Genomic DNA, 72,089 nt, shown 5'->3' on the forward strand with positions numbered 1-72,089 from the left:
ATCCTGAAACACCCCCATGTCTGAGTGGCCACCCCCACCCTCCCCACCACTCCTACTGTCCAATCCTGAAACACCCCCACATCTGAGTGGCCACCCCCACCCTCACCACCACTCCTACTGTCCAATCCTGAAACACCCCACATCTGAGTGGCCACGCCCACCCTCCCCACCACTCCTACTGTCCAATCCTGAAACACCCCCACATCTGAGTGGACACGCCCACCCTCACCACCACTCCTACTGTCCAATCCTGAAACACCCCCACATCTGAGTGGCCACGCCCACCCTCACCACCACTCCTACTGTCCAATCCTGAAGATTAGATTGGTAATCTGAAGGTTAGGGTTAGACAGTGGCTCAGGAGCAGTGATGCCACTAACGCGTTACTAAGTAACGCGTTACAGTAATCTGATGACTTTTCCCCGAAAATAGTAATCTAACGCGTTAATCTTTAAAAGCTAGTAATCTGATTGCAGTTTCTTGTCCAAGTGGCTGTGCGTTACTATTTCGTTACTATCTCATCATAAATTCATAATGCAGGCGGAATGCAGTATTTTATTTCGTTTTAGACAGTCAAAAATACGTTTGGAGCTGTATTTCCTTGTATTGGGGGAGTGACGTCACAGCACGCAACCTCACGTTGTTCCATGCTGGTGGGCGCGGCTGTTATTGTTGTGACAGATGGGTCTCCGTGAACTCGAACACTGCTGTTGAGCGAAAGTCATTGCTCTTTGCTACGAGGGACCGGAGCTCATCCATTTTATTGCAGAGAGAGTTCACGTTTGAGAGGAATATACCCGGGAGAGGAGGACGAGATCCTCTCCGGCAGAGGCGAGCCAGGGAGCCAGCCCTTTTGCCGCGCTGCCGCCTGACCCACTTCACAGCCTGGATGAAGACCACGGTTCCCCTCACGAGCACATCCAACAGATCCGTGGAGCGGGTGAGTAGTTGAGGGAAAATGTCAAGTGGGATTGATTTCCCAATGTTCAGCAGTTCTTCTTTAGAGTAAGAAGTAACACAGGACGCTGGGACTAAACAAAACAAACAGAACACAATGCATCACTAGGAACATTAGAACCATATCTGAATAGGGCAGGCCTCAAAGGTAGGCTACATATCAGCCTACATGTGGTGTTATTGACCATTTATCTTTTGTGAAATCTATAGATAGGCCTACCTGCCCTATTAGTACCTTTTACTCAAACTGAGTACATTTTACTAAAACATTTTTTGTCATTCTTATGTTGTGGCAGCAGCAGGGACGACGACTTCGTAACCTAGTTACTTTCAAAGTAACTAAGTTACTCTGATAATCAAGTAATCAGTAAAGTAACTAAGATTACTTTTTAAAGGAGTAATCAGTAATCAGTAATCAGATTACTTTTACAAGTAATCTGTGGCATCACTGCTCAGGAGGTAGAGTTGTCTGGTAATCTGAAGGTTAGGGTTAGACAGTGGCTCAGGAGGTAGAGCGGTCGTCTGGTAATCTGAAGGTTAGGATTAGACAGTGGCTCAGGAGGTAGAGTGGTCGTCTGGTAATCTGAAGGTTAAGATTAGACAGTGGCTCAGGAGGTAGAGCGGGTTGTCCAATGATCCAAGGGTTGGTGGTTCGAATCCCGCTCAAGCCCATGTCCATCCCACTGCCGTTGTGTCCTTGGGCAAGACACTTAACCTACTTGCCTCGTATGAATGTGTATGCATGTGAATGAATGTTGGTGGTGGTCGGAGGGGCCGTAGGCGTTGATTATTCGCCACGCTTCCGTGAGTCTGCCTCAGGGCCATAAACCATAACACACAATGTACAATTACATAAAGCAGACGAGTTCTGCAAATAGAAGTGGAACAGAAAGCATTTTCCTATCCAGGCAAATAGCCAACATTTCAAGTAGAAGAGAGAAGTGTAACAAAATAGATCAAGTGCTATAGAATCAAATCAAATCAAATGTATTTGTAAGGCCCGACAACACACGTTAATGTCCCCATGGGCCGGACACGTCTTCTTTAAACAAGTCAAGAAGAAACATAACAATAAGTCAAGAACAAAACAAGAACACCATAAGGTCCAACAAATTTAAAATAAATGCAAATAAATAAATGAATGCAAGCACTCCCAGACATACCCCACGCGAAGGTAAGGAAAAACTCACTAAAACCTAACAATCGGGAAAAACATGTTTCTTATTCATACCAATAACTAGGCTACATAGTGTATTTTCAATATCTGTTCTATTGATTAATGATATATTTTTTTTTTCACTTTTTTGTTTATTATACTTTTTTGAGGACATAGAAATTATAAGTATATGTCTGCATATATACATTATTGTATTGTCATTGTCCACATAGAACAGATAACAACATTAAACAGAAGAAAATATAATAAAAAAAGAAAAAAGAAAAAAATATATAACAGAGTTCAAAAGTAAATAATAATACAAACAAACACTGACTTGGTCGCCCGACAGTCTCAAACGTATATACATAGTATATCAAATATATAGCACATGTTTAGGTACCCAAATATGCTTCTCCAATGTATATCCGGTATATCAAATAACTCACGTTGAATTAACGTTCACACAGATGAATACCAACAAGCAGCATACAAATAGTTATTCTGGAATAGTATGGAACTGTACATCATCCACAAGTACAAGGAATGAACCCCACGTTTTCTTGAACATAGATGAAGAACCTCTCAGAGTGCATCTTATCTTTTCAAGTTTGATAAAGTATAGTATGTCTCTAATCCAGTGAAGGTGAGTGGGGGGAGCAGCGGACTTCCATTTAAACAGAATCAGCCGCCTAGCCAGTAGAGTGGTAAATGCCACAACGTGTGCTTTGTGCTTTGAAAGTGATAACATAGGTGGGGAGTATCCAAAAAGCGCTGTCAATACATTTGGTTCAAGATTTGTCTCAATACTTCCCGAGATGGTTTCAAAAATATTTGTCCAATACCTGTGCAAGGAGGGGCATGTCCAAAACATGTGAGTATATGTGGCTGGGGCCGAATGACATCTATCACATATAGGATCGATATCTTCATACATTTTGGCTAATCTGACTTTCGTCAGGTGTACTCGATGAACAATTTTGCATTGTATCAGCCCGTGTCTTGCACAAATAGAAGAAGAATGAACAAGACGTAGAATGTCAACCCAAATGTCATCCGAGATCTCCTCCTCTAAATCCTCCTCCCATTTACTTTTAATATTGTGTATTGTGGTGGGACATAAGGAGAGAATGAGATTGTACATAGTCGATATCATGCCCTTGATGGAAGACATCGGGGTTAAAAAGGAGTCGATGGGTGTTACCTCTGGAAGGTTGGGAAATATAGGGTTAATGCTAGACATAGCTACGAATCTGTAGATACCGAAAGAAATGTCGGCTATGGATTGAATATTTCTCTGATAATTGCTGAAAGGAGGCAAAAACATTATCTATATACAGGTCACCTAGTGTTTTAATACCGAGTGAGGCCCATAAGGAGAATGCTCCATCCATCAATGAGGGGTGAAATAAAGGGTTAGCTGCTATCGGGGCCAAGTGGGATAGAGTTTTAAACCCAAAGTGGCGTCTGAATTGATTCCAAATTCTGAATGTAGTTTTAACGATTATATTTTTGAAGTAGGGGGCCAATGGAGAACTAATGGGGGCATGTATAAGACCGGTTAGTGAAGCAGGTTTGACAGATGAGGCTTCGATGTCAACCCACATAGGGCACACCAGAGGTTTGTCTGACTGTAGCCATTGCTGTATGATTCTGAGATTGGCTGCCCAATAGTAGGCTCTGAAGTTAGGTAGAGCCATGCCACCCAGAGATCTACTCCTTTGTAATAGAGCTTTACTAATTCTGGGAACTTTGTTATTCCAAATAAATTTGGACACTAGGCTGTACATTTTTTGAAAGAATGAGTGGGGAAGAAAGATAGGCAGGCACTGGACAAGATAAGAAAACCTTGGGAGAGAGTTCATCTTAACGCAATTGATACGTGCAGCAAGAGAGAGAGGTAATAATGACCAACGTTCAAAATCTTCCTGAAATCGAGTCAGTAGAGAGCCAAAATTAAATTTGAATAGGTCCCCAAATGTATCCCTAATTTGGATACCGAGATATTTGAAGCCATGGGGGGAAATTTTCAATGGGAAGTTATGCAGTGGATAACTTCGAGCTTCTGCATTCAATGGAAGAAGTTCACTTTTGTCTAAATTTAGTTTATACCCTGAAATACGGCCAAATCGGGTGAATATGTCAAGTGCAGCTGGAATAGATGTGGAGATGTCAGACACGTATAGAAGCAGGTCATCTGCATATAGGGAGGTCCTCTGTTCAACACCCCCTCTGATTATACCTTTTATACGAAGGTCTGATCGAAGTGCGATGGCAACATCGAACAGGAGTGGGCTCAAATTGCAACCCTGTCTCGTGGAGCGGTGTAGATGGAACTGTGCTGAACGTGTGTTGTTAGTCCTTACTGAGGCAGTGGGAGAGGTGTAAAGTAATTTCACCCAAGCTACAAAGTTATCCCCCAGTCCAAACTTTTTCAATGTGTCGAAAAGATATCCCCACTCCACACGGTCAAAAGCTTTGGCCGCATCTAGTGAGATGACAGCCTCCGGGCTAGTTGTGGAGGAAGGGCTATATATAACATTAAAGAGACGTCTAATGTTGGAAAATGAATATCTGTTCTGGATAAAACCTGTTTGGTCTGGAGATATGATAGTGGGAAGGACAGGTTCTAAGCACATAGCTAAGAGCTTTGATAGAAGCTTTAAATCTACAGTCAACTGACTGACAGGACGATAACTTCCACAGGATAGGGGGTCTTTATCTTTTTTTAGCAACAGAGAAATCGAGGCTTGAGTAAGGGATGGGGGTAACTTAAGTGACCTAAATGAATCTGCATACATGTCAATTAAAATGGGTGCCAGTTTATCAAAGCATTTCCTGTAGAACTCTATAGGGTAACCATCTAGCCCCGGACACTTCCCTGTTTGCATAGAGTAGGCGGCCTCTCTGAGCTCATCTATCGTGACTGGTCCCTCCAGCCCTGTGGCAGCCTCCGGGTTTATCTGTGGTTATCTGGGCCCATGTCACCCCACTTCTTAGGGACCTGCACTGGCTCCCCATTGCTGCACGTATCCGCTTCAAGGCCCTCGACCTAGCATACCGTGCGGCAAAGGGAACCGCTTCCGCCTACCTCCGGTCAATGGTCTCTAACTACACACCCTCAAGACCCCTACGCTCTGCATCTTCTGGCCGCCTCAGATCTACTCCTATCCAAGCTCCCGGAGGGTCATCAAAGAGAAGCCGCCTATTCTCAGTCCTTGCCCCACAATGGTGGAATGAACTACCCATCCCAGTTAGGACAGCCGAATCCCGTCCAATCTTTCGCCGTCGACTAAAGACTCACTTCTTCAACCATTATCTGAAATGATAAAAAAAAAAAAAAAAAAAAAATCTAACCCTGACTAACCTTACTGTCATGGACTTGTCCTAATAAACGAACCTACACTGTAACACGCAACACTTTGATGAACATTGTTACTCAGCTGATAGAGTTATACCCTTCTTGCTGTCTTGTCGCACAGAACTTGTAAGTCGCTTTGGATAAAAGCGTCAGCTAAATGACTAAATGTAAATGTATATCCAATGAATTAAAAAAATGATCATAGGCAGAAGGGTCAGAGGTTTGTTCAGATGTATATAAGGAGGAATAAAAGTTTTTAAATTCTTCATTAATTAGCTTGGGATCCGTAGTTAAACCATTGGTTGTCTGGATTTGAGGGATCTGATGTGAGGCAGAGGCCTGTCGTAACTTATGGGCCAATAATTTATTAGACTTGTCTCCATGCTCATAGTAAGTCTGTCTGGATTTAATCATTAGATCCTCCACGTAAGCAGAGGAGAGGACATCAAATTTAGCTTGGAGGGAGAGACGTTCTTTATAGACATCCGGGGATGGTTGAGTAGCATGTATGTTATCTAATTGACTAATCTGCTTAGTCAAGTCACTCATCTGTCTTTTTCTAACCTTCCTTTCATAGGCGCTATATGAGATTATCTCACCCCTCAGATATGCCTTCAATGTCTCCCACAGTAAAGATGCTGAAATCTCAGGGGTCTTATTGGTTGATATAAAAAAATCGATTTGGTTGTGTATGAAATTAACGAAATTCTCATTTGACAATAAACGGCAATTTAGGCGCCAGGGAGGTGGCGAGTTGTTATATTCCTGGAAGCACAACTCCAGAAGCACTGGAGCATGATCCGACAATACGATCGCTTCATAAGAGCAGGAGTGTAGTAGGGCGGCTAGGTGGTGTAGTGGTCTAAGGCACTCGCCACCAGTGTGGAGACGCTAGGATTCGCGTGTTCGAATCCAGCTCTCCACATTGTTTTTCAGTTTGGCTGGTCGTCCGCAGTAATACACATTGGCCGTATTACGGGGAGGGAAAACTGAAGGGTGGGGATCGAACGTTGTGAACAAGCGACTCCTACAAGTCGGTTGGTGCGCCTGCGCAGTAGAATCAGGAAGTGTCGGGGGCAGCGTGAGCCTCCCACGCGTTACTCCTCGACACTGAGAGATCGAGCTGCGCAGGTGAAAAGATGCGACTGCTGTTACCTCAAGTACCGGAGGGGACTTGTGCTATGTATGACTTAGTCCACATTGCAGCCGGCTTGTGGGAGGCAAGAAACAGCGTTCGTGACAGGGGAGGGTTGAAATTGGATGATACGAAATTGGGATGGGAGAAAATATAGAAAAATGGGAGAAAAAGTGGATCAAAAAAAAAAAGAGCAGGAGTGTAGTGATGGGATGAGTCGATTATCAATCAGAAAAAAGTCAATACGAGAATAAGTTTGATGAACATGTGAAAAGAAAGAATATTGTCTTCCTTGTGGGTTTAAAAATCGCCAGGGGTCAGAGACCTTGAATTCATTCATAAAGGCATGAATGATTTTGGCAGATCTTGAAGGTACACTATTCCTGGGTGATGAGCGATCTAATCTAGGATTAATCCAGACATTGTGGTCTCCACCCTGAATCAGATAATGTGTTGACATATCAGGTATCCTGGCAAACAGTGTTTGAAAAAAGTTCTCATTGTCCCAATTGGGGCCGTATACATTAGCCAGAATTACTGGTACATTATACAGCCGTCGTATAACTATCACAAATCTCCCGCCAGGATTAATGATATATTTTAAAGAATGCCGGTTAAAACGCCAAATGTCTGTCCATTGTACCAATCAATGGGATATATTGCATGTTGACTATAATCTGCATTATTTCAAATGTATAATTAATCAATAAAAGATATTTAACAAATAAGAAATACAAATGCCACAGAAGGCATTTCATAATTATTATTTTCAATCATTTTACAATAATTGCATAGTGTTTGAATATCTGAGTAATTAAGTAATTATACATTTGTCCAAATTAGCTGGTTCAGATATGGTTAATCCAGCTGCCCTGTGATCAGATGAATCCAGTGCGCTATATTAGGCCTAGAAATGGGAACAAAATACGACAGAGTGGGGGGGGGGTGAGTGGGTCATTCTATCAATGGACTTAGTGGTCTGCAATATAAGTGCAATTGAGTGTGGAAAAGGAAGAGGCTACTTACATTGTCACTTGCTGGTTGACAATTTTCATTATGTCGTTTAGATGTCCATTTAGACTTGTTAATGTTCATCACAGAGAAAGCCTGCTCGCATATATATGTAGAGCCATATGAAATCCATTTTATTATTTTCCAAATTCCATTTAATTTTTTCCCAAATTCCGTTTTTTTCATTTTAATATTTCAGAATTCTGTATTTTGCCTTTTACGCCCATTTTACCATCAGAAAGAGTGTCTAATAAGTGGGAATGAATAAATGTCCACAATTGAATACGATAACAGTCCATTTAATGTTTTTAAGTGCTGCAACTCAGAAATACAGTTAAATTTGACACAATATGCTTCAAATAATATTGTGACAAAATAAAAATACACATTTCAAGTGCTCACAATGTCAGTAGCCTAGCTATATCTATTCTATTGTGATGGAATATAGTAATGCATAATTTATGCACTTTTAGTTTATTTCATTTATAAAGGACAGTGTGTAGGCCTACTGACAATCATTTGCAAATAGATGGGTGCACCAGATTTAGCAAGAAGCTATAATTTCCATCTATAGTCCTATGTACTGTAACGTTACATAGTTATTTAAATCACAATAGTGTCAGTGATTAGCCTCGCCCTCTAGCTGTATCTATTGTGATCACCAGAGATCATCGTTAGAGAGTTGGTGTGTTTTGGGAAGCACAGTCCTTGTTCCTGACATGGATTTTGAAGTGATCTTCGCACATGTTTTTTTGCGGGTCCAGTCCACGGGGTATGTTGACAGAATTTGCAAAACACCTTATCGACTGAAGCATAAAAGTCATTAGGATACTGCTCTGCTCTGAATTTAGGGCTTATTGCGGAATTTCTTAGCTTCTTGACGATGTTAACACCGAAGCAGCGAGACGCTTGGACACTACTGTGTTGTGTGTAACACGCAGCAGTCCCCGCCTCCCCGGTCATGTTAGCTTTGCAACAAACGTTCCACCCAAAAACAGAATTTCAGTCCAGATTAGGCCAAATTCTGCAATATTCCACGTTTTGCAGTTGATTCCATTTTTATTGGTAAATTCCGTGATTCCGTCCACGATTCCGTGAACGTGGATTTCATATGGCTCTATATATATGTTGTCCCAAACTTACAAAGCATCTTTGATGCAAAGGATGTGATCCGTGTGTAATTTGGTGTCAGGCATTGATAGAAGGATTCCAAACCAATAGATGCAAATGTATCCTTCAGCGGTACACTACACTGCAGTTCAATCAGCTCCATTTGGAGTTCCTCTGGCACGTCGGGTGCGTTGTTGGTGAACGGAGAGCGAAAAGGTGCAAAGTCCTTCTCCAGTTGAGTGAAGACAGTGAATCGATTGTCAAACTTGTCAAGGCTGAGCAGCATGTTCTTGTTCGTGTCCATACTCTCATGATTGACAGGTAGAGATTTTAGACGGGGGAAGTGGACTGCGTTGTGCTGGGATAGCTGCGTCTCCCACAGAGCCAATTTCATCTGAAAAGCACAAACGCTATCATCATACTCTGTGACGAGTGTGTTGCGGCCCTGCATGCCAACATTCAACACATTTAAGTGTTCTGTAATGTCCACTAAAAAGGCAAGATCCCTAAGCCAGTCTGGATCACCCAACTCAGTCACTGGCTTTCCTTTCTGCTCCATGAATTGAGAAATCTCTGTGCGTAATTAGAAGAAGTGTTTGAGCACTGCTCCTCGGCTCAACCAACGGACCTCAGTGTGGTAGGGCAGGCCGTGACTAATATTGCGTTCTGATAAAAGTGCGGCAAAATGCTGATGGTTAAGTCCTTTGGCTCTAATACAATCTACAATGTACAAACTGTTTGGATAACAACACGCATTACATTGTCCATTTTCAGGCTCTTGCTGCATAACTCTATGTCAGCCTCTGCGTTATGATATTATGATATGAAAATGTAATTGTAGTGCTGTCAGACCGGGATACGGGTTGTCTTTTCTTCTCAGAGTGCTTCGTTTACATGTTGGATTTTCTTCTGGGGGACAATGCCCACACATCCCTACACGGGTTTGGTTCACACACGTCACCTTTTTCATCAGTTTGAGGTGTGGTTATATACTGTAGTTACTGAAACTGATTGAATATGGCACCGCCCCACCTAGAATATTCTTCACCAGCCGCCACTGGTTCCTAGATACCAAGAACATGCTAATTGACCTTGTAGAATGGAGCAATCTTCCATTTCCTTAGGCATGTACTTTTAGGCGGATTTTTGAAAAATAGGGCTAGAGCTTAACAGGTTAATCGGTCTATCGCTAGTTTGTAAATTATTATAGGTAATCAGGTTAATTGATCGAGTCAAAGCTGTGTTGTTGAGTCACCAGTATACAGTAACAGACTATATCTTCTTCAAGCGTCTCAGGTCAGGTTGCTTAGGAGATATCAGAGCTTCAAACATAAAAACATCTGCTACAGACACCAATCTAAAGGTGTCCTGACATAATTGCCTATCCTGCTATAATCAGAGAAAACCCCCACAATTCTTCACTTTCCATCTAAGTGGAACTACACGATTAGTACCTACATATTCAAGCAGTGGCGTAGTTTCAGTAAAAGGCAAGGTATGGCGAGTAGGGTGGATTTTTTTTGTCAAATCAGTTGTGCACAGGGAGCGAAATTAACTTTTTGACTCACCGGCCAGTGGCGGGTAGATGGGAAGAGTCTACCCGCCAAGCATATTTCTTACCTGCCAACATTTTTTTGATTAAAAAAAAATATATATATATTTTATATAAATTTTTTTTTTTAAATAAAATATATATTATATAATCATACTTGTAGTTGTATTATCTGCGAGACATCGCCACCACGCAATAAGTCAAAATGCTTGCTATCTGCAAACAGCTCCACTGTCTGTGTGTATACTTGAGTAGCCTCCAGCTCCAGCAAGGATTCTCCGGCCCTGCAGCTAGACGCTATATTCAGCTAGACCCTACATTCAGCATGCAAGGATTCTCCGGCGATGCAGCTGGACCTATTTATAACGTTACCGTTCTTTTGTCAAATCACATTCAACATGCCCTCAGCTAGAATACGCATTCAATCAATGTTATAAGACATTGATATCAGGAGCTATCTGTAGCTACTGCTAGCCCGGTAGATAACGTTAAGACAATTTAGTTTACTGGGACAGATGGAACAACGGAGCTAGCTAAGCTAGCTAACGAGGGACCGGAGGTATTATGCACTCGAGTAGACTATTGCTGGAGCATTTGTTGATATCAGCAGCTATCAGTAGCTAGCCAGCTAGATACCGTTAGACAATGCCTCGTCATGTATTAAACTAAAAGTGAATAGTTGACTGGGTCATTGTTTAAACAGTAACGTTAGCTCTTGGAGGTCCGATATAGATTAGAGCAGATGGAAGTAAACAAGCCAAATGATAGCTTCCGATTGGTCATTTGCTTTTTTTCTCATGAAACCAGTTACGTCACTCTACTGTGATTGGACCGTTGACTTGAGTGCGATGTGGGACTTGTAGTTTTTTAACGATCTCGCGGCGGAGAAAAAAAAGACGAGCGGCTATAATCTGTACTCGCACAAGAGTATCGTTATGAAGTTATGAACTACACGTCTACACGCCACACGGCGGGCAGCCCTCTAAGTGTCATGCGCCAAAGGTAAAAACAGCCCGCCCCTGGCGGGCGGCGGGCTTTAGTTTCGGTCCCTGGTTGTGCAATAGTCACTTTTGGTGAGTTGTTTCTATACAATTCAGTTATATGACATTTAGGTATGACACAGGACTACACAAGCATTTTTAGTATAGAAATGTGTCAACAGACTAAAGCAGGGAACCACAATATTTTGCATACGAATTATGCAGAATGTAATATCATAACTGTCTATAACTTTTCTTGCAATTGAGCCAATTCTACTTCGGTACGGTTTTGAGGTGTGTGTTCAACAGAATGTCAAAAACACATTCACAAAAAGTATGGGTTACTGAATTCTGAACTGCACTGTTATAATCACTAAGCCATTGTAAGACCTTACCTGTGTCCCTGTATCACTCTGCTGCCCTTTGATTAAAAAACGTCCCCATGTCCATTTTCCTTTTTTTTCTTTCATATTTGACTTAGTCACAGTAAAAGTCACCTAGTGAAAGTGAGATAATTGACAATATCAAAACATACTAGGGCTGTACCGAATAGTTTGAAGCTTCATTCATAATGTTGACATTCGAATTCTAAATCAACATAAAAAAAAATTTAATAAAAATTATTTGCCAAGGTATGGCGAGTGCCATACCTTGCCATACCAGAACGACGCCCCTGTATTCAAGGACTGCTCAATGACGAGAATAAAATGAATACAAATGTATATTTATTGTTTAATGTCTATACACTATAAACAGAACGTGAAAGATATATTGTAACAATATAATAATAGATTTACTGTATGGTAAGATAGAGAGCCATTAAAAGAGATATATCTTGAATGCATAAACATGTTACTTCAGAGTTACTTTGAGAGGATTATGTGCTCCAATATTTTCCACTCAGCACTATCCATCTATATATGCAAAGACATGTCATCAGTGGCGGCTGCTACATTCTTTCCATGGGGGGGCGCTATACCAAACATTTTGCAAACATGTACCACGCATTGGTATGTCACTGGCAGCGGACAGCTGACCAAGCAACACACAACCAGTCAAATAAAGTACAGTCTAATTCACAACTTGAAACACAATATATAAATAGAAAAGTTAGAAACAAACTCTCTCCGTCTCCAAACACACGCAGAGAGAGAGAGAGAGAGAATCACGTTAGTTAGTGAGAGAGAGAGAGCGAGAGAATCACGTTAGTTAGTTAGGGGGAGAGAGAGAGAGAGAGAGAGAGAGAATCACGTTAGTTAGTGAGAGAGAGAGAGAGAATCACGTTAGTTAGTGAGAGAGAGCGAGAGAGAATCACGTTAGTTAGGGAGAGAGAGGGAGAGAGCGAGCGAGCGAGATATATCGCAAATCTACCTTGTTGTTAAGTTGACAGCAGGCAGAAGGGCTTGATAAAGTATATCCACTCCATTGTCCAGACTGTGTTGATGTCCATTGTCCATGCATGTCCCTCCACACTGCATCCATATGTAGCTTGTTGTTAGCCAACAAGTACTGTGTGAGCTAACAACAAATAGCTGCATCACAACACAACAGCATAAACTCACTTTGTTTAATTGAAACGTGGTCCAGCCGGAGGGCTTGATAAAGTGTATAATCCGCTGTTGATGATGTATATCCAGACCACTGTCCACTGTCCAGACTGCATCCGCCATATAGCTTGTTAGCAAAGTGTTAGCCGTTAGCACAACACAAGTACTTGATTTCTTTGTCCATTTCCGCGTCGAACAGACAACAGCAAACTACCTGGCGTTCTATCGCCATGTTCTAAGACAAACTCTAACCTTAACCAACTTTGAAAGAGTGCCTAAGCTTAACCGTCGAAAGAACTTGCAGTCACGCTCTAAGACAAATAGCTGCATCTCACAACAACACAACTATATCTACCAACCTAGAAAACCTAGAATTGGAACATAGAAAGTGGTGTCGGCCAATCAGAGAGCATCTCCGCGAAATGCGGCTACAAAAAAAAACTGACGTCGGCCAATCAGAGAGCGTCTCCGCGAAATGCGGCTACGGAAATTCTTGACGCTGCTATGGATGCTTGCCTAGACCGCTTCAAATCGCGCCCGGTTTCCAACATAATACATCATATTTCAACGCACAGCGCGTTACGCACTGATTGGCGGCGACGGATACAGCGATGACGCACTCAGAGCGTTATTGCGTCTAGCCCGGGCGAGAAATACGGCTAGGAGCCGCTAGGAGAAATGCGGCTATGCTCAGTGAGTCACTTCCTGTTCAGGAAAACGATATATATTTTTTTATATATTAACGTTATATTGTGCATTGGAAACACAAACACTTAAAATGAGTAAATATTATTCATTTTAAACATGTTTATATTATTTATAGGGCTATAAAACAAAAAAAATAAAAAAAAGTCTTGTTCTTCTCTATTTTAACCAGGGTTCACCAGGGGGGTCGGCGCCCTAGCGCCCCTAGTGGCGAGCCGCCACTGCATGTCATCATTGTAAATACATCACATATAAACATAACACTGCCTTCATGGCACAATCTTGAGATTCTCTTAAAATAAAAAAATATTTTCATGCATGGATTACTAGATTTCAACCCCAATACAATACGTTCTCCTGGGCATTTCCTGGTTGTTAAAACACACATTTTCAAATCTTCTTATGGCCACCTGCTATCAGAAGGCCTCGTTGAGTCATGGTGTCCTACTCAACCCTGCACCACCAGCGGCCAGTCTGTTGTTATTTCATCATTTATTTCCTTTGTTGAACCAGACCAGGCTTTAGCTCCACTATTCTCACATTGGTTAATAGAGGCCTTGCACTGAATGTTTGTGTAGTTCTTTGTCTTCCAACATGGCTGTCTAACATAGCATCCATTGTTTTGAACATGGCAATGGAAGGGACAACGGTTGCTATGTGCAAAATAATGGTTGCTATGTGTAGACAGGAAAGCCAGTGGAAGAGTAATATGCTTTTCCAATGTTTCACATCTCAACCCTGGTGCTCAACCAAAAATAAAGGGTACATCAGAGGCACTCTGTCAATAATCAATATCATAACATAATAATCAATAACGCACAACACCAACACTGGTCTTATAATGTATGAGGGTGCAGGCTATGACAAAATACAGTATGCAATGTAAACACACTGAAGCCCCTTTCACACATGCACTAGATGTAAAATCTTGTTTTTTGCTTATTTCACTGTATGAAATACCACTGACCCTAATTAATTTACTTTCAAACCTTTATTTTAACTAGAGAAATGTAAAGGTTGCTCTCATTCACACAATGTTGAGTATAGTAAGAAATATTTTAAAGAAATATTTATATCAACGTCATCATGGCAGGTGAAAAAAAAAAGGTCCTCTTGTTTCTCTCCCAATCACTCAAACATACGTGCACACACAGACACACAACCAGCTAATTGGGGAACAAATCAACAGCATGCTTGTCCCCCCCAAAACTCACTGAAGCCCCTTTCACACATGCACTGGACTCCTGACAATCTGCACATTAATCGGAGGGGCTGTATGTGCGAAAGCAGAGTTCCCAGCACCCAAGTAATAAAACCACGTAATGCCAAACTGAGCCCATGTCGGAACACAAGCAGATAATTGTTGGGAGAATTCACACAGCGAGCGAGTGGCCGTATTGATTAACTAACCATGTTCCAGACACAACAATGTTGCGTACAGATGGCATTTTCCCGCTGATAGATAAATGAAAGTGTGAGGCTTTAGTCTCATCAAGATTTCATTTCAAACCTTTATTTTAACTAGAAAAGTCAGGATTGCCCTCATTCGCAGCGATGTCAGTATAACAAGAACTATTTTAAATAAATATTTTAAATGCTGATCTTCATACACAGAAGATTTTTCTGCGTCCTGCCCTGCTCTACCTAGGAGCCACCCCTCATAAACCACATGCAGTATTTCCTAGTGTGTCCTGTTGAAAAGCTTACAGATGTCAAAGAATAGTTGGGAGGGACGCAATCTTTAAAAACTATATTTAGCAAATATTTGATAGAATTTCAATAGAAAATAAACTAAATTTATACAATTACTACACGCCAGAAAAGGGATTTTTTTTACTCTGAGGGAAAAGGGCAGGTGCGCAAGCACCCCTTGAGCCCTATGTGTATCTGGTTACAGGCGGCCATGTTGGAGGAGAGACACATATTGTTGGAAGAGGACTAGAGAGCAAGGCCTCTATTAAAACCATGAAACTGGTGTTTGAGTGTCAGAAGTTCTTCTGATGCAGATCACATATAGTTGGATTGCTGTCCAGGATTAATGTGTTTTTAAGCAGATTTCTACACAATTCTAGGGTTTGACATCTGAATGAATATACTGGAATATATTAGTGTTTCTTTTGTTCTTGAGATTGTCTGAAGCTCTTCCCATGCTGGTCAGTGTCACGGCTTCTCTCCTGTATGAATGCGCTGGTGTTTCTTTAAGTTTCCATATCTACTGAAGCTCTTCTCACACTGGTCACAGTTATATAGGGCTTCTTTCCTGTATGAATGCGCTGGTGTCTCTTTAAAACTCCAGACTGACTGAAGCTCTTCTCACACTGGTCACAGTTATAGGGCTTCTCTCCTGTATGAATACGCTGGTGACTCTTTAAGCCTGCAGAGGTACTGCAGCGTGTTCCACACTGGTCACAGTGGTAGGGCTTCTCTCCTGTATGAAGACGCTGGTGTATCTTTAAGTTTCCAGAGTGACTGAAGCTCTTCTCACACTGGTCACAGTTATAGGGCTTCTCTCCTGTATGAATGCGCTGGTGTAGCTTTAAGTGTCCAGAGTTACAGAAGCTCTTCTCACACTGGTCACAGTTATAGGGCTTCTCTCCTGTATGAATACGCTGGTGACTCTTTAAGCCTGCAGAGGTACTGCAGCGTGTTCCACACTGGTCACAGTGGTAGGGCTTCTCTCCTGTATGAAGACGCTGGTGTGTCTTTAAGTTTCCAGACCGACTGAAGCTCTTCTCACACTGGTCACAGTTATAGGGCTTCTGGGGCATGTCTCCTGTATGAATACGCTGGTGTGTCTTTAAGTTTCCAGACCGACTGAAGCTCTTCTCACACTGGTCACAGTTATAGGGCTTCTGGGGCATGTCTCCTGTATGAATAGGCTGGTGTGTCTTTAAGTTTCCAAACTGACTGAAGCTCTTCTCACACTGGTCACAGTTATAGGGCTTCTCTCCACTATGAATACACTGGTGACTCGTTAAGGATCCAGAGTGACTGAAGCTCTTCTCACACTGGTCACAGTTATAGGGCTTCTGGGGCTTGTCTCCTGTATGAATACGCTGGTGTGTCTTTAAGTTTCCAAACTGACTGAAGCTCTTCTCACACTGGTCACAGTTATAGGGCTTCTCTCCTGTATGAATACACTGGTGACTCGTTAAGGATCCAGAGTGACTGAAGCTCTTCTCACACTGGTCACAGTGGTAAGGCTTCTCTCCTGTATGAGTACGCTGGTGTTTCTTTAAGTCTCCAGAGTTACTGAAGTTCTTCTCACACTGGTCACAGTGGTAAGGCTTCTCTCCTGTATGAATGCGCTGGTGCTTCTTTAAGTCTGCAGAGTTACTGAAGCTCTTCTCACACTGGTCACAGTTATAGGGCTTCTCTCCTGTATGAAAGCGCTGGTGTATCTTTAAGTGTCCAGACTGACTGAAGCTCTTCTCACACTGGTCACAGTTATAGGGCTTCTCTCCTGTATGAATGCGCTGGTGACTCTTTAAGCCTGCAGAGGTACTGCGGCGTGTTCCACATTGGTCACAGTGGTAGGGCTTCTCTCCTGTATGACTATGCTGGTGTATCTTTAAGTGTCCAGACCGACTGAAGCTCTTCTCACACTGGTCACAGTTATAGGGCTTCTTTCCTGTGTGAATGCGCTGGTGTCTCTTTAACCCTTCAGAGTAGTGGGCCTTCTCTCCTGTATGAATGCGCTTGTGTATTAGATAAGCTGCCTTTTTGATGAAGCGCTTTCCACACTGGTCACAGCAGTGAGGCCTTGATTCGTTCATATATCTGCTTGTTGTTGGGGAGCAATGCTGTACCTGGAGAAGAGAGAAGTACACCAATGAAGAGTTCAGATTTAGTTTTTTTTGCATTCGTTCAGTTTGTATTTCTCAAGTTCTAAAAATCTTTTATCCTCCAAATACACATGATTTAAAGCTTAATCTGCTCCAAGGGCAGTTGTTGAAAAGTGATATCTCGGGTTAACTCGCCATGCGGTGGACACCAGAACCCGAGATATCTCAGGTTTTGGTCTTTAACTCGCCATGCGTTGGACGCCAGAACCCGAGATATCTCAGGTTTTAGTCGTTTTTTCTTTTATTCGATATTTTCATTAACACTTTAACTGCCGGAAACGCCTTAGGACGTCTTTCCTAGCCATGCTCAAGTTGCCGAGGACGCCGTAACTCGTCTTTGATATCAATATTTCAAAAATCTGTGATCGAAATCATATTTCCCCTCCGCAGCCTTGACACACAGTGCTGGTCTCCTCTCAACCCTCTAGCGGTTCAAGAGCGCCATCTGGTGGCCAATCGGCAGATCGAAACCGGATATCAACCTTTAACCCGGCAGGACTCACTCCATATGGGGTCCGGGCACTCGCTAATGCTAGAGAGACTCCGTCTTCACACAGTGAACATCGATCGGTAGAAATAACTCGAAAAAACAACATGATTTGGACGTATATACTATTATACAACCTGGAAATAGATCGGGCATTTCAACATCCCATAATCGAAAACTGTCTACTCCACGCTGATCGCCCAACGGCCCGAGGAGACTGGGGTGAGTTTTAGCGTGTAGTATTACCGTGTTCGATATAAATTGCTATGATGAACATATGACCCACATTAGATGAATGGTATAACATTGCCCACGGAATTATAAACGCCCCCTCGCCCATCCGGTCAACATCAGATGAAGTGTAGTAACTTCCAGAAGTACGTCCAGTTGAAATTTTTATCTCGCGCCGATTGCTATCAAACTGTATTTCATCATCAATATAATGCATTTGGGGCTATAAATCACGTTCTGGAGAAAGCTGCAGAAAGAGATGAAAACATACTTATACTTTAGACCATATTTTAGTATGAATATGTGAATGAAAAAGTTTAACGTTGCTACACCATGAACAATACATATAGGACATTGAATGGGCCCTAATAATGGCAATCTAGCAATAAAATTTAAAAAGTTATAGCCCTGCAAAGAAGGGGAACTTTGCACCACTTCTACAAGGTCCATTTGCATGTTCTTGGTATCTATGGACATCTATGGATCTCATGGAATGTATTCCCAGTGTCAGAAATATTGTGTCTGTTAACACATTCTGTGCTACGCAGTTTGCCCATCTTATACCACTCTCTGTCAGTGCTGTAAGCCTATGGAGTCGCTCACCTTCTTTGCAGGGCTATAACTTTTTAAATATTATAGCTATATCGACATTACTATGGCCCATTCAACATTGGGTATCTATCGTTCCGGATGTGGGAATGTTATATTTTTCCATTCATACATTGTCATGTTAGTACCGTCGTGAATATAAGTATGTTTGAGAGTGTAGAGCAGTAATTCCTAGAACGCAAGTTATAGGCCCCAACGCATATTATACATAATCGATTGGCGTTTCGTTCCTATACACGCTATATAAAAAAATTCAAATGCATATGCTCGGTATAGATTATGCTCCATCATGCGTGAAGGAAAGGGGGGGGGTCGTTTATGATTCCTTGATTGTCAGTAACGGCTTTCTTTAGTACGACATCATACGTTGATCAGATGGATTGCAATGAAATAAATGGACAATCGAGCTGGAATTAACGTTAGATTCCTCTTACCTGTGGCCGATGAGTCTGGAGATTTTTTTTTCCAATTATTTTATTTAGATCTGCTAGAGATCCATTTTCAGTTTGTAAACTAACTCTGTCGCTAGTGTATAGCCTCAATAGCCTACCACCTAGCCAACAATATTATTCTCTTTCCTCCAGAAACAGTTTATTTTTTTTTATCCACTTTTTCTCCTCCTATTTTTCTTGTATTTTTCCTCCCATCCCAATTTAGTCGTTATGCCAATTCCCCCCTCCCTTTCCTGGTCGTTGCACGCATTTTCCCCCTACTTGCCGGTCTAGGGAGCCCTGAAGTCTATCACATGCTTCCTCCGATACATAGGAGACAGCCAGCAGCCTCTTTTCACCTGGCAGCGAGGACTCTCATTGGGTGAGTGTAACGTGTGGGAGGGCATACTACCTCACCCAGATCCCTTCCTCGCTGTGCAGGCGCCCTGACCGACCTGTAGGAGTCGCTGTTTACAACGACCAGATTACCACCCACCGGCTTCCCTCCCGCTGACTCTGCCAATTGTGTCAGTATGACAACCGGCCAAGCCGGAGGCACCGCTGACAGCTGGATTCGATACCAGTGTCTCTGCGGTGGTAGACAGATGCTTAGTCCGCTGCACTACCCGGCCGCCCTTCCAGAAACACTCAATTCCATTTCTCTCGTTTCCATGCCGGCGAAATTCTACCGTTCGTTGCGGCGACTACTAACACACAAATTTAACCTCTTCCACCCGGAGCCTATTTTCTGAAAATCCGCCTAAAAATACATAACTAAGTAAATGGAATATTGCTCCACTTCTTCAAGGTCATTTGCATATTCTTGGTATCTAGGGACATCTATGGACCTCAGTGAATGTATTCCCAGTGTCAGAAATATTGTGTCTATTACTAGGCTTGCTTAAATTGTGATGAAACAAAGGAGAATATTAATTATGATTTTTCTTTGCATCGTTGACAGTGAATAACACCATGCTAATAATGACCAAACATTAAAAACTGCCACTGTTCTCGTTCAGTACCTTCTTGAGATCATGTGTACAAAAAATCAAAGGAAATTAATAAAGGGAAGATGATTAAACAGAAGGTTCTGTAGATACAGTACTGAATTCTCCCATCCGGACAAATGCAATTTGAAATATTATTATAGAATATAGAATAGCAGGCTTATAAATTACCTTATTATAGCCAATTTGCACATTTATCTTTCAAATGACCGAGTTCAATTTGGATTTAGTATCACCAGGCATGCATAAGAACAAATAATGAAATCTACTGTAATCTACTGTACTTTTTTATTTTCAACACGGTGCAACCGTTTTGAAACTAATTTCAGATCTAATTGTTGCTGCATGCTAACAATAGGGAAGAGAAACTAACTGAGTTTCAATATTTGTCAATAACGTTACATTTTGTGGTATATTATCCCGAATAATAAGAGTTATTAAAATAATGAACTATGAACCTTGAACCCCATAGATCCTTTCAGGAAGTGTAGTTTTGAAAAATTCCAACGCAGATCCAGAACTATGGATGTCCGCTACAAAATGGCCACAAAAAAACTACAATTCCCATGATTCAAGGTTTTCCAAAATGGTCGCCTCTTGCGAAATATAGACATTTCGAAAAGGAAAAATCGATCTAATAACACTTTAACCTATTCCTAAACTAACGTATTGATGATAATATACATTATAAATGCTGTTGTGAAATGGTTATGATGTTTATACTTGAATGCGTTTGAAAATAAAAACGCTACTTTTATAGAACAATCTGGAGATATAGATTTATGACCAGATGTCATTTGCGGTCCGTCGGCGGAAGAGGTTAAGCATTGATTTTGGCAGTATGTCAGGCTGCCTACGCGGCCCACTCAATGGCACTCACTTGCCCACTGTTTGAGAATGGCTGATCTAGGACCCTTTTTTCGGGAGCGGGGAACATAGAACCCGGGGAAACTTGGGATGACCCCGTAGAAACTAGCTAGCTAGCACAATGAATGATAGCTAACAACTTGCTTAGCCATTTGCATCAGACTTGGCTTAGAGGTTGAAGTACTGTGTGTGTGTGTGTGTGTGTGCGGCGCGCGTGTGTGAAATTTGGATAATTTGGTAATTTGCTCGATCAGGCAGAAAGGCAGCTACTTGATCAGTCAGAATGGCATCCAAAAAGAGAAAGGTGACAAGGATGAGGCAGACAGAGGAGAGGCAGGTGGAGAGGCAGGTTCACAGGTGAGGCTCAATAATGGCAGCTGTGAGGCTCAGTATTGTGACAAATGTTATACTAGGGGGATAATGTATAATAATCATAATACTTTAATTAAGGCTGCATAAATAGGCATATCTCATCTCCCTCTTCATATGGCATGCATCAATGTATTATTTTGTCAGGTGACAGAAGCAGTCCAGCCAAGTAGCTGCTCAGAGAGAGAAGTAGAGGCAGGTGGAGGGGCAGAGTTACAGGTGAAGGCTAGGCTTGTAACAACATGATTATAAGAGTAGGCTTAATGTAGATATTTGTTTGGTCTTACATTGAGGTTGTACCGGTATACCAATTAGTCTACTAAGCACTTAACCATTGTGACGACCCCCACTCCACCTGCTAATGGAGAGTCTGACTCACCAGAAAGCATGGTGGAGTGGGTGGCTCGTTAACTGTATGAGACTCACCTGTGCAGAGCAGAGCTGCCTGCACCTGAATATATGTGTCTCTGTCTAATTCCCTCTCCGTCTGCTTTCTCCACTCCCAGGCACAGGTTGTACCAACACCCAAGCTGCATCCTTTTGACATATTGTAACACTGATACTTACACCAAACACACACCACAGCATACTTACTCACTCATCCACACACTGCACTCACCACTGATTCTAATACAAAACATTCCATTGTTCATGTCCTTATGCTTTTGTTTGTTTAGATAGGTTTAAATAAATATTTTTTGTTGAATTGTTATCACGTGTGGACTCCCTATTTGTCATAAATTACCTGTTTGTGACACCATGCATAATTTTACTAACATGGGCTAAAGTATGGGGAACATGGGTAAAATATGAATTAATGTGCTACACCCCTGTGTCTGTTATTGGGTGTGTTGGTTACCATAACTATCCATAAATTAAGATAAATTAAATTAGTTAGATGTTTATTATGGAACTGTTACCATGTGTTAGCGTTGTAGGTGTGTGTGTTGGACCCAAGCGCAGAGTGGAAGAGAGGAGACGGAATGCGAAGGTTGATGCTTCCAAAATAATAATGTCTTTATTTTGTGAATAGTGGATAACTCGATGGCACGTAGCAAACAAGGGTGAGACACAGAGTCTCTACAACCCGGTATAACGAGGAAATAAAAGGTGAGACAACACAGTCTCCGCAAAAGGTAATACGAAACAACACTTAAAGGGGGAAAACAAATGAGAAGCCAGTCTCCAAAAACGGGATAAGTTATAATAACACAGCACTTGAGGGTGCTGCGGTCGCACACACCAAAGTACATACACTCCATAATAGTTATTTACACAATAAGCAAGACACGATAGCGATAAACATGGAACTCCAAGATGGGAGCGATAAAGGTAGCATCTTAGCAAGGGTACTCGCGTTAACCGTCAGTGAACGACTGACAAAGTGAATCTAAACAGGGAGGACACATGGAGTAGGGCAAACAATACACAGCAGCTACCAATCGGAACAATCAGGGCAACGCTAGGGCTTTTGCTCCCAGGTGAGAGCAAAACCCCAAATGTCACAACCATGCAAGTATACAAACTCATAATGCAGTGCAAATCTCATTTTAATTTCTTCTTTTTTTCTTTGGGGTACAACAAGATGAGTGCATCCCTCAGTGACCAGATCTGTCCCATTTGTAAATTGGAAGATGGAGGTGATGTAGTCAAGATTCGCCAAAAGGGTGCTGATGGGATCAATGAAGCTAGTGTTCGGAGAGGTGACACCATTGCTGTGACCGCTGGCTGTAAAGTGCATTTGAACTGTCGCAAAAGGTTCACTCCTTCACCGAATACCATGGAAGTGCTGAAAAACCTATGGTGAAATAGCACAGTCATATGCCGCCTTCACCATCCGGCATTATGGTTCAGCGACGTCCGTTGTCTTTGATGGCTATGAGGAAGGGCCGAACATCAAAGACAACACGCATCAAAGACGAGGACAGAATATTCATCCCATTGTCAGCTTGACTGCTGAAACTGAGTTATCTGGTAAGAAGGAGGAGTTCCTGTCAAGAGATATCAATAAACAGAGACTTATCCGGATGATAACTGATGAACTGAAACAAAAGGATTGTACTGTGGTCAATGCATCTGGGGATGCTAATGTAGACATAGTAAAGGCTGCAGTGGAGGCATCTCTTCTACACACCACTACGCTGATTGGAGAAGATACTGATCTCCTTGTCTTACTCCTTTACTATGCAAAGGAAGGTAGTAGTGTTGTCACGATACTGGAATTTCGACTTCGATACGATACCTTGAAAAGTATCGATATTCGTCTTATTCGATACCATTTTCGATACCAATATTTTTTTTAAATAAATATATATATATATTTTTTTAACAAATTTTGCTTTTGTTGCTGGTTGATTCTCCTCAGCTTCTCTCTGTGTTGTATTTATGTTGAACTCTAGGGGGCACCCCACCTACTATAAGTAACCTAGCTGATCACTGTAATTCATGCACCTGTTTTAGGAGACACGTTTTTCCGACACGTCCCCCCCCTATCCCGTGACGTGTGACAGCCTGCTGCCCATGGGTGAGGGCCCCAGGCCCCCCCCCCAGAGGGCGAGGTCCCCCAGTACTGACATGGGAACCTTCAGCTGCTTCCACTTGACTCTAACAGGGTCTATTTTCACACTGAAAAACCCACCTCTGTATCCTCCTCATGAAGGAGGCCAAGAGAGACCACAGCTTGAGCAGATGCCATAATACCGCGCAGGCGCATCACGGACAGCGCCGTAACCGTCCTGCCAGGACGGAACCTCCCGAGCGCTGCGAGAATATCCTCTCGCCGCCGCTCTGAGAGGGATGCCCACATAGACCTTGAGCTTAGAAATAAGCCCAAGTACTCCACCCGTTGACTGGGAAGAGGAGTACTCTTCTTCCAGTTTACAGCAAAACCCAGGCTGGTGAGGAATTCCACTTTTTCTCCTCCTATTTTTCCTCCCATCCCAATTGAGTCATTATGCCAATTCCCCCCTCCCCTTCCTGGTTGTTGCGCGCATCTGCCCCCTACTTGCCGGTCTAGGGAGCCCTGAAGTCTATCACATGCTTCCTCCGATACATAGGAGACAGCCAGCAGCCTCTTTTCACCTGGCAGCGAGGACTCTCATTGGGTGAGTGTAAGGCGTGGGAGGGCACACTACCTCACCCAGATCCCTTCCTCGCTGTGCAGGTGCCCTGACCGACCTGTAGGAGTCGCTGTTTACAACGACCAGATTACCACCCACCGGCTTCCCTCCCGCTGACACTGCCAATTGTGTCAGTATGACGACCGGCCAAGCCGGAGGCACCGCTGACAGCTGGATTCGATACCAGTGTCTCTGCGGTGGTAGACAGGCGCTTAGTCCGCTGCGCTACTCGGCCGCAGTCTGAGATTTGTTAAAAAGGTACACAACAGGAGTACATTGTACATCCCACTATCAAAGTATTGACTTTTTAATCTGCTGTGCAAACTAAACTGAGTGTGTTTGGTTAGTGTCTCTCTCTCCACACCTCTCTCTCGCCAAGAGACAGTAGGCTACAGACAGACACCCAGTCAAGCCCAACTCAGCCAGGAACAAGACTAGGCAAGCCTAGTTAAGCAAGACCCAGCCAAGAACAAGACTAGGCATGGCTAGTTAAGCAAGACCCAGCCAAGAACAAGACTAGGCAAGCCTAGTTAAGCAAAACTCAGCCAAGAACAAGACATGGCAAGCCTAGTTAAGCAAGACCCAGCCAAGAATAAGACTAGGTAAGCTTAGTTTTTTTTGTTTTTTTATCTTTTTCCCCCTCCTCTTTTTCCGATTTTTCTCCCATCCCACTGTTAGTCGTTATGCCAATTCCCAACTCCCTTCCTGGTTGTTGCGCACCCCCCGTACTGTTGGTCCAGGAGGCCGGAGACTATCACATGCTATCCTCCGACACATGTGCACTCCCTCCAGATCCTTCCTTCGCTGAGCAGGCGCCCCGACCGAACTGTAGGAGTATTTTTCTGTTTACAACGCCCAGGACCCACCCATCAGCTTTCCCACCCTCTAATACTGCCAATTATATTAGTACGGACGACCAGCCAAACTGAAAACAATGTGGAGAGCTGGGTTCGAACACGCAAATCCAGCGTCTCCAGCATTGGTGGTGAGTGCCTTAGTTAAGCAAGACCCAGCCAAGAACGTGCCTAGGCAAGCCTATTTAAGCAAGACCCAGGCAAGAACGAGACTAGGCAAGCAATTATTATTATTTATTTTTAGTATATCTATTTTTTTTTAGGGTCTGAAAATGGATTATGCAAAACAACTCCCAATGTAGTATTTTCTTCCCCATCTTACCGCTGACAATCTCTTGAGTGGGATTTCCAAGAGTCTTGTCTGTAGTTTAGCTTCACTCTTCTTTCCAAGCTCCTCATAACCTTGGATTACAAACCAGTCTGTGTCCTTTTCTGAAACTGAGAGAACAGTCATATTTTTTATTTGTTTATTAAAAAATATCCTCATTAGCTGATGCCAATGGCACCAGCTAGTCTTCCTGGGGTCCGAAGTCCCACATATCAATATATACACATACAAATATACATACACACACACACATATACACTACAAGTATACACATACACACCAGTGTTTCCCTTATATGTATTCAGCAGCGGCGCAACAGGCTACAGGGAGACCATCTGGCCACTTGTATGCGTCTCAGCATCAATGGGCCCACTACCAGTGAATTCTCCTACCAAAGAGCCCTGGAGCTTTTCTTTCAAAAGCCCAGGAAAATGAAATGCTATAAGGTAGAATGTAGCCTATGCCACTGAGACTTCTTAGGTGTAACGTGCTGTTGTAGTGTTATGATTTGTGTATGTTAGACAGTTAGTATGTTCTATGTATCTATGTTTTCTATTTATATTATCTATTAAATCATCTATGTTCAATACAAATAGTGTACATTTTCTTAAGTGTTGAGGCATGTCATTAATCTTGACATTTACCCTGATTACAACTACACAGCAAAAAAAAATTATATTATCAAGTGAAAATATCTTGTATTTGGTACAATAAGTCCAATATTGAGTAGAATTATCTTGAATTATCTTATCCCACCGGCAGATAATTTAGCTTTCTTTCTGAGTTTGGTCAATGTAATCTTGTTTTAAGAAAAAAAGATTAACATGGTCTTAAAACAAGATTAAATTGACCAAAATCAAGAAAAAAAAATAGCAAAATTATCTGCCAGTGGAATAAGATAATTCAAGATAATTCTACTAAATATTGGACTTATTCTACTAAATCCAAGATATTTTCACTTGTTACGATTTCATTTTTTGCAGTGTACAAATATGCAGCTACCTGGGCCTCCAGAGCACTTCTAGTGTAAGCGGACACACTAAAAACATCCTAGCAAATTCAGACACACATGACTCCATGAACATGAATAACTTATCTGGAACAATTCTAAGGTAGTTTTAAGTTATTTCTCTGGCAGCGTGCACTAATATGGATTCCGGCAGCGTGTGTGCACACAAATATGGATTCCGGCAGTGTGCGCGCAGCACAGCACCGCTGTTGAATTTTCTTTCAGGGGAAACACTGAATCCACACCATCCACAAGGGTAAATTCTAGGGCTGTCAGTTTATCGCGTTAATTAGATTAATTAATTACACAGCAAATTATCGCGTTATGAAAATTAACTCAAAATTTATTACCAAAAAAAAATTAAGATTTTTTTTTTTTTTACAATATATTTTCTTTATCTCATTCATTCCATAAGAATGTAGAATACACATTTACAGATTTTTTTTTAATATGGTCCATTTGCATGTTCTTGGTATCTGATTCTAGGGACATCTATGAATCTCAGGGAATGTATTCCCAGTGTCAGAAATACTGTGGGCTAGATCCACAAAGAATGGATTGCACGGTGCAAGTTGCACCCTTACTTACAATTCATTATGAATTGAAAATGGGGGACCCTGATGTAAACAAGACTAAAGTCTTGCTCTGGTCTGCATCCCCTTAACAATTGTGTGTATTGAGCCATACTGTTGTACCCATTCTGCAATATGTTGATAACATTTTCATTCATTCAATCAATCAATCTGCGCGGTGATTGATTGAACATTTTATTTTGAGTAAATTGTAATGAACCAAATGAGAATATCAATACATTTTTTTTAATCTTTGACTGTGAATAACATCATGCTCAAATTGACCAGACCTGAAAAATCTAAGCAAATTAATAGATGGAAGATGATTAAACAGAAGGTTTTGTAGATACAGTACTGAATTCTGCCATCCGGACACATGCAATTTGAAATATGATTATAATATAGAATATAGAACATCAGGCATAAAATGGTAATGCGATTAAAATGCGATTAATTAGATTAATTAATTACAAATCCTGTAATTAATTAGATTAATTTTTTAATCGCCTGACAGCACTAGTAAATTCATAAACTCACATCTAGAGACCTAAGAATATTGCATCTATGTTGCAGAGTATTCAATCTCTGGACCAAAAGATTTCCCTATGGATTTATTCCCAACTTTGACCAGGGACCGACCATATACAGGAGGGTCTACCGGCTAGTGCAAGACAGTCAAAGCTATTCCCTTTATAAAGAGTAATGAAACACATTTATTATTTTATTTTCCAACTTATCAGACTCTTCAAGAATGTATGTTAACACTTTGATCGCCATGCTTAAATTCATAATTTACCATCCTTCGCCAGCCCTATTTAATATGGAGAAGTTCCCCTTCTTTGCAGGGCTATAACTTTTTAAATTGTATTGCTAAATTGACATTACTATGGCCCATTCAACGTCCTATATCTATTGTTCAGGGTGTAGCAACGTTATACTTTTTAATTCACATATTCATACTAAAATACGGTCAAAAGTATAAGTATGTTTTTATCGTTTTCTGCAGCTTTCTCCAGAACATGATTTATAGCCCCAAATGCATTATATTGATGATCAAATACAGTTTGATAGCGATCGGTGCCAGATAAAAAATGTCAACTGGACGTGCTTCTAGGAGTTACTAAGTATGATCTGATGTTGACCGGATGGGCGGGGGGTCGTTTATAATTCCGTGGCCAACGTTAGATGATTCATGTAATGTGGGTGATATGATCATTAGAGCAGTTAGTATCGAACATGGTAAAAAAAAAACGCTGAAACTCACCCCAGTCTCCTCGCGCCGTTGGATGATGAGCGTGGAACTGAATTTTTCCTATTATGGGATGCAGAAATATCCGATCCATTTCCAGGTTGTATAATAGTATATACGTCCAAATCATGTTGTTTATCGAGTTATTTGCAACCGATCGATGTCCAGTGTATCAAGATGGAGTCCCTCTAACGATAGCGAGTGCCCGGACGAAATATGGGTGAGCACCACGTCATCCACATCACTTCCTGTTTGGGCGATCCGCCGATCGGCCACCAGATGGCGCTCTTGAACCGTTGGAGAGTTGAGTGGGGCTCAACAGTACATCTAATGTCTCCGGGGGAGAAATATGATTTCGATCACAGATTTTTGAAATATTGATATCAAAGACGTGGTACGGCGTCTTTGGCAGAATGAGCATGGCGAGGAAAGACGTCGTACGGCGGTTTTGGCGACCATAGTGTTAAAATACCTCACTTTATTATGGTAAAGGAAAATCACAGATTGGGGCTTTATGGAAAGAATGAGAGGAGGGAAAGCTATAGACAGAGACAGACAACTGTGCTGCAACAGAGGAAAGACAACAAGAGAAAATAAAGACAATAAAAAGAAAAGTAACATACTGATATCCTGATGGTCTGTGGGCTCCTCCTTCAGCCCAGTGGAAATATCCATGGTTTGGTCTAGTGTGTCCTGAGCCTCTTCTTTCTTAATCATCAGTAGGTCGTTGGGTGGATCTGGAGCAGAGGGAGACAGCAACTAAGTACTTACAGTAGCATGGAAAAGTATTTGGCCACTTTCTGATTTCCTCTGTAATTACATCCTCCTTCCTATTGACCCAAGATGGCGGCGCATGCACAACGCAAAGGGAAACAGCAAGCGCTCAGGGGCTCGGGAGGTAGAACGGTCGTCTGGTTCCTGGTTCGATTCTATTTCTGTCTCCACAGTATAGACAGGGACCATCATTTTGACGTGTGAGAAATGCAGCAAATCAAGTCACTTTTCTTTGATTTCTGGCACGTTAGACATGTTTCTTGGTAGCAGATAGGAATTTGAGAGGGTAGATCTGGGGCAGAGGCAGACAGCAAAATAAAGTGCACCAAATCTCTAACTAAGTACTTACAGTAGCATGGAAAAGTATTTGGCCACTTTCTGATTTCCTCTGTAATTACATCCTCCTTCCTATTGACCCAATTTGTCTAGTGTGTTCATTAGACAGGTGAAATCCTCTTTCAGTGCCTCTGTGCCCATTTTCTTAGGCAGTTAGCCTCGCTGGTATGCGCACCATTAACGTTAGCCACGCTTATAGGCGTCTTTGCTTTTGGAAAGAGTGACAATTTTTTTTATATATATATTGTGCATTGGACTAAGAGGTTGGCAGTCGACTATGGCTCCTTTCGATTGATTAGTCGACTATTCGACTTGTCGTGGTCAGCCCTAGTAATTTGTAATCAGATTCGTTATTTGACTTGCCACAAATCTCACCCCACTTATTGTCTGGTGATTAATTCCGTATTTACAGGTGAAAACTGACCTGAGGAACAGGCTGCAGTGAGACCATCTGGCCGCTTGTATGCGTCTCAGCATCAATGGGCCCCCTACCAGTGAATTCCCCTACCAAAGAGCCCTGGAGCTTTTCTTTCAAAAGCCCAGGAAAATGAAATGCTCTAAGGGAGAATGTAGCCTATGCCACTGAGACGTCTTAGGTGTAACATGCTGTTGTAGTGTTATGATTTGTGTATGTTAGACAGTTAGTATGTTCTATGTATCTATGTTTTCTATTATCTATTAAATCATCTATGTTCAATACAAATAGTATACATTTCCTTAAGTGTTGAGGCATGTCATTAATCTTGACATTTACCCTGATTACAACTACACAGCAAAACAAATTGAATCTTATCAAGTGAAAATATCTTGTATTTGGTACAATAAATCAAATATCGAGTAGAATTATCTTGAATTATCTTATCCCACTGGCAGATAATTTAGCTTTCTTTCTGATTTTGGTCAATGTAATCTTGTTTTAAGAAGGAAATATTAACATTTTCTTAAAACAAGATTAAATTGACTAAAACCAAGAAGAAAAAAAAGCTAAATTATCTGCCAATCGAATAAGATAATTCAAGATAATTCTACTAAATATTGGACTTATTGTACCAAATACAAGATATTTTCACTTGTTAAGATTTTTTTTTGCAGTGTACAAATATGCAGCTACCTGGGCCTCCAGAGCACTTCTAGTGTAAGCGGACACACCAAAAACATCCTAGCAAATTCAGACGCACATGACTCCATGAACATGAATAACCTATGTCGAACAATTATACGGTAGTTTTAAGTTATTTCTCCGGCAGCGTGCACCAATATGGATTCCGGCAGCATGTGCGCGCACACAAATATGGATTCCGGCAGCGCTGTTGAATTTTCTTTCAGGGCAAACACTGAATCCATACCATCCACAAGGGTAAATTCATAAACTCACACATCTAGAGACCTAAGAATATTGTATCTATGTTGCAGAGTATTCAATCTCTGGACCAAAAGATTTCCCTATGGATTTATTCCCAACTTTGACCAGGGACCGGCCATATATAGGAGGGTCTACCGGCTAGTGCAAGACAGTCAAAGCTACTCCCTTTATAAAGAGTAATGAAACACATTTATTATTTTATTTTCCATCTTATCAGACACTTCAAGAATGTATGTTAAAATACCTCACTTTATTATGGTAAAGGAAAATCACAGATTGGGGCTTTATGGAAAGAATGAGAGGAGGGAAAGCTATGAACACAGACAGAGACAGACAACTGTGCTGCAACAGAGGAAAGACAACAAGAGAAAATAAAGACAATAAAAAGAAAAGTAACATACTGATATCCTGATGGTCTGTGGGCTCCTCCTTCAGCCCAGTGGAAATATCCATGGTTGGGTCTAGTGTGTCCTGAGCCTCTTCTTTCTTAATCATCAGTAGGTCGATGGGTGGATCTGGAGCAGAGGGAGACAGCAACTAAGTACTTACAGTAGCATGGAAAAGTATTTGGCCACTTTCTGATTTCCTCTGTAATTACATCCTCCTTCCTATTGACCCAAGATGGCGGCGCATGCACAACGCAAAGGGAAACAGCAAGCGCTCAGGGGCTCGGGAGGTAGAACGGTCGTCTGGTTCCTGGTTCGATTCTATTTCTGTCTCCACAGTATAGACAGGGACCATCATTTTGACGTGTGAGAAATGCAGCAAATCAAGTCACTTTTCTTTGATTTCTGGCACGTTAGACATGTTTCTTGGTAGCAGATAGGAATTTGAGAGGGTAGATCTGGGGCAGAGGCAGACAGCAAAATAAAGTGCACCAAATCTCTAACTAAGTACTTACAGTAGCATGGAAAAGTATTTGGCCACTTTCTGATTTCCTCTGTAATTACATCCTCCTTCCTATTGACCCAATTTGTCTAGTGTGTTCATTAGACAGGTGAAATCCTCTTTCAGTGCCTCTGTGCCCATTTTCTTAGGCAGTTAGCCTCGCTGGTATGCGCACCATTAATGTTAGCCACGCTTATAGGCGTCTTTGCTTTTGGAAAGAGTGACAATTTTTTTTATATATATATTGTGCATTGGACTAAGAGGTTGGCAGTCGACTATGGCTCCTTTCGATTGATTAGTCGACTATTCGACTTGTCGTGGTCAGCCCTAGTAATTTGTAATCAGATTCGTTATTTGACTTGCCACAAATCTCACCCCACTTATTGTCTGGTGATTAATTCCGTATTTACAGGTGAAAACTGACCTGAGGAACAGGCTGCAGTGAGACCATCTGGCCGCTTGTATGCGTCTCAGCATCAATGGGCCCCCTACCAGTGAATTCCCCTACCAAAGAGCCCTGGAGCTTTTCTTTCAAAAGCCCAGGAAAATGAAATGCTCTAAGGGAGAATGTAGCCTATGCCACTGAGACGTCTTAGGTGTAACATGCTGTTGTAGTGTTATGATTTGTGTATGTTAGACAGTTAGTATGTTCTATGTATCTATGTTTTCTATTATCTATTAAATCATCTATGTTCAATACAAATAGTATACATTTCCTTAAGTGTTGAGGCATGTCATTAATCTTGACATTTACCCTGATTACAACTACACAGCAAAACAAATTGAATCTTATCAAGTGAAAATATCTTGTATTTGGTACAATAAATCAAATATCGAGTAGAATTATCTTGAATTATCTTATCCCACTGGCAGATAATTTAGCTTTCTTTCTGATTTTGGTCAATGTAATCTTGTTTTAAGAAGGAAATATTAACATTTTCTTAAAACAAGATTAAATTGACTAAAACCAAGAAGAAAAAAAAGCTAAATTATCTGCCAATCGAATAAGATAATTCAAGATAATTCTACTAAATATTGGACTTATTGTACCAAATACAAGATATTTTCACTTGTTAAGATTTTTTTTTGCAGTGTACAAATATGCAGCTACCTGGGCCTCCAGAGCACTTCTAGTGTAAGCGGACACACCAAAAACATCCTAGCAAATTCAGACGCACATGACTCCATGAACATGAATAACCTATGTCGAACAATTATAAGGTAGTTTTAAGTTATTTCTCCGGCAGCGTGCACTAATATGGATTCCGGCAGCATGTGCGCGCACACAAATATGGATTCCGGCAGCGCTGTTGAATTTTCTTTCAGGGCAAACACTGAATCCATACCATCCACAAGGGTAAATTCATAAACTCACACATCTAGAGACCTAAGAATATTGTATCTATGTTGCAGAGTATTCAATCTCTGGACCAAAAGATTTCCCTATGGATTTATTCCCAACTTTGACCAGGGACCGGCCATATATAGGAGGGTCTACCGGCTAGTGCAAGACAGTCAAAGCTACTCCCTTTATAAAGAGTAATGAAACACATTTATTATTTTATTTTCCATCTTATCAGACACTTCAAGAATGTATGTTAAAATACCTCACTTTATTATGGTAAAGGAAAATCACAGATTGGGGCTTTATGGAAAGAATGAGAGGAGGGAAAGCTATGAACACAGACAGAGACAGACAACTGTGCTGCAACAGAGGAAAGACAACAAGAGAAAATAAAGACAATAAAAAGAAAAGTAACATACTGATATCCTGATGGTCTGTGGGCTCCTCCTTCAGCCCAGTGGAAATATCCATGGTTGGGTCTAGTGTGTCCTGAGCCTCTTCTTTCTTAATCATCAGTAGGTCGATGGGTGGATCTGGAGCAGAGGGAGACAGCAACTAAGTACTTACAGTAGCATGGAAAAGTATTTGGCCACTTTCTGATTTCCTCTGTAATTACATCCTCCTTCCTATTGACCCAAGATGGCGGCGCATGCACAACGCAAAGGGAAACAGCAAGCGCTCAGGGGCTCGGGAGGTAGAACGGTCGTCTGGTTCCTGGTTCGATTCTATTTCTGTCTCCACAGTATAGACAGGGACCATCATTTTGACGTGTGAGAAATGCAGCAAATCAAGTCACTTTTCTTTGATTTCTGGCACGTTAGACATGTTTCTTGGTAGCAGATAGGAATTTGAGAGGGTAGATCTGGGGCAGAGGCAGACAGCAAAATAAAGTGCACCAAATCTCTAACTAAGTACTTACAGTAGCATGGAAAAGTATTTGGCCACTTTCTGATTTCCTCTGTAATTACATCCTCCTTCCTATTGACCCAATTTGTCTAGTGTGTTCATTAGACAGGTGAAATCCTCTTTCAGTGCCTCTGTGCCCATTTTCTTAGGCAGTTAGCCTCGCTGGTATGCGCACCATTAATGTTAGCCACGCTTATAGGCGTCTTTGCTTTTGGAAAGAGTGACAATTTTTTTTATATATATATTGTGCATTGGACTAAGAGGTTGGCAGTCGACTATGGCTCCTTTCGATTGATTAGTCGACTATTCGACTTGTCGTGGTCAGCCCTAGTAATTTGTAATCAGATTCGTTATTTGACTTGCCACAAATCTCACCCCACTTATTGTCTGGTGATTAATTCCGTATTTACAGGTGAAAACTGACCTGAGGAACAGGCTGCAGTGAGACCATCTGGCCGCTTGTATGCGTCTCAGCATCAATGGGCCCCCTACCAGTGAATTCCCCTACCAAAGAGCCCTGGAGCTTTTCTTTCAAAAGCCCAGGAAAATGAAATGCTCTAAGGGAGAATGTAGCCTATGCCACTGAGACGTCTTAGGTGTAACATGCTGTTGTAGTGTTATGATTTGTGTATGTTAGACAGTTAGTATGTTCTATGTATCTATGTTTTCTATTATCTATTAAATCATCTATGTTCAATACAAATAGTATACATTGCCTTAAGTGTTGAGGCATGTCATTAATCTTGACATTTACCCTGATTACAACTACACAGCAAAACAAATTGAATCTTATCAAGTGAAAATATCTTGTATTTGGTACAATAAATCAAATATCGAGTAGAATTATCTTGAATTATCTTATCCCACTGGCAGATAATTTAGCTTTCTTTCTGATTTTGGTCAATGTAATCTTGTTTTAAGAAGGAAATATTAACATTTTCTTAAAACAAGATTAAATTGACTAAAACCAAGAAGAAAAAACGCTAAATTATCTGCCAATCGAATAAGATAATTCAAGATAATTCTACTAAATATTGGACTTATTGTACCAAATACAAGATATTTTCACTTGTTAAGATTTAATTTTTTGCAGTGTACAAATATGCAGCTACCTGGGCCTCCAGAGCACTTCTAGTGTAAGCGGACACACCAAAAACATCCTAGCAAATTCAGACGCACATGACTCCATGAACATGAATAACCTATGTCGAACAATTATAAGGTAGTTTTAAGTTATTTCTCTGGCAGCGTGCACTAATATGGATTCCGGCAGCATGTGCGCGCACACAAATATGGATTCCGGCAGCGTGCGCACAGCACAGCACCGCTGTTGAATTTTCTTTCAGGGCAAACACTGAATCCATACCATCCACAAGGGTAAATTCATAAACTCACACATCTAGAGACCTAAGAATATTGTATCTATGTTGCAGAGTATTCAATCTCTGGACCAAAAGATTTCCCTATGGATTTATTCCCAACTTTGACCAGGGACCGGCCATATATAGGAGGGTCTACCGGCTAGTGCAAGACAGTCAAAGCTACTCCCTTTATAAAGAGTAATGAAACACATTTATTATTTTATTTTCCATCTTATCAGACACTTCAAGAATGTATGTTAAAATACCTCACTTTATTATGGTAAAGGAAAATCACAGATTGGGGCTTTATGGAAAGAATGAGAGGAGGGAAAGCTATGAACACAGACAGAGACAGACAACTGTGCTGCAACAGAGGAAAGACAACAAGAGAAAATAAAGACAATAAAAAGAAAAGTAACATACTGATATCCTGATGGTCTGTGGGCTCCTCCTTCAGCCCAGTGGAAATATCCATGGTTGGGTCTAGTGTGTCCTGAGCCTCTTCTTTCTTAATCATCAGTAGGTCGATGGGTGGATCTGGAGCAGAGGGAGACAGCAACTAAGTACTTACAGTAGCATGGAAAAGTATTTGGCCACTTTCTGATTTCCTCTGTAATTACATCCTCCTTCCTATTGACCCAAGATGGTGGCACATGCACAACGCAAAGGGAAACAGCAAGCGCTCGTAGAACGGTCGTCTGGTTCCTGGTTCGATTCTATTTCTGTCTCCACAGTATAGACAGGGACCATCATTTTGACCGTCATTAGACAAAAATATTAGCAGAAATATAATACATTTTAACGTGTGAGAAATGCAGCAAATCAAGTCATTTTGCTTTGATTTCTGGCATGTTAGACATGTTTCTTGGTAGCAGATAGGAATTTGAGAGGGTAGATCTGGGGCAGAGGCAGACAGCAAAATAAAGTGCACCAAATCTCTAACTAAGTACTTACAGTAGCATGGAAAAGTATTTGGCCACTTTCTGATTTCCTCTGTAATTACATCATCCTTCCTATTGACCCAAGACAGGTGAAATCCTCTTTCAGTGCCTCTGTGCCCGTTTTCTTAGGCAGTTAGCCTCGCTGGCATGCACGCCATTAACGTTAGCCACGCTTATAGGCCTCTTTGCTTTTGGAAAGAGTGACAAATTTTTTTGTATATATATTGTGCATTCGACGAAGAGGTTGGCAGTAGACTACGGCTCCTTTCGATTGATTAGTCGACTATTCGACTTGTCGTGGTCAGCCCTAGTAATTTGTAATCGGATTTGTTATTTGACTTGCCACAAATCTCACCCCACTTATTGTCTGGTGATTAGTCCCGTATTTACAGGTGAAAACTGACCTGAGGAACAGGCTGCAGGGAGACCATCTGGCTGCTTGTATGCGTCTCAGCATCAATGGGCCCCCTACCAGTGAATTCCCCTACCAAAGAGCCCTGGAGCTTTTCTTTCAAAAGCCCAGGAAAATGAATTGCTCTAAGGCAGAATGTAGCCTATGCCACTGAGACTTCGTAGGTGTAACATGCTGTTGTAGTGTTATGATTTGTGTATGTTAGACAGTTAGTATGTTCTATGTATCTATGTTTTCTATTTATATTATCTATTAAATCATCTATGTTCAATGCAAATAGTGTAAATTTTCTTAAGTGTTGAGGCATGTCATTAATCTTGACATTTACCCTGATTACAACTACACAGCAAAACAAATTGAATCTTATCAAGTGAAAATATCTTGTATTTGGTACAATAAATCAAATATCGAGTAGAATTATCTTGAATTATCGTATCCCACTGGCAGATAATTTAGCTTTCTTTCTGATTTTGGTCAATGTAATCTTGTTTTAAGAAAAAAATATTAACATTTTCTTAAAACAAGATTAAATTGACCAATCTTAAAAAAAAAAAAAAAAAAAAAAAAAAAAAAAAAAAAAAAGCTAAATTACCTGCCAGTGGAATAAGATAATTCTACTAAATATTGGATTTATTGTACCAAATACAAGATATTTTCACTTGTTAAGATTTCATTTTTTGCAGTGTACAAATATGCAGCTACCTGGGCCTCCAGGGCACTTCTAGTGTAAGCAGACACACCAAAAACATCCTAGCAAATTCAGACGCACATGACTCCATGAACATGAATAACCTATCTCGAACAATTCTAAGGTAGTTTTAAGTTATTTCTCTGGCAGCGTGCACTAATATGGATTCCGGCAGCATGTGCGCGCACAAAAATATGGATTCCGGCAGCGTGCGCGCAGCACAGCACCGCTATTGAATTTTCTTTCAGGGGAAACACTGAATCCACAAGGGTAAATTCATAAACTCACACATCTAGAGACCTAAGAATATTGTATCCATGTTGCAGAGTCTTCAATCTCTGGACCAAAAGATTTCCCTATGGATTTATTCCCAACTTTGACCAGGGACCGGCCATATACAGGAGGGTCTACCGGCTAGTGCAAGACAGTCAAAGCTATTCCCTTTATAAAGAGTAATGAAACACATTTATTATTTTATTTTCCATCTTATCAGACTCTTCAAGAATGTATGTTAAAATACCTCACTTTATTATGGTAAAGGAAAAACACAGATTGGGGCTTTATGGAAAGAACGAGAGGAGGGAAAGCTATGGACACATAGACAGAGACAGACATCTGTGCTGCAACAGAGGAAAAACAACAAGAGAAAATAAAGACAATAAAAAGAAAAGTAACATACTGATATCCTGATGGTCTGTGGGCTCCTCCTTCAGCTCAGTGGAAATATCCATGGTTGGGTCTAGTGTGTCCTGAGCCTCTTCTTTCTTAATCATCAGTAGGTAGCTGGGTGGATCTGGAGCAGAGGGAGACAGCAAATAAGTACTTACAGTAGCATGGAAAAGTATTTGGCCACTTTCTGATGTCCTCTGTACATCCTCCTTCCTATTGACCCAAGATGGCGGCGCATGCACAACGCAAAGGGAAACAGCAAGCGCTCAGGGGCTCGGGAGGTTTTTCTTAAGTGTTGAGGCATGTCATTAATCTTGACATTTACCCTGATTACAAATACACAGCAAAAAAATGTAATCTTATCAAGTGAAAATATCTTGTATTTGGTACAATAAGTCCAATATTGAGTAGAATTATCTTGAATTATCTTATCCCACTGGCAGATAATTTAGCTTTCTTTCTGATTTTGGTCAATGCAATCTTGTTTTAAGAAAAAAATATTAACATTTTCTTAAAACAAGATTAAATTGACCAAAATCAAGAGAAAAAAAGCTAAATTATCTGCCAGTGGAATAAGAGAATTCAAGATAATTCTACTAAATATTGGACTTATTGTACCAAATACAAGATATTTTCACTTGTTAACACTTTGGTTGCCTAAGGTTAAATTAATGATATACCATAGATTGCCAGCGCTATTTGTCTATGGAGAAAGTCCCCTTCTTTGCAGGGCTATAACTTTTTAAATTCTATTGCTACATTGCCATTATTAGGGCCCATTCAAAGTCCTATATGTATTGTTCATTGTGTAGCAACGTTAAACTTTTTCATTCACATATTCATAGTAAAGTATGGTCTAATGTATAAGTATGTTTTCATCTCTTTCTGCAGCTTTCTCCAGAACGTGATATATAGCCCCAAATGCATTATATTGATGATGAAATACAGTTTGATGGCAATCAGCGCGATATAAAAAATTCCAACTAGACGTACTTCTAGAAGTTACTACACGTCATCTGATGTTGACCGGATGGGCGAGGGGGCGTTTATAATTCCGTGGGCAGCGTTATACCAATCATCTAATGTGGGTCAAATGTTGATAATATCAGTTATTATCGAAGACGGTAACGTTACACGCTGAAACTCACCCCAGTCTCCGCGCGCCGTTGGGCGATCATCGTCGAGTAGAAATTTTATCATTATGGGATATATTATTACCCGGTCCATCTCCAGCTTGTATAATGGTATATACGTCCAAATCATGTTGTTTATCGAGTTATTGGCAATCGATCGCTATGTAGAGTGACGAGCTAGAGTCACGGGACATGTACCGAGTGGCCGGAAGCAATACGGACGTCTAGCAAAACCTCTAGTGCGCTTCCTGTTAAGCGCTTGCGCCGATCGGCCACCAGATGGCGCTCCTGAACCGCCAGAGAGCTCAGTGGGTCCTGCTGGTGAATCTCAGGCCAGCGGAGGGACATTATGAATCCGATCGCAGATTTTTGAAATATTGATATAAAGACGACGTACAGCGTCCCCCGGCAACTTTAGCATGGCCAGCAAAGACGTCTAAAGACGCCCCCTGGCAGTCAAAGTGTTAAGATTAAATTTTTTGCAGTGTACAAATATGCAGCTACCTGGGACTCCAGAGCACTTCTAGTGTAAGCGGACACACCAAAAACATCCTAGCACATGACTCCATGAACATGAAAATCTCGAACAATTCTAAGGTCGTTTTAAGTTATTTCTCTGGCAGCGTGCACCAATATGGATTCCGGCAGCATGCGCGCAGCACAGCACAGCTGTTGAATTTTCTTTCAGGGGAAACACTGTCACCATACTTCCATACTAAACCATACTTCACCCCTCTAGCTGAAAACCAAAGGTCATATGATGCATCAATGTTGGAGCACTACGTCTAGTATCTGCAGATGTTGAAGCAGTAGGTGCCTGGATTGTAGGGCTGACCTTCAAAGCTTTTTTGGCAATCGAAGCTTCGGGGCCGAGCTTCGATTTTAATTCGAAGCTTCAAAAAATATATATATATTAGAGGTGGGCATAGATTAATTTTTTTAATCTAGATTAATCTATCTGCAATCCTGGATTTAATCTAGATTAATCTAGATTAAAATGGCTAAAAAAAAGAAAATAAAAACCTGCCGAAGGCATTCAAAATATGTGTGTTCTACCCAAATAATGACCAGAAGTAAGTCCTTACTTTTTCTTTCCTCCTTATGTTTCTCAGGCCAGGTGGCCCATTACACAATGAGCCCATCTCCTGTTTCCAAAATGCATTACAGACTGTTTGAAAAAGCTGTTTTGCTATGATAATTGGTAATGAAATATCAAAATAATGTTCAATAAGATGTACTTGTGTTTAATAAGTTGTTTTATTCAGAAGTTAACACAAATAAATAATATTACCAGTACAGTACAGTATCTAGCACTCTCAGGAGCAAAACAGAAAGAATCATTTCAAACTTGAACTATGTGACATGGCTTGAATCAACTGCTCCAGTGGAGTTGCTCAGTGGCCAATGGTGTCAACTGTGGTTGTACTGGGCAGCTCACAGGTGTGAATGGAACTGTGTGAATGTGAAGCAGGGCGTTCCTGAAAAAGAGCATCTGTGCTCAGCGAACCTACCCTGGGTAAATAAAGGTAAAAAAAAAAAAAAGTATAAAAAAAAAAAAAAAAAATTAGATTAATGCGTTAATTATATTATCGCGCGATACTAGTACCGTTAACGGCCCAGCTCTAATATATATATTTAATTATAATATTTTTTTTATTTTTTGTATCTTATGTTGTGAGACTTGTACAGCACTTTGGTAAACTTTGATGTTTTTAAATGTGCTCTATAAATAAAGTGGATTGGATTAATTAATTAAGTAGCCCCTTTCGTGACTGTGACGCAGCCAACAAGGTTTCACTCGGCTGCAGTGGGGCTGCTCTCACAGCCAACGACATGACATTACATAATTATGTTGCAACCTTCGTCTATCAAGCAAACAATTATATTATATTTAATTTATCATTTATAATTATATCAGACAAGGCACCTACAAAAGCAGATGATTACAATTAAATTAGCCAACTTGGTAACACATTAGTCATAGCAGCATAGGCATAGCACAACGATACTTACGTTTTTTTAGGTGATTTGACAAAGTTGTTGTACAGTTGTGATTAGGGATGGGTACCTTTCACATTTGAACAGGTACAGTACGGGTACCTGTGAATCGATACCGGTACCCAACGGTACCTTTTTTCGGTACTTTAGTCTCAAGAAATTTAATTTACCTACCTCAGTCGTCCAAACTTCAAATAACTACAATTTCGACCGTTTTCGGCTTGCCATTGCTCCGACTGCTTTGTTGTTGAATCAAGTCAAATCCTAGGTAAGCATATATTGTGCGTGTGAACGTTAACAAGAAGAAAAAAAGTTAAAAAAAAAAGTTAAAAATAAAAAAATTAAAAATAAATTTGGGTATTTCACTTAAATCGATACTCGGTAGTACCGACGTGTTTCGGTTCGGTACCTCAAAAGTACCGAATTCGGTACCCATCCCTAGTTGTGATATTTTCTTCTGGCATATCTGGCACTCGGCTTTTTGGGCATTGTCTTTGCATATTTTAAAGTGTAACCACACATCTGATGACTTCTTCATCGACATGTCTGCTGCACATGTCCTTGTTGTTTTCAACACAGATAACCTCCACGTGCTTGTTGTAGAGAGGTGGAGTCGAGGCGCCGCTTACTTTCGTTTCATTGGAATGGAGGCGCAAGATTTTGGAGGCAAAAAAATATATATATATATATTTTTTTTTAAACTTTGATTTAATTTTTTTATGTTCGAAGCTTGTGCCATCGAACAAAGCTTCGAAGCTTCGAAGTATTTAAGACAGCCCTACTGGATTGAATGGCTTTATTTCAAGCACAGGAAAAGTGCCTCCTATAGAATCTACAGTTGACTTCTACACCCCCATCAACCAGCCCATTACAGACAATGCAGTGGTGTGGGGCAGCCACACACTATCAACACATTTGACCTGGGGGTGGTCATGAAGCCTGTCCTATAGTATGGAAGTATGAAAGGAATTCAAGAAGCACGTCATCATCCCTTGCAAGTTCCACACAGCCATGAATGTTGAGGTGCTGGCTACTCAGACATCCTTGTTGAAGCTGGCTTTGCAACCAGTGGCTGCCTGAAAAGTATTCCGAGTTGGCAATCATATGCCAAGGCTCTCTTCAATCTGAAGGTGGTTACGGAGGCGCTTGAATGGTTGCTGATCAAAGTTTTTCTGGATGAGAATAATCTGGACATACTGTACCACAGGAGATGGCTGCTTGGTAAATGGCTGCTTTTTTATATAGCGCTTTTTTCACAGAGTCTGCCACGATACGATTAGGGATGCCCCGATCGATCGGCCACCGATCGTTATCGGCCGATAACCAGTATAAATATGCGATCGGTGATCGGTGATAATGCTTTATTTTCGCAGATCGTCAAAGCCGATCTCATTCGCTGAGTTCTGTCTCAGACACCGGGTGGTGCGGGTCTGCTCCTCCCTCCCGCACGCATGTAAACACGGGTCTAGTCTAGTGAGACGGGACACGGGAGGACGGCGTCGGCGTCTCCCTGAGCTAACGTTAGCTTAGCTACCATTACAAAATGACCCAGTCAACTATTCACTTTTAGTTTAAAACATGATGAGGCATTGTCTAACCGAACGGTATCTAGCCGGCCAGCTACAGATAGCTCCTGACATAAACAAACGCTCCACAAAGTCTAGTAGAGTGTATGATACCTGTTAGCTGTTAGCTCACGTTAGCGCAAGCTAGTTCACTGTTCAAAACGAAATGTCCCATTGAACTAAATAATTCACTGAGGCGTTGTATTAACGTTATATATCCGGCTAGCAGTAGCTACAGATAGCTCCTGATATCAATGTCTTATAACACTGATTCGATTCGAGCTGAGGGCTTGTGAATGTGATTTAACGTTATACCAATACTAGGGTCCAGCTGCAGCGCCGGAGAATCCTTGCCGTAGCTCGAGGCTACTCGAGTATAGGGTCCAGGTGCAGCTCCGGAGAATCCTGGCCGTAGCTGGAGGCTACTAGAGTACACACAGACAGTGGAGCTAGTTGCATGGTGGCGATGTCTCGCAGATAATACAAGTACAAGTCTAATTATATAATATATATATTTTATAAAAAAAATAAAAATTAAAAAAAAAGTTATATAAAATAAATTTTAATTTCTTTTAATCAAAAACGATCGGTATCGGATCGGTATCGGCCGATATGGCTCACGACGATCGGTGATCGGTATCGGTGGCAAAAAACGTGATCGGGGCATCCCTAGATACGATACGATTAGATTCAGGTGCCTGCGATCGATATGAGACGATATTATGTGCCCATTTAATACAATCAGTAACATTTAAATCAACAAAAAAAAGGCAATGGAAATATCATGACATTTTAATTTTTGAGCTCTTCCAGACATTTAAATGAAAAACAATCTATTGTTTTTAATACAAATAGACCTCCTGTTCGCTGTTTTTGGTTCGTTTTTCTTTTTTTTCTCGATATTAATATCCTATTCACTGTCACAGAGCTGTATTTTGGCTGGAAAAGCATATTGGGAGTCCCAAGGTGCAGTACCGGCCAGATCCTGTTAGTGGGGCTATCCCGAGAATGCACCCTCCCAGTCCCCACTTCTCTCTGCCTATGGCTCTGGGTTAGCTTGTTAGCTTACGCTAACGTAACGTTATCTTCGATCTTTAACGCGACGTGGGCAGGGAGCGAAATTAGACCCCGCCGCCCGCCATTGGCGGGCAGTTTTTACCTTTGGCGCCTCCCACTGAGGGGGGGAGCGCCGTGCGGCGGGCAGCGCTGGCACCTTATAATCATGTAAAAAAAATAAAATCTGCGGTGTGTTTTGGTTTTGCGACAGTCGCAGTTTTTGGCAACCCCGTCTCTCACGTTGCGTCATCTCGTTTGCTTGTTTACCCACGTGACATCAGCTGCACGCTGTTCTTCTGCACTGTAGGGAGCTCAGCTAACGTTACGCCCACCTAGCTAACGCGAAATGTGATAACGTTAAATAACGTTACTCACTGATACAGTATGTGGAACCATATTAAAGGAGTAAGCCGGCCGGTAAAAGCACAACCCACCGCGGAAGAAGTGGCAGCGAGAGCGGGACCGTCTAATAAAAGAAAGTTTAGAGACGAGTGGAAATTTGGAGATGCCGTTACTGGTGCCTCAAGAGACTGGCTCCAGTATGATGCTGGGGCTGGAGTGATGACTTGTTCGGTGTGCCGCAAGTATGCAAAAAACAAAAACAGAAACAACACTTTTGTTATTGGGACCACATCTATGAAGCTAGAAGCAATTCGTGACCATGAACAGAGCCAGTGTCACATTGGCTCCATGTCTGCGTCGCAGATTGCATCGGAGCCTCTCCTTTCAAGACCCTCTGTGGCCAGGCTAACAGCCATGTCAGAACAGACCAGCACAAAAATGAAGATTATGTTTCGGACTGTACATGCCATTGGAAAGAATGCAAGACCCTTTACAGACTTCGAGTGGATGTGCAAGTAAGTGAACATGTTTATTCTCTTAAATTATTAGTATCACTAGTATCATGACTACTATGAAACCTGTTAATGAAGCACAAATGCATGTAGAGTATTCTTTTTGTAATAACGTGAGACTCACAACTGTGAACTGATCTGGTCATTTATTTCAATAAAATAACTCATTATACAGTATACTGTTATTATGTACTGAAATGTTTGAGAAGTTCCAGGCAGCTATATATTAGATAACCTTATTCATTGTATTGAATTAATTTATTTGTTTGTTGGATTTTTGCAGTTTGGATGAAAAGAAAGGCATTGCTGTGGGCTCAACATATAGGAATGAGAAGCAGGCCAGAGAGTTCATGCACCATGTTGCAGAGGCTGAGAGAAACCTAGCCAGAGAGAATTTAAAAAACATAAAATTTCTCTCCATCTTGTCAGACGGCTCCACAGACAGTTCTGTGAAAGAGGAGGAATTAGTGTATGTCAGATACTGTCACAACGGCAAGATTGAGACAACATTTGTTGGCATCAAGTCAGTGGAGAAGGCAGACGCGGCACACATAACCAATGCCATCACTGTCATCATGGATGGAGTGTGTGAGGAGTGGGGGAGCAAGTTGGTTGCTCTGGCAACAGATGGAGCGGCTGTGATGACCGGAGCCAAGAACGGTGTGGTCAGCCGGCTGAAGGGGGACAAGGCCTACATCATCGGGATCCACTGTATGGCACACCGCCTTGAACTGGCCTTTGCCGATTCCATCCGCTCCAATGTGATGTTCCAGAAAGTAGAAGACCTCATCAGTGGGCTCTACACCTTCTACCACACCAGTCCACTGAACAGGGCCAACCTGCTAAACAGCTTCCAGGCTCTTGGGCACACAGCACTGGTCCCCACCAGAATTGGCGGGACCCGATGGGTAGGACACCTACTGCGTGCCCTGGACCATTTCCTGCGTGGTTACCAGGGGCTTGTCCAGCACTTGGAACAGGTATAGTGGCTCTAGATTTCTATGCTAAGTAGTACTCCAAAAGTTAACATATGTAATGTAGTAGTAGTAGTAGTTTATTTAGTCATCATCTCACACAATGCAATATACACCATCATTTAACAATATTTGATTTTACAGTGACTGAAAAGGTACAAACTGAAGCATAATGCTTATATATGCCAGCCTGTCCTATATTCTTAACAAAAATTAATACTCAAACAGTATTCTAAAATAAATATAAATAAAGTAAATAACAACAAACATGCTTAGAATTAGTAACATGTTTCAATGTTTTATGCATTGATCAAATCTGCCCCCCCCCCCCCACAGCAATTAATTGTTTATTTGTTTGTCTTTGTTCTTAATGTATTTCAGATTCAATCTCCTGATGCCCAAAATGTTAGAGGTGCCCAGCAGGCCAAGGCCAGAGGCTACTACAGTATTGCCAGGGATGCTGCTGTTGTCCGCTTCTGTGGCTTCCTGCATGACACACTCGCACACCTGAGCAACCTGTCTGCCTGTCTGCAGAGGTCCACTGTCACCATAGCGGAGGCACACGGCTCCTTGTGCTCAACACAGGCAGTACTTAAGAAGTACAAAACCAGGTATGTTTATTTAAGCTGCAAAAGAAATGTGTACCTTAAGATAATTAAGAGAAATGATTGTGTGAGTGAAAGGTGAATTCAGAAATGTAAATAGTAGATAGTAAAATTAGTCTTTTATCTTCAGACAAGGGCCCATGATGAAAGCCACAATGGCCAACAGCTATGAGGGAATTCCACTGACCAGAAGTGACAGCAAGTGGAGCAAGACCATCGTCACCTCACAGGAGAAAATGCTTGACAAGCTACAGGAGAGTCTGACCAACAGGTTCCAGGACATCAGTGACGGGTTGCTGTGTGCCACCAAGGTGGTCAGCTTCACCAACTGGCCAGAGTCAGCAGACGTAGCAGCAGGTAGGTTGCTTTCTTTGTTTAATACAGGGCAGTGCAGTCAGCCTGGTTCATGATCATATTATTATAGTTTGAATATTTGAGAATTAAAACTATGCTTTCTGTAATATTTATACAATTCTAGATTTTGGAGAAACTGAAATCGAAACACTGGTGGACCACTTCAAGCCAGTCCTGGAGACCTCTGGAATTTTTGCAGAAAGGATCCCTGACCAGTGGACTGTCCTGAAGGCACTGCTGTATCAGGAGGCCCAGTCCCTGCCGAATATGTCCTGGCTCAGGGTCAACAGGAGCCATCTATATTCCTGCCCTGATTTGCTGGCATTGGTCGACCTGGTCCTGTCCTTCCCTGCATCCACAGCTGAATGTGAGAGAGGTTTCAGTATAATGAAACAGGTAAAAACAGACTGGCGGTCCAACCTAAAGTCTGACACACTGTCAGATCTCCTGATGGTCCAGCTGTCCTCTCCAGAGATCAGTGAGTATGACCCCACAAAAGCTGTTAATCTGTGGCACCAGGACTGCGTCAGGAGTAGGAGACCGGACTTTATGGCCGGACGTGACCAGGCAAAGAGGGTGGAGATTGTGGACTCTGATTAGGACATGATTGAGAAATGAGGTGGTTTAAGTTTTATTTATTTTTTATTTATTTTACACATTTTATTATGTTTTTTTTTTTTTTTTATAACGACCAGGACCCACCCCTAACACTGCCAATTGTGTTAGTATGAACGACCAGCCAGGCTGGTAGCAATGCCGAGAGCTGGGCTCGAACCCAGCATCTCCTGCACTAGTGGCGAGCACCTTGCCCACTGTGCCACTTTATTATGTATAAATAATGTTCTGTTATGTTTGAGAACCCAGCATCTCCTGCACTAGTGGCGAGCACCTTGCCCACTGTGCCACTTTATTATGTATAAATAATGTTCTGTTATGTTTGAGAACCCAGCATCTCCTGCACTAGTGGCGAGCACCTTGCCCACTGTGCCACTTTATTATGTATAATGTTCTGTTATGTTTGAGAACCCAGCATCTCCTGCACTAGTGGCGAGCACCTTGCCCACTGCGCCACTTTATTATGTTCCGTTATGTTTGATGTTAACATTAGGTTACAATTTAAGTTTAAGATTGACATCTTGTATTGATTAAGTAATCAATCAATATATTAAAATAATTTGCTTCAAATTTTACTCTGGCCTCTTATTTAAGTGTATTCTTCAACATAATACCTTATCTACTTGAAATGTACTGAATTTGTTTTATATGTGACACAAAAATGCGTTTTTTTTTGGCGGGTAAGAAATATGCTTGGCGGGTAGATTTTTACCATCTACCAGCCACTGGCCGGTGAGTCAAAAAGTTAATTTCGCTCCCTGGACGTGGGCATAATGGAGTGGCGAGGATTGCAAAGCAGGTTAGATGCATTGGACCCGTTGTGGAATAAAACAGCAGGGACATGTTTTGGGTCACAGAATAGGCACACTAGTCTTGCTCTAGTGACGCTCTAGACGCTACTGCTGTGTGCTGTTGATGTTAAACGGAGTTTCACAACACTGGGCGCGGGGCGATGACGTCGCCGGATTTTCAAAATAAGAGTATCGCAATATGAATCGATCTTTTTACGTGGCATCGATCCTATTTGATTATTGATAATAGATCGATATATCGATCTGGATCAATGTATCGTCCCACCCCTATCAAGCACATAACAGAAGTGGTGCCGTACAACCTCTGCATGTGCTCAGCTCTACAAGCTGACTCTGGAGATATGCAGCATCATTGATGATCCAGACTGCCCAAAGGCAGGGAAGCACCGTGAGCTGGAGCCTGCCCAGAACCAAGGAGCAGTTTATCCATGATCACTTTGTCTCCAAGAAGAAGGGGTTCATTGAGCGTTCTTTGAAGCTTACTGAAGACAATGGATCACTGCAGCAAGAAGGTCAAGCTCACATCTGCACAGGGCAAGGTGGATATTGCTTTAACTGATTCACTTTGCTATATCATACTTCATAAAAAATGGAAAAAGTTGACATTGTACTAATGCAACACTTGTTTCTTCATATTTCATTGCCAGATCGATATATCGATCTATTATCAATAATCAAATAGGATGAATAGAATAGAAATACTTTTATTATCCAGAGGAATTTTTTGGCGTTTATCGCTTTATTTCTACTGGGCAGTCCAGTAGGGAGAGACAGACGAGGAATGGGAGACAGAGTGGGGGGAAGACATTCGGCAAATAACGACGGGTTCGGGAGACGAACCCGGGTCGGCCGTGTCGCGGCTATGTGGTTCGCCACTGGGGCGCCCTATCCAGAGGGAAATTTTACACTGCAAATCGCTCAACATTAAACATTTAGACAGAACAGGTCACGAATAAGAATAACAAAACAAATCAAATTGCCTAAGATAAGAGTAGAATAAAATAGAATAAAAATGGAATAAAATATACAGTAAATAAATACAGTAAATAAATACAGTAAAAATATACTGAGGTCTACAGTAGATGTAATATTTAGAGATGCCCCGATCACGTTTTTTGCCACCGACTGTTCACAGAAGGTCTTGAGTCATATCGGCCGATACCGATCCGATACTGATCGTTTTTGGTTTTATAAAAAAATTGGTGCTGTCAAACGATTAAAATATTTAACTCGATTAATCGCATGATTGTCCATAGTTAACTCGCGATTAATCGCAAATTAATCGCATTTTTTTTTTTACCTAAAACAGATCTTTTTCAAGTTCCAAGTTTTAATACTCTTATCAACATGCGAGTCAACAAATGATTGCTTTGTGCAGCCATTTAACACAAAAGGATGACCCTCATGCATTGCAAATTTGCATCAAATTCAAAACAGAGTGATGCACAAAATAACTTAAAAGAAAATAATAATTTAAAACAATGAATAAAGTGTGCATGAAATAATAGGGGAAAGAAAACGTTAGGAACTTGTTACATTCACACACACAAGGGCTGATTAATCACACACCCCCCTCTCTCCCTCACACACACACTCTCCCAGCTCTTTTTCTCTCTTGCCCCTTCCTCATCTCTCTCACCCCCCTCTCTCTCTATATCTCACACACACACACACACACACACACACACACACACACACACACACACACACACACACACACACACACACACACACACACACACACACACACACACACACACACACACACACACACACACACACACACACACACACACACACACACACACACACACACACACACACACACACACACACTTCAGAAACAAACATAGTATCAATGAGAGCATCAATAATACACCTGAGTGAAGTCTAGTATTAAAAAAAAAAAAAAAAAATAAAAAATTTAGTTAATCTTGAGTTAAAGAAATTAGTGGCATTAATAGAATCGGGAGTTAACGCGATATTAACGCGATATATTTGACAGCCTTAAAAAAAATATATACATATATTTATAAATATATAATATTATAGAATTATACTTGTAGTTGTATTATCTGCGAGACATCGCCACCACGCAACAAGTCAAAATGCTCGCCATCTCCACTGTCTGTGTGCAGGGGAGGAAATTAGGCCACTTTACTCGCCAAATGCGAGTAATTTTTACGTTTGGCGAGTGATTCATGAAGACCACTCGCCAGTCTGGCGAGTATACAAAAAAAAAAACATTCTGCAATCACTGCACTGGCAAACGGTGCGCGTCTTCTGAGTGCTCGCTTTAGTTGACAGTGCCACGAGAGCACTGCACAAGACCACCCGCGGACATATAATGTTTAATAAAAGTTTGCGCAGTACTGGCCAACCCGCGGACATATAATGATAAAAGTCCTGCGTTACTAGGCTAGCCATCAGGAGCACTCGCAAAAACGGATAACGTTAAACACAGCAGAAGATGGAAAACAGACAGACTGACCAACGGGGAACTGCATCCAACCCTAGTACAACCCTCGAGTATAAGTTACTAAGGACACATTTAAATCACAGAGGTGTAATGTTAGTCTACTGGAAATGTATACAGTGGTTAGCTTCTAGTTTTAGCGATAGCTGCTTGCTAGCTAACGTTAGCCCCGTGTGCTCAAAGCAGCCAGCTAGGTGTATCTGTTATGACTATAATGTTTCCAAAAAAGCACCGGACTACGACGTAAGGTTAGACATTTTATTTCATGCTCAAAAGCCCCTGGCTTGCACATCGCAGTCACGAAAGGGGCTAGCTAAGCTCAACCAGTGCACTGTGTACAACAGCACACCAACCCAACTGACGTTACCACAACACTTGACGGTACTGTCGTAAGACCACCGTGCTGTCTTAAAGGCACAGTGTGCCTACCCAGATGCATACACAACATTGACGAGGCTTGACAACCGAGGTTCAAAGTTAACTTGATTGATTGAAAACTTTATTAACAGATTGCAGAATGGGTACAATACAGTACGGCATTTTCAATTCATCATAACATATGACATACAGATAGACTACTGCTACATCTATATATTTCACATCTATCTATACACTTCACAACATACTTCGGTTTTTTTCTTTCACTGCCCAACCCAGTCCAACCCAGCATCTTTCACTGCCCAGTTCAGCCCAACCCAGTCCAGAATAGATACCTCTTTCATGTTAATATGTTTTATGCTAATATTGTGAAGAGTAGAGATTAATGTTTTATGCTAATACATATTTTAAAGAGTAGAGACACGGTGTGATTATTTTACTATGATTGAAAATCTATTTAGACGAAGACATACAAAGAAGTAATTATCACAATTAGCGATTTTTTTTGTCTGGTAAAAAATCTGTTTGGCTGGTAAAAAAAATCAGATACTCGCCAGTTGGCTGGTAAGCCAAAAAGTTAGTTTCCTCCCCTGTCTGTGTGTATACTATACTCTGCTTTGGTCAAATCACATTCAGCATGCCCTCAGAAGGGTATATCTCCGGTCTGCAGATATACCCTACTCCCTCAGCTAGCCCCTTTCGTGATTGAGATGCAAGCCGGGGCTCGAATACGCATCAAATCAATGTTATAAGACATTGCTATCAGGAGCTATCTGTAGCTACCGCTAGTCGGCTAGATAACGTTAAGACCAGCGTTTCCGTTAGCCGGTAATTACCGGTATTTGACCGGCAAAATCTGGTGAAGTCCGACATATCTAATCTCTCCGGTCATAATGTCCGGTGAAAATAATTCCCTCTAAACACAATTAGATTATTTGAATTGTATTAAAATAGGCTAAAATTAAATAGCCTATGCGATGAACGAAACAATCATTACATTTGTCGTTGCTTCACCAAGCAGCCGGTCAATGACATCCTGTGTCAGCGAGCTGGCAGCTGATATATTTACGTGAAGCATGGCTTGGCAGGGTGCAGTACTCCAATTCAGCCATTGGCAATTCAGCTGTTGGGTGGGGGCGCTGCTGACACCGCTGCTCTGCTCTGTCTGCTCCTGCTCCATGCTTCACGTAAATATATCAGCTGCCAGCTCGCTGACACAGGATGTCATTGACCGGCTGCTTGGTGAAGCAACGACAAATGTAATGATTGTTTCGTTCATCGCATAGGCTATTTAATTTTAGCCTATTTTAATACAATTCAAATAATCAAATTGTGCTTAGAGGGAATTATTTTCACCGGACATTATGAGCAGCAGCACCAAGTCGTTGGGAGGTGGAGATATACATCACGGCGCAAACCCACGATAATGTTGCCGTCTCTCTGCCAAATTTCTCAGTTCTTCGCTTGATATAATTAATACAAATGTCCAATATAACGGAATTCGTTAGCTCATAAAAATGTGATTATAACAGACTGCTGTTTATTAAGGTCGGGCAGACTGCCCACCGACACCTCAAGTCGGCAGCAGCACGCAGTCTCGAGGGACTTATTTTATTTGGAATATATTAATGACTGTATATACGCAAAAGTAGTCTAGTTTTAAGTTAAAATATTATAAATGCCTTGATGATGTCATTCTTTATATAGGCCTATCAATTGTTTTTAAGCTCAATAAACTCTGACCGGAATTTATCCCATTTGTCCGGTAGATTGAAATCTACCGGACACTCAGACCTGCAAAAAAAAATTCTAACGGAAACCCTGGTTAAGACAAAGCCTCAGTGAACTATTTAGTTTAATGGGACATTTCGTTTTGAACAGTGAGCTAATATGAGCTAACGTGAGCTAACGTGAGCTATCATGCACTACTAGACTATTGCTGGAGAATTTGTTGATATCAGGAGCTATCAGTAGCTAGCCGGCTAGACAATGCCTCATGTTAGGCCTGCCGCGATAAGCAATAAATCGATTATTCTGCGCGATAATTAAAATGAATGCAATGATTTTGACGGGCGAGATTAATTGCTATTTGCGCGTTTTAATGAGGCGGAACCAGTACCCCTCGTCAGTCAATCTCTGTGTGGGGGGCCGCTGGCCTTACTAAAGAGTACAGCACGGGAGCTCCGTGGGGCACTAGCAACGCCACATATAGCTTAAAGGGGACATGTACTGCTATTCCTAGCACTATTTGGGCAACTTTACACAATTCCTGTGAGTGTATTGAAGACATCTGTACGTTTAAAAAAAAAAAATGCATTGTTTTATATTTCTAATCAAGTACTCAAAACCATCATTTTTCAGCTTCAAGATTTCAGGCTGTTATGGCCCCGCCCATAAGCACTTTGAGTGACAGTCAGTCCACACAGTCTGCGACTGGTAGAGAGAGAGAGAGAGAGAGAGAGAGAGAGAGAGAGAGAGAGAGAGAGAGAGAGAGAGAGAGAGAGAGAGAGAGAGAGAGAGAGAGAGAGAGAGAGAGAGAAAAAAAAAAGACAGGTCGTTCTTTTTTTCCTCTGCCTCTCGGTGTGCTGCACGACAGCTTGTGGGGGGGGGGGCCCTCCCTTCCTCCCTCTTCCTTTTTTTCTTTCTATCACTCTCCCGTTCGGAGGTGTGTGTCGCGCGGACCTCCGCGCGGCAGGTCCCCCCCCCCCCCCCCCCCCCCCAAGTGCTCCTGAATCTCTCTCTCTCTCTCTCTCCCTCCAGAGTGCACGCAGAGTATGAGGAAGTGGTTTTCCACTCGCTGTGTACAGTCAGTATGTAGATTGTGGGCGGGCATTAGCTACAACCACAGAGCCAATCACATCACTGTCTGCTACCCAGAGCCTGAGTAACGTCATTCAGGCCTTCAAATCAGGATGGCCTAATTTACTGGAGAAGGAAATGATCTGAGCTGAATCAGAGCAATCCGCCAATATGGTATTTAGACACTAAAACACATTGATACGAACTCCTATTACTATAATACAATGCTAGAGAAGTACATGTCCCCTTTAACTACATTTCTCAATAGTGTTGCTCCTTTTAACCAAGTAGCGTTCTTTGTAGTGTAACGTTAGCTAGGGGTGGACGGTATAAACGGTATAAACGGTATGAATTTGCTCTACGGTATGGATTTTGACTATACCGTGTAACAGGTAGTGCAGCTCTAAAATAGCAATGACGTCATGTAACCACAGCGCGACTATTTCACTCTCATTTGCCCCTAAAAATAGATAGAATTAGTCATAGATAATAGATATGTGCGAACTGGAAAAAGTTATTTAGGAGGCTTCGCGCAGTGGGCGTGCCAGCCCCTACCGCACGCATGTAAACACGGGTCTAGTAGTCTAGTGGGACGGGACACGGAAGGACGGCGGCGTCTCCCTGAGCTAACGTTAGCTTAGCTACCGTTACAAAATGACCCAGTCAACTATTCACTTTTAGTTTAATACATGATGAGGCATTGTCTAACCGAACGGTATCTAGTCGGCCAGCTACCGATAGCTCCTGACATCAACAAACGCTCCACAAAGTCTAGTAGAGACGTGTGTGCTACCTGTTAGCTGTTAGCTCACGTTAACGCAAGTTAGTTCACCGTTCAAAACGAAATGTCCCATTGAACTAAATAATTCACTGAGGCGTTGTATTAACGGTATATATCCGGCTAGCAGTAGCTACAGATAGCTCCTGATATCAATGTCTTATAACACTGATTCGATGCGTATTCGAGCTGAGGGCTTGCTGAGCACAGTTAAGTAACGTTATACCAATACAATAGGGTCCAGGTGCAGCGCCGGAGAATCCTGGCCGTAGCTCTGCTCGAGGCTACTCGAGTATAGGTCCAGGTGCAGCTCCGGAGAATCCTGGCCGTAGCTGGAGTACACACAGACAGTGGAGCTTGTTGCGTGGTGGCGATGTCTCGCAGATAATACAAGTACAAGTCTAATTATATAATATATATATTTTATAAAAAAAAAATTATATAAAATAAAATAAAAAAATGTTTTATCAAAAACGATGATACCGTGATATATACCGTTACCGTCTATGCTTCAAATTATACGTGATATAAATTTTAGACGATACAGTCCACCCCTAACGTTAGCTATTTTTAGACCCAAGTAGTTACTCGCTACTGCCCGGAGGAACTGGACTGCTAAAGATCTAGCGTTGATGCTCATTCAATGCTAACAACATTAGCTAAATAGCTAACAAACGAAATACAACGTATAGCATAGCTACAACACAGAATAACGTTAATACAATTACATGCATCATTGTTTACAATGAACGGGTGGGGCTAGTCAAAGGACTGGACACAGGGACAAGTTAAACATGAATTAATTTATTATAACAGGTAGTTTCGAGTCGTGCCTACGCACTATTATATACAGCTTTGACACTTCCTCCTCATCGTCGATTGCCTGTAGTAGCTGCATCTAATGTTAGTAGCTAACGTTAAAACTAACCTAAAGTTAGTTGTTCACCAACAATCTCAACATTTGTTTTATCATTAGCTCAAAAACACAGAACCGGACGAGACAAATTGTCCGCTCATACGTTCTGCTTCTGCTAGGATAATAACAATACTTCCGCTCCGGTCGGTGGGCTTCAAAATAAAAGTCTAAAACACCGGAAAAGACGGAGCGGTGGGCTTCAAAATAAAAGTCTAAAACACAGGAAAAGACGTTTATTTTGTACAGCGTTTTCCTCCACGAGTACTCGAGTACATCATGTGATCAATCGATCTGGATTAGTCGACATAATCGACGATGTCGATTATAAAAAATCGTCAACAAGGAATTGTTGCGTCGATTAGTCATAAAATCATATATATATTATTATTATAATTTTTTTATTTTATTTTTTGCACAACCTATCTTTGTGAAAGTGGCTTCTCAGCTCTGGTCCAGCCAGCTGAAGACTTCTTAGCTTAACATAACAGACCGACAGTAAGTTTGGGGGAACTAATGGGATAACTGGGGATGTTGTTTGGTCCTGACAAGAGTCTCAAAGCAACTCTGAGGTCATGCTCAATGTCCAATCTGTTCCTCTGCTCTGTCTTCAGCTGGACCAGAGCTGAGAAGCCACTTTCACAAAGATAGGTAGTGAAAAAAAAATAAAAAATAAAAAAAATATATATATATTTTTTAATATAATTGTTTTTCGATTAGTCGACTAATCGAAAAAATTATTGACAGATTAGTCGACTACCAAAATAGTCATTAGTTGCAGCCCTATCCTCTACCATGTCAGCATGACCAACCTCTCCATATACTGATGATTCGGGCTGACCTTCGAATTTTTTTTTGGCAATCAAAGCTTCGGGGCAGAGCTTCGATTTAAATTTTTTAAATTATTAATTTTTGTATATATATATATATATATATATATATATATATATATATATATATATATATATATATTTTTTTTTATATCTTATGTTGTGGGACTTGTACAGCACTTTGGTAAACTTTGTTGTTTTTAAATGTGCGCTATAAATAAAGTGGATTGGATTAATGAATTAAGTAGCCCCTTTCGTGACTGTGACGCAGCCAACACGGCTGTGTGATTTAATTCAAGGTGGATCGCTGTTGTCGTTTGAACAACTTCAGATTTCATGGGAACTACCAATCCCCCAAATCAAGAATGTTTAAGATGAATGAAGTAAGATTTTGATTATTTGAAATATGGCCTGTGTAGACTAAACTATGCACAGAATTATGTCAGTCTACAAGGTCCGGCAATGTAGACCTTGTAGACTCCACTACAGACCAATTATCAGTGAATGTTCATGCATTTTTAAGAAGGGCTACTTCCACAATAAAACAAAGAACTCACCAAAACATCTCAGTAGCACCTTATCTAAATTTTATTTCCCATTTTGTTTATTCATCCCAGTATCTTTCTTTCTTATGTGTGGAATTCTACAAGGCATGTAGGTGTATATGTATTTGAGGATGATAGTGCTGAGTTACTTTCCTCCAGTGTATTTGTCCCCCCCCCCCCCCCCCCCCCACACACCACACACCACACACACACACACTTAGCTGACGCTTTTATCCAAAGCGACTTACAAGTTCTGTACGACAAGACGGCAAGAAGGGTACAACTCTATCAGCTGAGTAACAATGTTTATCAAAGTGTTGCGTGTTACAGTGTAGGTTAGTTTATTAGGAAAAGTGCATGACAGTAAGGTTAGTCACGGTTAGATTTTTTATTTTTTATTTTTAATCATTTCAGATAATGGTTGAAGAAGTGAGTCTTTAGTCGACGGCGAAAGATTGGACGGGATTCGGCTGTCCTAACTGGGATGGGTAGTTCTCACACACACACACACACACAAATCGAAGTAAAAAAAAATTTGAAAAAAAAAATTTGAAAAAAGATTTTTTTTTTTACTTCGATTTTTTTTTATGTTCGAAGCTTGTGCCATCGAACGAAGCTTCGAAGCTTCGAAGTATTTAAGACAGCCCTAGCTGTTTTATCTCTCTTTGTGAGCTTGATTAAATAGCGTTAGCTCACGTTAGCTAGCGTTAGCTCCGCGGCTAATTTTAGCTCACCCTGAACTAAATCAATGACTAGGTTCTAAAGCATTCAAGTAGTTTTCATAAAAGTAGCCAAACAGCGGGAGCATTTCGGGAGCATATTACCAAAACCCGGGCAATTTCGAGCCCTTAAAGTGGAGATGAAGCAGTGCGATAAATACATATTCATAGCATCACATTAGTATTTAGATAAGCCACAGAAGAAATCACGTTATAAAAATAAGCAGTTTCTAAGAAAAAACGATTTGTTGTGTGCATTTCTGAAGCATTTATCATTATGGGCGCGGCCATTTTGTTGCTGACGTCATGGGGCTTGTTTGGTGTATACACTGCTGGTTAGCTGCCTATAGTGAATGGGTCAGTCAGTAAATAAAATGTTGCCTACAAAACAACGGGACCGCGATGGTTCTGTTTGTATTGCTCCTGGCTGTTCAAACTAATTTTACCATGTGAGAGAGAGGAAAGTTGGTTAATTTCCACAAACTACCAGTGAAAAAAACAGTGTTGTTGGCACGTTGGCTCAGGCTGGCTGCACTCAGGCGGCGCGACCAGCCTGTTGGACAGGGAAGGAGGATCTGCAGCGAACACTTCATTGCCTCGGATTATGTTGTTGGGGTGGGATGTTTGTCCAGAAGACCACTAATCAGCTGAAGCCGGACGCGGTTCCCTCAGTCTTCGACAGACAGACCGGCCCAGGCAGTTCAGTGTCGCGGAGCATTCAGCCTGCTGGCTACCTAGATCCACTTCAACCAGCGTCGCGGAGCATTCAGCCCAGGGGAGGAAACTAACTTTTTGGCTTACCAGCCAACTGGCGAGTATCTGATTTTTTTTACCAGCCAAACAGATTTTTTACCAGACAAAAAAAATCGCTAATTGTGATAATTACTTCTTTGTACGTCTTCGTCTAAATTGATTTTCAATCATAGTAAATTAATCACACTGTCTCTACTCTTCAAAATATTACATCATTAAATCACATATTAACATGAAAGAGGGAACTATTCTGGACTGGGTTGGGCTGAACTGGGCAGTGAAAGATGCTGGGTTGGGCTGGTCTAGGTTATACTGAATGATGAATTGAAAATGAATTGAAAATGGGGGACCCTGATGTAAACAAGACGAAAGTCTTTCTCTGGTCTGCATCCCCTTAACAATTGCATGTATTGAGCCGTACTGTACTGTACCCATTCTGCAATCTGTTAAATAAAGTTTTCATTCATTCATTCATCACAGCTCAACTACTAGGAATGTGTGTCTGACTCTTAAGTGCAGGAAATATTCATCAGAAAGGGGGGACATGATGGAGGGAATGGAAAGAGCAGGTTTGACAGGAGCAGGGTTGAAGGGCATATTGGAGTGTGGAGGAAGTGGACAAGGCATTAAGCAAACAGGACTGAAATGGGGGACCCTGATGTAAACAAGACGAAAGTCCTTCTCTGGTCTGCATCCCCTTAACAATTGTGTGTATTGAGCTGTACAGTATTGTACCCATTCTGCAATCTGTTAATAAAGTTTTCAATCAATCAATCAATCAATACTGGGTTGGGCTGGTTTAGGTTGGACTGAGTTGGGCAGTGAAAGAACCAAGCATTTCACTGTAATGTAATAGCTAAATAAAACAACTTGAACTTGACTTGTTACATTTGCACTCTGGTTGTATGCCAAATGTATTCTGGTTGTACTGTACTTGTGCTGTAAGATGACAATACATTGGAACCGAATCGACAACGCTAGGGGTTCAGCAGGTGTATTCTGAATGCCAAGTATGACAACATCACCGTTGTGAAGGGCATATGGGCGAGTGGTGATATGGGGGGAACCCCGGTAATAATAAAATGTCACTCGGCTGCATTTAAGCAAAGCCGCTCAGTATAGTCGTCCACTATGTTGAATGCGCGTTATGGTTAGGGATGCACCGATATGAAAATTGGCCGCCGATACCGATACCGATTGTTCAACTAACACTATCGGCCGATACCGATACCGATATTTGTATATTTGTATATAAGTATTTGTAAAAAAAAATATTTTCTTTTATTTTATTTTTTTATTTTTAATGAAACTACTGTATATTTGTATGTGTATGTTTGTATTTGTAGGCCTCTTTACTTACTTAAAAAAAGGAAACATCAAGAAATATGTTTATGGTATCACTATCTCTCTCCCAGTATCGTCTTGCGGCCTGCAGAGGGTAGGGCTGGGCGATATGACGATATTATATAAATATCGGGTACAGTTCATTAACGATACACTTTTTTAACGTATCGTGGATATCGTGATGTTTTGCCCAAGAGGATTGTGTCGCGTCAATCTGGTCCACCCCGTTCAAACTTTTGAACAACGCCGCTCCCACACACACACTACTGCATCAAAGTTAGTTAGTACTTATGATTAACAAAGGCATTCGTTTTGTGGCATCAACATTATATAGTTACACGTTATATAGTTACACATCAGCGTATTTACCCAAACATAGCAACGTCCGATGACGACATAGATAGCAAGCGTTACTGTTCATATCTCAGTCCGTGCCGAGTTGTGCGTGCCCATTCTGCGGTCTGTTAATAAAGTTTTCAATCAGACAGATGTATGGAAAGGCTTTTATTATAACATTTGTTGCAGTAAAATCATTATGCCTCGTTGTCATGCTGCGGTGCGCTAGTAATCACTCGTCGGCTGCGGTGAGCTGTTGTTGTTGTCGTTGAGCTGAGCTCTCGTTAAAATCAAGGAGGGCATTCAGAAAGTAAAAAAAGAATAGCGCTGCTTGCCGATTGGTGCTAAGAACAGCAGGGCGGGTACAAGCGGTGTGACGTAATTGGCAGACTCGACTGTCAATCAAAATTATTATGTTGCCGGCTGAATGATTGAATGAATGAACGTTATTAACGATTGCAGAATGGGTACAATACAGTACAGCTCAATACAACAACAGTGGACTGACTGGAGGATGAAGACCAGAAAAAGACTTTCGGCTTTTTTACATAAGGGTCCTCCATTTTCAATTCATCAAAACATTTAGAGACATACAAATATACAGTAGTTTCATAAAAATGCTAAAATCCTATTGATTGATTTAAAACTTTATTAACATATTGCAGAATGGGTACAGTACAGCTCAATACATACAATTGTTAAGGGGATGCAGACCAGCGAAAGACTTTCGTCTTGTTTACATCAGGGTCCCCCATTTTCAATTCATCATATTTCATATCTAAATCATATAATATCTCATTGCTAAATATATGCAATATATAATCTAATAATCCAATAATCTAAATCTAATATATAATATAAAAATGCTAAATGCATGGGTATTTTATTTTGTCTTTAATGTTAGCTTGCAAACTCAAATACTGTCTTGGTAAGCCTCATACTGAATTGTTTGGGGAAAAAAAGAAAAACATCGTGATGCGTATCGTGTATCGCCGAAAGGTCAGAAAATATCGTGATATCATATTTAGGCCATATCGCCCAGCCCTAGCAGAGGGATACTATTTTCTCAACCAGAGCTTTCAACCAATGCAATGGAACCATTCTTGCGGCCTGCAGCGGGATACTATTCTCTCAACCAGAGCTTTCAACCAATGCAATGGAACCATTTTGATTGACAGTCGATTCGGCCAATTACGCCACACCGCTAGCACCCACCTCCCGCTTGCCGACCAATCGGCAAGCGTTTATAAATTTTTCTACTTCCGGGCATGCCGCCATTGTTCTGTTTGCGAGAGCAGAACACACTTAACGTAGCTACGTTAGCTGCCCGGCCCGCCGACCGGCGCTCCACGCATGACCAAATGAGACATAATGATTTTACTGCAACAAATGTTATAATAAAACAAAGCCTTTCTATACATTTGTCTGGTTGAAAACTTTATTAACAGATTGCAGAATGTGTAGTTGGGTACGGAATGAGCAACGGAATGGAACCGAGCTATGAACGGACTAACGGAGTAATGCCTTGTTTACTGCTATGTTCGGGTAAATAATATGCTTGTTATTGAACGTGTAACACTTCATTTTAACAGCAGATACTTTCTTAAATGCCATCTTCCCGAGAGAGGGTGTTGACGGGGAGTTGTGTTATTAATAGCATTGAACAGCTAACCGAAAGCTAGCGTTAACTATTGTTAAAGGTTTAGCCATAACGTTACCTTGGCTAAAGTTGGGGGTATTCATAATGCAGCAATAATGACTGCAGACCTGCAAGCAAAGTACAGCAAGTTGACAAAGGAGTATTCCAACGCAAATCACATTTTCACCAGTAACGTTAGTCTTGCATCTAATGGCTAATAACGTAGCTACGTTAGCTGCCCGGCCCGCCGACCGGCGCTCCACGCATGACCAAATGAGACATAATGATTTTACTGCAACAAATGTTATAATAAAACAAAGCCTTTCTATACATTTGTCTGGTTGAAAACTTTATTAACAGATTGCAGAATGTGTAGTTGGGTACGGAATGAGCAACGGAATGGAACCGAGCTAATGAACGGACTCGGAGTAATGCCTTGCTGCTATGGGTAATAATAATATGCTGATGTTATTGTCCGTGTAACACTAACTATATAACGCTAATGCCACAAAACGAATGCCTTGTTAATCATAAGTAGTTACTTTGATGCAGTAGATTGTGTGTGTGTGTGGGGGACGGCGGGCGTTGTGCAGGTAGGTCTCGAGTGAACTTTATTTTTTTTGCCTTTTGACGCTACACAAATTGATGGGTATTTATCGGCGACTGCTATCGGCACATTTGAGCTTATCGGCCGATAGGCCGATAGCAGTCAACAAGGCACTTATCGGCCGATACCGATACCCGACCGATATATCGGTGCACCCCTAGTTATGGTAGCTTGTTACATGCTAGGTAGCTAGCCGGCTAATGCTGGTTGACTTGTCATTCTCATCCGACTCGAAGGAGACGCGTCGCGTGCTGTTGTTCGCCCCCATGTCAGACCGCACTGATATCCGAAAGCGACGACTCTACATGCAATTATTTTCATCCACTGATGTGTTTTTGTAAGTTTGTCTACGTTGTCAAGCCGGCTGCCGGTGGCAGGAGTTTGTAGGTCTGCGCACAGTGGTCTGTCCACTTCCCCTAGATGGGCGGCATCTTCTAGAAAATGAGTGTTCATTGGAGGAGCTTAGAGCGCATCTGTACAACGATGATGTTCATTGGTTATGGTCTGATTATTATGTGGCGCAAATGGGAGGAATCAAGGGGGGAGTCAGAGTTCGGTTTGTGCCAGTGAGCGAATCAGCAGATTGCAGAATGATTTTTTTGTTTTGTTTTGTAATTACTAATACTCGCCAGACTGGCGAGTGCTCTTCATGAATTACTCGCCAAACGTAAAAAATACTCGCAATTGGCGAGTAAAGTGGCCTAATTTCCTCCCCTGATTCAGCCTGCTGGCTACACAGCTTGTCGGTGTGCTAATAGCCTCGGCAAGCTAACGGTAGCTGGCTACACAGCTTGTCGGTGTGCTAATAGCCTCGGCAAGCTAACGGTAGCTGGCTACACAGCTTGTCGGTGTGCTAATAGCCTCGGCAAGCTAACGGTAGCTGGCTACACAGCTTGTCGGTGTGCTAATAGCCTCGGCAAGCTAACGGTAGCTGGCTACACAGCTTGTCGGTGTGCTGGAGCCTCGGCAAGCTAACGGTAGCTGGCTACACAGCTTGTCGGTGTGCTGGAGCCTCGGCAAGCTAACGGTAGCTGGCTCCAGGCTATTAGCACATCGACAAGCTGCTGGAGCTCCCGACGCTCGGCTGGTTGAAGTGGATCTAGGTAGCCAGCAGGCTGAATGCTCCGCGACGCTGAACTGCCTGGGCCGGTCTGTCTGTCGAAGACTGAGGGAACCACGTCCGGCTTCAGCTGCAGATCCTCCTTCCCTGTCCAACAGGCTGGTCGCGCCGCCTGAGTGCAGCCAGCCTGAGCCAACGTGCCAACAACACTGTTTTTTTCACTGGTAGTTTGTGGAAATTAACCAACTTTCCTCTCTCTCACATGGTAAAATTAGTTTGAACAGCCAGGAGCAATACAAACAGAACCACCGCGGTCCCGTTGTTTTGTAGGCAACATTTTATTTACTGACTGACCCATTCACTATAGGCAGCTAACCAGCAGTGTATACACCAAACAAGCCCCATGACGTCAGCCATGACGTCAGCAACAAAATGTTGAAAACAGGGATATTATATTTGATTTTTCAGACAAATAAGATAGATTTCACATTTGATTATAGAACCCTGTCTTACACAAGGTACACAACAAACAAACTAGGATCACATTGTTCACTGCTTCATCTCCACTTTAAGGAATCAAATAGAGTCTGCCATGGCTACATGCTAACGCTAACATTATTGCGCAACTGTAGGAAAAACCTGGCAGAGATAAGGGAATCGAAAGTCACGGGAGCCACACGGTTCCAGGCATCGGCCAATTACATATATATATAAATGAGAAGCATGTTTAGATTTGAGTGTTATTTTTTTTTAATAAAATTTACATATATCGAACCGAACCGAAAACCGTGACCCCCAAAACCGTGATACGAACCGAACCGTCCATTTTGTGAACCGTCCCACACCTACCGTTTATCATAAAAATTCAGTGCCCCCGAAATACAAAAAAAGCCCCCGAAAATCAATTAAGGGGGGCAAAAAAAGCCCTTGAATTTTTTTTTTATTTCTAACCCTGCTACCAGTAGATGCGCTGTCAACTCGCTCTAACTGGGACCCGCTGAAAGACAACATGTAATCTGTGAAGACCCGCCGTACTCTGCTCAGATTCCCAGACTGTGGGGGGGAGAAACGCTGACGGGACGCTGAATGTGATTGGACCAGAGTAGCCAGACAGACACAGACAGGCAGAGCACTGCTTGCAGAGGAGACAGCAGAGAATTTCAAGGATGCCTGCCATACACACTGGATATATTTTCCTTCCACTTGGTATCACTCCGGAATCACGCTTCAACCAAGTCACTAACGTAACGTTGCTGTCATGAGCCTGCGCTATGGTAGCCTACTACAAGTGATAAAATAAATAAAACATCCAACTCGCACAACGACACAGCAAAAAGTTGTGCACGGGCCGAACTAACACTAAACTTTGATGTCAAGTAGTAGGGGGCCGCAAAATATCATCCAGCGGGCCGCAATTGGCCCGCGAGTTTGAGACCCCTGCTCTATACAGCGCAAACCAAATTGTTTTGGTTTAACCAATTCAATTATTGCTGCCATTCTTAAGAGTGTAAGTTCTCTGGCAAGTTCTATGTGACTGAATCGGCCACATCACATATTTGACGTAGCATGGTAGGACTAGGTTGAGAGCAAAACAAAAAAAGGAGAGACTGAAGAGTTCATTTTTTGTTTTTGTGTTGGTAAAATATGTATACAATATATATATAATATAAACAAAGTCTCAAGCGCGCCCCGGTAGTCTCGCGAGAGGTGCAGAAATGGTCTGTGGGATCAGAGGAAACGCTACAGGCTGCACTTGAATGTACAGACTGGGGTGTGTTCCGAGATAACACAGATAACATTAATGACTACACAGAGACAGTGCTGGACTTTGTTTGTACTTTGGTGGAAGAAACAATCCCCTCTACCACAATTAGTTTACCCAAACCAAAAGCCCTGGGTAGACAAATCCGTCCGTGAGGCTCTGAAAGCGCGCACCTCAGCCTACAACACCGGGCTTGTGGCAGGCAACATGAATGACCACAAGGTGGCGATATGCAACGTGAGGAGGGCAGTGAAAGAAGCAAAGAGGCGCTACAGGGATAAAATTGAACTCCAATATGAACAGGCTGACTCTAGAGCTATGTGGCAGGGCCTCAGAACGATGACAGATTACAAAGGCACCTCCCTCAAACTGAACAGTGACATCTCCTTAGCAAATGATCTCAATACCTTCTATGCGAGGTTTGAGGCTGGGAATAACAGCACCAGCCTACAATCCACTGCAATGGAGGGGGGGGGAGACACTGCTGATGGAGACTCAGTGTTCAGGGTAACAGAACATGAGGTGAGGAGGACCTTTAAGAAAGTGAATATCAGGAAGGCAGCAGGACCGGACGGTATCCCCGGCCGCGTCCTAAAAGTCTGTGCCGACCAACTGGCCCCGGTATTCACTGACATATTTAACCTGTCCTTGGAACAGGCTGTCATCCCCACCTGTATGAAGAAGTCCACTATTATCCCTGTACCCAAAAAATCCAAGCCTGCTTGCCTCAACGACTACCGCCCTGTAGCTCTCACCTCCATAGCCATGAAGTGCTTTGAGAAGCTAGTAAAGGGCTACATCTGCTCCTCCCTCCCCAACCTGGACCCCCTGCAATTTGCATACCGCCACAACAGGTCCACGGAGGACGCCATAGCCCATGTGCTGCACACAGCAGCATCACACCTGGACAAGAAGCAGGGGAACTATGTGAGAATGCTGTTCATCGACTACAGCTCAGCATTCAATACCATAGCCCCCTCTAACTCATAGCCAAGCTCAGGGACCTGGGCTTGAACTATGACCTCTGCCAGTGGGTCTTGGACTTCCTGACGGGCAGACCTCAGGTGGTGAGAGCAGGCAACTGCACCTCCTCATCCATCACTCTCAACATAGGGGCCCCCTAGGGCTGTGTTCTGAGTCCCCTCCTCTACTCCCTGTACACACATGACTGTGTGGCACAGCGGAACAACACAATCATCAAATTTGCTGACGACACAGTAGTGGTGGGCCTGATCTCTGCAAACGACGAGAGGGCCTACCTGGAGGAGGTCAAGGTTCTAGCGGGATGGTGTCAAGAGAACAGCCTCTCCCTGAACGTCAGCAAAACAAAAGGAGATGATTGTGGACTTTAGGAGGTCGGGGGTCAAGGACTACAGCCCCCTCAGCATCGACAGGGCACCGGTTGAGAGAGTGAACAGTTTTAAGTACCTCGGAGTCCACATATCCGAGGACTTGACATAGGGCTGGGCGATATGGCCTAAATATGATATCACGATATTTTCTGACCTTTCGGCGATACACGATACGCATCACAATGTTTTTCTTTTTTTCCCCAAACAATTCATTATGAGGCTTACCAAGACAGTATTTGAGTTTGCAAGCTAACATTAAAGACAAAATAAAATACCCATGCATTTAGCATTTTTATATTATATATTAGATTTAGATTATTAGATTATATATTGCATATATTTAGCAATGAGATATATGATTTAGATATGAAATATGATGAATTGAAAATGGGGGACCCTGATGTAAACAAGACGAAAGTCTCTCTGGTCTGCATCCTCCAGTCCACTGTTGTTGTATTGAGCTGTACTGTATTGTACCCATGCTGCAATCTGTTAATAACGTTTTCATTCATTCAGACGGCAAACAGAATCATTTTGATTGACAGTCGAGTCTGCCAATTACGTCACACCGCTTGCACCCGCCCTGCTGTTCTTAGCACCAATCGGCAAGCGCGTATTAATTTTTTACTTGCGCTATATCCGCCATTGATGACGAGAGCTCAATGACAACAACAATGGTAGCGGTAGCTCCCCGCGGCCGACGTTTAGCTTTTAGCTCCGCAGGATGACTAAACGACTGAAGGCATAATGATTTTACTGCAACGGATGTTATAATAAAAGCCTTTCCATACATCTGTCTGATTGAAACCTTTATTAACAGACCGCAGAATGGGCACAACTGAGTCTCTGAGATATGAACAACTAATGCTTGCTATCTATCTAGGTCGACCTCGGACGTTGCTATGTAAATACGCTGATGTTATTGAATGTGTAACTATATAACGTGAATGCCACAAAACGAATGCCTTTGTTATCATAAGTAGTAACTTTGATGCAGTAGTGTGTGTGTGGGGCGGCGCTGTTCAAAAGTTTGAACGTGTGGACCAGATTGACGCAACACAATCCTCTTGGGCAAAACATCACGATATCCACGATACGTTTAAAAAGTGTATCGTTAATGAACTGTACCCGATATTTATATAATATCGTCATATCGCCCAGCCCTAACTTGACATGGTCCTCACACATTGACAGTGTTGTGAAGAAGGCACGGCAACGCCTCTAGCCCTCTACTTCCTCAGACGCCTAAGGAAGTTCCAAGTCAGTCGGAAGATCCTTAACACTTTGGTTGCCTAAGGTTAAATTAATGATATACCATAGATTGCCAGCGCTATTTGTCTATGGAGAAAGTCCCCTTCTTTGCAGGGCTATAACTTTTTTAATTCTATTGCTACATTGCCATTATTAGGGCCCATTCAAAGTCCTATATGTATTGTTCATTGTGTAGCAACGTTAAACTTTTTCATTCACATATTCATAGTAAAGTATGGTCTAATGTATAAGTATGTTTTCATCTCTTTCTGCAGCTTTCTCCAGAACGTGATATATAGCCCCAAATGCATTATATTGATGATGAAATACAGTTTGATGGCAATCAGCGCGATATAAAAAATTCCAACTAGACGTACTTCTAGAAGTTACTACACGTCATCTGATGTTGACCGGATGGGCGAGGGGGCGTTTATAATTCCGTGGGCAGCGTTATACCAATCATCTAATGTGGGTCAAATGTTGATAATATCAGTTATTATCGAAGACGGTAACGTTACACGCTGAAACTCACCCCAGTCTCCGCGCGCCGTTGGGCGATCATCGTCGAGTAGAAATGTTATCATTATGGGATATATTATTACCCGGTCCATCTCCAGCTTGTATAATGGTATATACGTCCAAATCATGTTGTTTATCGAGTTATTGGCAATCGATCGCTATGTAGTGTGACGAGCTAGAGTGCCGGAATCTATACCGAGTGCCCGGAAGTACTACGGACGTCTAGCAAAACCTCTAGTGCGCTTCCTGTTAAGCGCTTGCGCCGATCGGCCACCAGATGGCGCTCCTGAACCGCCAGAGAGCTCAGTGGGTCCTGCTGGTGAATCTCAGGCCAGCGGAGGGACATTATGAATCCGATCGCAGATTTTTGAAATATTGATATAAAGACGACGTACAGCGTCCCCCGGCAACTTTAGCATGGCCAGCAAAGACGTCTAAAGACGCCCCCTGGCAGTCAAAGTGTTAAGAACTTCTACTCATGCACAATAGAGAGCATCCTAACTGGCAATATCACCTCCTGGTTTGGGAATAGCACCGTACAAGACCGTAGCAGACTACAGAGAGTGGCCCGCTCAGCCGAACGCACAATTGGAGGGGGGCTTCCCACTCTCCAGGGCATTTACAACAAGCGGTGCATGGGCAAGGCTAAGAGAATTATCAAAGACTCGAGCCACCCAAACAACTGCCTCTTTGAACTGCAGTCAGGCAAGCGATACCGGAGTCTCATGGCAAGCACAGAGATACTCAGAAGAAGCTTCTATCCCCAGGCCATCAGGATGCTCAACGAACAATAACACTATGTAACAACCATCAAATGCACTCACAGCACACACATCCACACACTAGGGATGGGTACCTTTCACATTTGAACCGATACGGTACGGTACCGGTACCTGTGAATCGATACCGGTATCCAACGGTACCTTTTTTCTGTACTTTAGTCTCAATAAATTTTATTTACCTACCTCAGTCGTGAAAAAAAATCCAATCTTCAAATAACTACAATTTCGACCGTTTTCGGCTTGCCATTGCTCCGACTGCTTTGTTATTGAATCAAGTCAAATCCTAGGTAAGCATATATTGTGCGTGTGAACGTTGACATGAAAAGAAAAAAGGTAAACAAATTTAAAAAAAAAACGTATTAAAAAAAGAAAAAAGAAAAATCTGTATCTCACTTGAATGGATACTCTGTACTAGTACCGACTACCGACGTGTTTCGGTTCGGTACCTCAATAGTACCGAATTCGGTACCCATCCCTACCACACGCACACACTCACTTTAAACATACAACTCACTGCAGCATCCACTTTAACCACTTTAGTACACCTTAGCACACTTTATATTTATCGGTAAAGAATTTGCACTACAACCCATACCTCATTACACCTTACTGTAAATTATATTGTACCTAAATTGTACCTCATCCCACTTCTGCTTTGCACTGTATTAGGGCTGACCTTCGAAGCTTTTTTTGGCAATCGAAGCTTCGGGGCCGAGCTTCGATTTTAATTCGAAGCTTCGAATTTTTTTTTTTTTTTTTTTTATCTTATGTTGTGGGACTTGTACAGCACTTTCGTAAACGTTGTTGTTTTTAAATGTGCTCTATAAATAAAGTGGGTTGGATTAATTAATTAAGTAGCCCCTTTCGTGACTGACGCATCCAACAAGGTTTCACTCGGCTGTGTGATTTAATTCAAGGTGGATCGCTGTTGTCGTTTGAACAACTTCAGATTTCATGGGAACTACCAATCCCCCAAATCAAGAATGTTTAAGATGAATGAAGTAAGATTTTGATTATTTGAAATATGGCCTGTGTAGACTAAACTATGCACAGAATTATGTCAGTCTACAAGGTCTGGCAATGTAGACCTTGTAGACTCCACTACATACCAATTATCAGTGAATGTTCATGCATTTTTAAGAAGGGCAACTTCCACAAAAAAACAAAGAACTCACCAAAACACACACACACACACACACTTACATTTAGTCATTTAGCTGACGCTTTTATCCAAAGCGACTTACAAGTTCTGTACGACAAGACAGCAAGAAGGGTACAACTCTATCAGCTGAGTAACAATGTTCATCAAAGTGTTGCGTGTTACAGTGTAGGTTAGTTTATTAGGACAAGTGCATGACAGTAAGGTTAGTCACGGTTAGATTTTTTTTTTTTTTTTTTTTATCATTTCAGATAATGGTTGAAGAAGTGAGTCTTTAGTCGACGGCGAAAGATTGGACGGGATTCGGCTGTCCTAACTGGGATGGGTAGTTCACACACACACACACACACACACCTACACACACACACAAATCGAAGTAAAAAAAAATAATTTGAAAATTTTTTTTTTTGAAAAAAAAAATTAATTTCTCTTTTTTTTAAACTTCGATTTTTTTTTAATGTTCGAAGCTTGTGCCATCGAATCGAACGTTCGAAGCTTCGAAGCATTTAAGACAGCCCTACACTGTATAGTATATGGTAACTCAGTTACTTCTACTCTACATAGAGCATTGTATATGTATATACTGAAAATGTTTGTCTACGTACTTGACTTCTATTTTATACTTTCTATACTTATTTTATTATACATTTTTGCCTAGCACAGTATCTGGAGCGAAACAGAAAGAAGCATTTTGTATAAAAGTATTCTGTACTTCTATATGACAACTAATAAAGAAACTTGAACTTGGTATACATTTACCATTGCCTACCTGTGTTAGTATGAAGTTTGTAGTAGTACAGCTACTATGTGTGTGTGTGTGTGTAGGGGCCATATGGCCTATATTGTTAAATATGTATACATTTACCACTGCCTACCTCAAGTTTCAAGTTTCTTTAATAGTTGTCATACAGAAGTACAGAATACTTTTATACAAAATGCTTCTTACTGTTACGCTCCAGAGACTGTGCAAGACAAGATAAGTATGAAATAAAATAACATAGTATAGCATGTAAATTAGAAGTAAAAAATGAGGTCACAGTGTTCAGTATAGACATATTATGTACAATGTTTGATGCAGAATAGACGTAACTGAGTTACCATATAATATACAATATACTATGCAGTGTACTAATATACAATTGTTGTAAATTCCCCATGATTTGTTATGCTGTGTATTGTCATTTCCAGTCAGGCACTTCTTTGATGGCCCAGGGGTCCTATTATTTATAGTCTGGCATCTCTCTGGACAGCCCAGGGGTCCTAATGGGTTTAAATACAGCGGCCATCTTGCCCCCATGTGTTCCATTGCTGTCTGCTTTCCCAGTAAGAGTGCGTTCATGAACTAAGTAAGTCACCAATAGCCTACAAATATAGTGCCTATGGTAATGATGGATACATGTCATATGTAGCCTGCCTTATGTGTTGAGATGCTGTGACATGCATGTGTGACTATGATTTGGTTTGCTACGTTGTGTTAATTCATGCTGCTAATTGAGCTATGCTAATGCCAATAATGCTATAGCATCTCTTCAGTTGTGTGTTCTGGATGCCATTGCATTCTGCCATTTACTTGTTATGTTGGTCCATGCGGCCGATGCTAATATGCTAGATAGCATCTTTTCAGTTGTGTGCATTATGTTTGGTCCATGCGGCCAATGCTAATATGCTAGATAGCATCTTTTTCAGTTGTGTGCATTATGTTTGGTCCATGCAGCCAATGCTAATATGCTAGATAGCATCCTTTCAGTTGTGTGCATTATGTTTGGTCCATGCAGCCAATGCTAATATGCTAGATAGCATCCTTTCAGTTGTGCGCATTATGTTTGGTCCATGCAGCCAATGCTAACATGCTAGATAGCATCCTTTCAGTTGTGCGCATTATGTTTGGTCCATGCAGCCAATGCTAATATGCTAGATAGCATATTTTGCTGTGTGTTCAGGTTATGA

Source organism: Notolepis coatsorum, assembly GCF_963971535.1.
Source record: "Notolepis coatsorum genome assembly, chromosome: 1".
Lineage (NCBI taxonomy): Eukaryota > Metazoa > Chordata > Actinopteri > Aulopiformes > Paralepididae > Notolepis > Notolepis coatsorum.